At 31.7% G+C, this 61,902-nt stretch overlaps 3 protein-coding genes across 3 annotated transcripts; 1 reads left to right on the top strand and 2 right to left on the bottom strand.

Annotated features, from left to right (window-relative positions):
* The first annotated feature begins 17,648 nt into the window (after positions 1 to 17,648).
* Positions 17,649 to 18,956, top strand: LOC129891702 (putative expansin-B14). The gene is made up of 4 exons (XM_055967154.1): positions 17,649 to 17,787; positions 18,045 to 18,157; positions 18,345 to 18,541; positions 18,620 to 18,956. The coding sequence occupies exons 1-4, from the start codon at positions 17,649 to 17,651 to the stop codon at positions 18,954 to 18,956; spliced, it is 786 nt and encodes a 261-aa protein (XP_055823129.1).
* Positions 18,957 to 20,764: 1,808 nt separating this feature from the next.
* Positions 20,765 to 22,679, bottom strand: LOC129891940 (1-aminocyclopropane-1-carboxylate oxidase 1). Its single transcript, XM_055967433.1, has 4 exons — positions 22,464 to 22,679; positions 21,957 to 22,183; positions 21,459 to 21,792; positions 20,765 to 21,291 (listed from the first exon to the last, which is right to left on the bottom strand). The coding sequence occupies exons 1-4, from the start codon at positions 22,566 to 22,568 to the stop codon at positions 20,998 to 21,000; spliced, it is 960 nt and encodes a 319-aa protein (XP_055823408.1). The 5' UTR covers positions 22,569 to 22,679; the 3' UTR covers positions 20,765 to 20,997.
* Positions 22,680 to 53,483: 30,804 nt separating this feature from the next.
* LOC129892384 (MATH domain and coiled-coil domain-containing protein At3g58400-like) lies at positions 53,484 to 56,414 on the bottom strand. Its single transcript, XM_055967955.1, has 6 exons — positions 56,220 to 56,414; positions 55,729 to 55,861; positions 54,857 to 55,026; positions 54,420 to 54,693; positions 54,142 to 54,305; positions 53,484 to 54,016 (listed from the first exon to the last, which is right to left on the bottom strand). Exons 1-6 carry the CDS (start codon positions 56,245 to 56,247, stop codon positions 53,853 to 53,855), a joined length of 933 nt encoding a protein of 310 aa, XP_055823930.1. The 5' UTR covers positions 56,248 to 56,414; the 3' UTR covers positions 53,484 to 53,852.
* Between the last annotated feature and the right edge of the window lie 5,488 nt (positions 56,415 to 61,902).

Below are 61,902 nucleotides of genomic sequence, written 5' to 3'. Positions count from 1 at the left end.
GACATAGATAAGCCAACCTTTTAACGGATGACATAAATAATTTTTTTTTCAAAATTCAATAGCATATTTAAGTTTTTTTTCCATAATTTAATAGTCAACTTCGTTTTATATATCTTTGTCCAACAAAACCAATGTACTGAAGTACTATCTCCATACAACAATAATTGTCCATTATTAATTTGGCACAAAAATTAAGAAGCAATAAATGATTGAGGTAATTTTATCAAATTATCCTTCTTAAATACAAGTCATTTAAATATTAAAAATTGAATAATACTCCCTCCGTTCTCTTTTACTTGCCAAATTTTGACATAACACACCTATTAAGAAATCAATGATTAATATAGTGAGTTTACCATTTTACCCTTATTAATTACTAAAGTGATAATCCAAATTTTAAAATATTTTGATACCAACATCAATGCAGTGGGAAATTTATGAGTTTATCATTTACCTATACTACCATCTCTTTTCACACTTTAGTTGAATTTCAATGAATTTTTTTTCTTTTAGTTGAGTTTAAGTTAAAAAAATAAATTAATAGCCATTTTTCTTTAGTTGAATTCAAGTAAAAAAAATTGGAGGGAAATAATTTACAATTTTTTGTAACAATTAAAAATTTCCCACCAAAATATTCCATTATAAAAATTGCTTCAATGGAATGAGAAATCAAACAACTATGGATACAAGACAAAATCAATCAAGTTTAATGAATCAGATAGATTTAAATTTCTGTCGAGGTGGATGATTCTTATGATGTTGCACAATATATACCCCATCTCAATAGCATTGTTGATTCATTATCTAGTCCTAGTTTTAATTCAAGTGATCCAATATTTTTTTTTCCAATGTTTTAAATACACCCTCTGTTCATTTAGAAATCAAAAATAACAATTTTAAATTCATGTTGATGGTTGTGATCTTTAATTATCAGCAAGCTCTTGTTTTCGTCGAGACGAAATTTTTTTTGATTCACTGGAGCATTGGCTTTGTATGAACAGTTTCCCTGCTACTGCTATTCATGGCGATTGAACTCAGCAGGTATTGATGATTTCTCTAGTGTGATTATGTTACTAGCTCTGTGCACCCCTTTAAGACCCCGCACTCTCTCTCTCTCTCTCTCTCTCACACACACACACACACACACACTCTTTCTTTTTTCTTTTGGGGTGGGGGTGAAAAACCTTTAAGTTCTCTTTGAAATGGTTGTAGAATAATTTCTACTATAATTTCAGATTTTCTATCAGCTGCACTATGCAGAAGATGTGAATTGATTATTGATTTTATGACAATGAGTATAGAGTTCTGTAGTGGCAATGTTGTTAAAAGTCATCGCTTAGTCTGTTGAATTGAAAGAAATGCAACGCCAAGGATCGTCGCATCATGTATGTACATCAGATAAGTGTGCACTTTTAACGTCGACACACAAAGTGATCCCAATGAAAAATGTTCAATTCTTTGAATCTCAACTAAGAGCATACTTCACTTCTAACTTTACGCTTCAAGCCCCATGGACCTTGTCATTTTTTTAGCTTTCACATTTAAATAGCACTTGTGTGTTTGTCCTTCAGCAACTTGATTTCTTCTTCTTTTTTGAGTTTTGGGAGTAATTATTTAGATTTGTTTCAAATAACAGAGGAAAAGTTAGGAGATTTGTATTTTTATATTTTGATCAGCTCTATCTTATACATCTAATTGTTTGTACTTGCATGTGGCATGTCTAGATGCAGGTAGAATCTAATTTTTTTGTAAGGCAAGCCAACTTTAATTGGATATGATTATGGTGAATTGCGCTGCGTAAGTTTTTAGAAGATACATTTGGTTTCAGTCACGAACTTGTATGAATTTAGATTGTGTTTCTTGTATTTACCTTGAAAATGTTTTGGATGATTTTATCAAACTATGAAGTTTTGATATTGCATCATACCAACAATGATCCTGTATGTCAAAGCCTTAATGAAATCATTGAGCTTCAAATTATGTAACTACTCTGCATCCACTTGATGCTCACCTAATATAACATCTAATTCAGCAAAAAAAATAAATCATTGAGCTTCAAATTTGTCAAGATCTAAGTTGCTCGGACTCTCCAATAATGTTTCTGCACCCGTATCGGATCCTCCGAAAATGCACTGCTTATGAAGGATCCGACATGCAATTGACGACATTTTTGACGAGTTAGAGCAACATAGCTCAAGATTGCAAAATTTGTACTTGTTACTTTTTTTTCTTACTTAACTTGGTAACAATATTCCTCGACACATTGAGTTCTTCTAACACTCAAACTCAATTTTCAGATCTGATTTGCCAATAATCTAGATTGTCCGTTCAGCTTGTCCTAGTTCTATCTGTAATCTGCCATTTACAAAATGCTCTTTCATGTCTCTTGAATCTTTAATATACTCTTTCTTATATTTTCTGGTATACTTTGTGGATTTGCTGTTAAATTTCCTATTATTGTCACTCGTGTTTGTCTGCGTACACTCTATCCTCCCCAGACCCACGGGATTATACTGGGCTTGTTGTTGTTGTTGTTGTTGTCACTCGTGTTTACATATTAGAGATGTAGGTTCGGTGTAGTTGGTTGGAATAGCTAGGAATTTAACATAACTTGCAACAGTTTAGGTTAACCCAATTTTGAATCACTGCATTAATCTCCATTACAGCAGTTCAGGTATTATTTTCAACCTTCAAATGCTTACAAAGTTTGGCCTCATCTTCCTTTAATCTCCCTTTATATATTAAAATTGATTCTGCTGTTGGTTTCAACTTGAAAATTTTCTTTCTGGAGCCAATTCACGCGCTCTCCGTATGGAGTTCTACAATTTAGTTCAATTACTCTTGAATATTGTTGCTATCTGAAAATCCAGAATAGCATCCAGCCAAACAATGTAGCATAATAGAGGGGTAAACAAATAGGTGCACAAATGCTCTTATTAGGATGCTTGGCTACTAATAACTAATTGCAATATTGAGAACATTTTTTATGAAATTAGTTTAAGAATGGATTTGTATATGGAAAGTAGGTTGTCTTTCAACTTGCTTTTATATGGAACCTTTTTGTTACTTACCTAAATTATGAAAACCAAGTTTGAAATTAAATAACATGTTTTTTCTTTTATTATTATCAGGTGGCTGGTTCACATCTAACTAAGGAAGATTGTGAACTAACAGAAATTGAGGAAACAAATAGATACTGAGAAGGTATTTCTGCGACTTCATTTATTTAGTAGTTATTTTTGGTGACATAGCTTTAGTCTATTGATGCAAAACAACTCTGGACCAAATGTTCAAGATATACCCATATTTATCGGATCTAACTAACATTCTCCTGTTGATGCTACTAGTTCACAGGTTGTAAGAAGCTAAAATCTTTCATATTTTTCTGGATCAACTCACCTTTCAATTCTTAAAAAAGGTATTTATACTCTTCATTCCCTTCAAACTTAAATGATTGATGAGATCAATTTTCATCAGTGGTCTTTATTATTGTATATTCAAGATTTCATCTTTAGGACCCAAATTGAATCTGAAGTTACTATCATTTTTAGTACTTGTGGTGTTCTGATCTTTTCATTATATGTATAAACTGCTACTGATGTTAGAATCATCATATTAGCCAGCAAACATTAGAAAAATAATCACAAATAAGTAGTTGTATGTAGTCTTTGTTTGTTGTTTCATTAGTATCTGCTCTGTGAAATTAGTTAATGGAGTCTGGTCCATGTATGTAAGCTATAGATGACAGAAATAACTATAGAGGCGAAAACGTATTGAGTATGAAAAAAATATTTTCTTCCTTGAAGGTATCACTCAAAATAAAGAACTCATTATTTTCATATTTTTATTCCCTTTGGAAAGCACCAATTTTGAGGATATGTTGCTTGAGATTTTTGTACTTCATTTAAATCTGTTGTTCAATACCTTAGGTAATTATTTGTTCAAGTGGGTGGTTATACTCAGTTCCTGTGATGGGCTATTAATGTTCGTGAAATGGAAGTGTACTTTTACGAATGATCAAAGTTTGGTTTCTATCTAATTATTAATTTCTTTTAATGTGTAGGTGAATGTGGGTGATGCAATTGACAATGGTGGAAGAAAGTCAATTTGACGGCGAAGAATTTTGGACAATTAGGATGTCTATGATTCATGATACTAAATCGATACATTCATTTTAGTCTGTAAAGTTTATTGCTAGTGGAAATTTTGATACATATGTTTTATTAGTATATGTAGTACATGACCAAGTCAAAGTCCATTGCAAGTATATATGAACTTGAATTATTTAGCTAATTTAATGCTTGATATCATCTAAATGTATAGTTTTAGAAGTGTGGCCAAATGGATTGTACATCTGGCATGTATATAGGCAAGGTCTACGTTTTATAAGTGTTCCTTGAAAATGCCACATTTAAAAAGTGTAGTCTATAAAATAACAGAGGGTGTTATGAAATACAACAAAATAAGGAGGCTAGAGTAAAAAGATAAGAAAGGAGAACAAAAGAGAAAAAATGTTTGTTGTGTATTGCAATATCTATGTTTTCTTTTGTTATCACACATTTTACATCTCAAGAATAGCTATATATATATAGTAATAGGAGGAGAAGACAAGTGAAAGAAAGTTGTCAACTTGCTAATTAGTGGTTCTAGAAATGGACATCCACTATGCTAATTAGTGGATTTTAAATGGACATTCACTATACTAATTAGTGGATCTTAAATGGACATTCACTACTCCTTAATACTCTCCCTTGGATGTCCACGTAAAATGTGCCTCATTAAAATCTTACAAGAAACAATATACATAGTAGTTATTTTGAACCCCCATAAATGTTGTGCCTTGTTAAAACCTTATTAGAAAAAACCCAATGAGAAATAGCCTAATGAAGGAAAAAGAGTATATACATCTTATAATACGCCTTAAGTGCTGCCTCATTAAAAATCTTATCAGGAAAACCCAGTGGAAAAAAATCTTGGCTAAGGAAAAAAGAGTACAGCGTGTATTTTGCTCCCCCTAATGAAAACATCACTTAATATCTCGAAGACACCGCATTCTAATTTTGTATCTCAATTTCTCAAAGGTTGAAGTTGACAATGCCTTGGTGAACATATCTACTAAATTATCACTTGAACGAACTTGTTGAACATCTATTTCACCTTTCTTTTGAAGATCATGAGTAAAAAAGAATTTTGGTGAAATATGTTTTGTTTTATCTCCTTTGATGTATCCTCCCTTTAATTGAGCTATACATGCAACAGTGTCTTCATACAATATTGTTGGAGCGTCTTTTGTCAAAGAAAGACCACATGTTTCTTGAATGTATTGAATTATTGATCTTAACCAAACACATTCTTGACTTGCTTCATGAATGGCTATTATCTCTGCATGATTTGAGAAAGTGACAACCATAGTTTGCTTTGTTGAACGTCATAATATAGTTGTACCACCACATGTAAATAAATAGCCTATCTGCGATCGACCTTTATGGAGATCAGATAAATATCCCGCATCTTCGTAACCGATCAATTGTGACGTGGAATCATTTGAGTAAAACAATCTCATATCAATGGTACCTCGAAGATATCTGAATATATGCTTAATTTCATTCCAGTGTCTTCGCGTTGAGGAAGAACTAAATCTTGCTAACAAGTTTACTGAAAAAGCTATATCTGGTCTAGAATTATTGGCAAGATACATTAATGCACCAATTGCACTAAGGTATGGTATTTCAGCACCAACAAACTCTTTATCATTTTCATGAGGTCGAAATAGATCTGTATTAATATCAAGAGATCTCACAACCATTGGGGTACTCAATGGATGTGCTTTATTCATATAAAACCTTTTAAAAATATTTTCAGTATATGTTGACTGACGGACAAATATTCCATTTATAAAATATTTAATTTGTAGACCAAGATAAAATTTTGTCCTTCCGAGGTCTTTTATTTCAAACATTTTACTGCATTTGCAAGTTCTTCCGGAGTTCCAATAATATTCAAATCATCAACATATACTGCTATTATCACAAATTCAGATCCAGACCTTCTTATAAAGACACAAGGGCAAATTGGATCATTTTTATATCCTTCTTTTAGCAAATATTCGCTAAGACGATTGTACCACACGCGCCCTGATTGTTTCAACCCGTATAAGGATTTCTGAAGCTTTATTGAGCAAGTTTCTCGAGAATCCTTGTATGCTTCAGGCACTTTGAACCCTTCGGGAATTTTCATAAAAATGTCATGGTCCAATGAGCCATATAAATAGGCAGTGACCACGTCCATTAGGTGCATTTCAAGCTTTTCATGAACTGCCAAATTCATTAGATATCTGAAGATAATTGCATCTACCACAGGGGAATATGTTTCCATATAGTCAATGCCAGGTCTTTGCGAAAAAGCTTGGGCTACAAGTCGTGCTTTATATCTTACGACTTCACCCTTTTCATTTCGTTTACGCACAAAAACCCATTTGTGCCCTACTGGCTTGATACCTTCAGGTGTTCGAATTATTGATCCGAAAACTTTACGTTTTTCAAGTGAAGTTAACTCTTCTTGAATTGCATCATTTTATTTTGGCCAATCATTTCTCTGTCTGCATTCATCGACAAATTTTGGTTCAAGATCCTTATCTTGTTGCATTATTTCAATGGCAACATTATAAGCAAAAATATTATCGACCACAATATCATTTCGGTTCCACCTTTTTCTTGTCGAGACATAACTTATTGAGATTTCTTCATTCTCATTATTTTCAGGTACTTGGACCTCCTTGGTGGTATCACCATTTGTTGTGTCTCTGGGCTCTTCTTGAGCACTTGCCTCCAAATTATAATCATCTTGATCATTTAACCCTTTCCTTTTTCGAGGATTTTTGTCTTTGGAACCAATTGGTCTTCCACGTTTTAAGCGTGACCTAGACTCATTTGCCTCAACAAGTTGTCCAACCGGAACATCAACTCAAACTTGAGCATTAGCAGCTGGGATATGCGATTTAGTAACCCGTGGAAGGTTAGTAAATACATCCGGCAGCTGATTTGCAATATTCTGCAAATAAATCATCTTTTGAACTTCTTGCTTATATTGATTTGTTCAAGGATCTAAATGAGATAGTGACAATGAATTCCTATCTATCTCATTTTTCAACCATTTATGTTCTCCCCCTAATGTTGGGTACACTGATTCATCAAAATGACAATCAACGAATCTTGCCGTAAATAAATCTCCAGTCATAGGTTCCAAATATTTTATAATAGAAGGAGATTTATACCCAACATATATTTCCAACCTTCTTTGGGGATCCATCTTTGTGAGGTGCGGTGGAGCAATTGGAACATATACCGCACACCCAAATATTCTAAGATGGGATATATTTAGCTCTCTTCCAAACACCAACTGTAATGGGAAAAATTCATGATAATTTGTTGGCCTTATGCGTACAAGTGCTGCTGCATGCAAAATAGCATGCCCCCATACTGAAATAGAAAGTTTTGTCCTCATTAACAATGTTTTAGCTATCAATTGGAGGCGTTTAATCAATGATTTTGCTAGACCATTTTGAGTATGGATATGAGCGGCCGGATGCTCAACTTTTATTCCAACCGACATACAATAATCATTAAATGATTGAGATGTAAATTCACCAACATTATCAAGAAGAATTGTCTTTATTGCATAATCTGGAAATTATGCTCTTAACCTTATAATTTGAGCTAACAATCTCGCAAAAGCCATGTTGCGAGTTGATAATAAGCACACATGTGACCATCTTGTAGATGCATCTATCAAGACCATATAATATTTAAATGGTCCACATGAAGGGTGAATTGGCCCACATATATCACCCTGTATACGTTCCAGAAACGTATGAGATTCAATCCCAACCTTAGTTGCTGATGGTTTAATAATCAGTTTTTCTTGGGAACAAGCACCATAAGAGAATTCCTTAGATTGAAGAATTTTCTGATTCTTCAAAGTGTATCCATATGAATTTTCAATAATTCTGTGCATCATATTATAGCCGGGATGGCCTAACCGGTAATGCCAAATGATAAAATCATTAGAATTAGTAAACCTTTTGTTTACTATGGCATATGATTCAACAGTACCAATATTTGTATGGTGCAATCCAGAAGAAAGTGTATGTAATTTTTCGTGCACAATTTACTTCTCCATATTTATTGTAGTAATATAAAGGTATTCAACCTTTTTTTCATTTGCAGTCTCAATATGATAGCCATTTTGGCGGATAACTTTGAAACTTAACAAGTTTCTTTGAGACTTACTACAATATAATGCATTATCAATTACCAATATAGTTCCTCCAGGTAGTAATAAGGCCTCTTTTCCAGAACCTTCAATCAATTTTGTACTACCAGATATTGTATTGACATAGGCCTTTTCCATAAATAAATGACAGAAATATTTCTTTTTTCTTTTAATATTGTATGAGTAGTGGCACTATCCAAAAGGCACATATCTCCATTACTCATCTTGGATCCAATTGAAGACTGAAAAATTTATTTATCTTCATAAAATAAAATACATTATAAAAAATAAGTAATAAAAATAATATTCACATAAGTTAAGTTAAAAGGTATGATATATTAACATGTAGTAACATAATAAAGAATGAATCATAAATTAATGTAGTAGAGATAAATATAATGGTTATATAGATATAGATACAAATATGGTGGTATATGAGTGGTTCAGCATAGATAGAAATATATAATAATATGGTGTGCAATTGCTTGCTCACGTAATTCAAAATCATGTATAATTCAAAAGCAATAAACCAAGTTTTAGCAATAATTTGCATATGTTGCTATTAATATCACATCAATAAGTAATATAACAATGTAAATCAATATTTTATAATAAACTAATTATTTAAATACCATGTGGTGTGGTGTGTTAATAATATGATAATATAATTTGAAACACCAAAACATATGCAAACTTGTATTATAATTACATCTAAGTAAATCACGTTATGTATTGATCGTTCATACAAACATAATGGTGATTGAATTAAAACACTGATTACTATCATCTATGAATGACATATTCTGTATGAACACTAACATACTGATAATAAACACACAAATCATGAGTAGTATTTATTTCATTCAATAATAAATGTTTGTTATATACTTTATTATATCAAATCCACATCCTTATGAATAACATGATTAATAGGTAGATGTAGATGTGTAATTATAACTGTCAAACTTATTAGGTTGTATATTAAGTGCATAATTAGAATATAACTTTGAACATCACTCAAATTTTATTCCCTAAAGAAATTCACATTATTGTAATACCTCACCACTGGTTAACTTTCCTTTTTTTTTTCCAGTAGATAAACGTAAAAACACGATAATTCAAAGTACATATATTGAAAATCATACAATGAAATTAAACATCAATTATAATCCTTAAAGAAGTCTTCAACATCCAAATGAGTAATATCATTGAGGTCATTAAAATCGTCATCCTTCAAAGTCAGATTTGCTTCAATATTATTATTATGCGAAGGTCCTGCTTCAATATTATTTTCAAACGCTAAGTGTGACTCTATCCGAGCATTAGAAGAAGATGCACCACCTTTATTTGTCTTTCTTTTGAATGAATTTTGATAATCCTTACAAAATGCTTAGGCGTTCGACATTCATTTTTTCAGTGGCCTTTCATGCCATAACGATGACAGTTACTTCTTGAAGGGCCATTTTGAGAACTGATATTGTTTTTCCTTTTATGTTGACCACCACCACGACGATTATTAAATCGTCTTCTGCCATTGTCATGCCCACGCACATTATTATGACCATGATTTTTATTTTATCTTCTTTCAGACTGACCATGTATTTTTACCATATTTGCTTCCGGTAACGGAACAGTTCCAGTGGGACGGACTTCATAATTTTTCATTAAAAGGGCATTATGTTGCTCAGCCACCAGAAGGCATGAGATCAATTCAGAATATTTTTGAAAATCCTTTTCACAATATTGCTACTGTAATATCACATTAGAGGTATGAAAAGTAGTTAGTGTCTTTTCTAACATGTCTCATCATTTATAGTTTCTTCACATAATTTTAATTGGGAAGTTATTCTAAATACAGCAGAATTATATTCAATTATAGTTTTAAAGTCTTGAAACCGTAAGTGCATCAAATCATAACAAGCCCTTCGCAATACCGTTGCCCTAAGGTGGTCATACCTCCCTTTTAAGTCTTTTCACAATTCAAGTGGATCTTTCACTGTCAAGTATTCCATTTTCAGGCTTTCATCTAGATGATGACGAAGGAAAATCATAGCCTTTGCTTTATCCTAACTTGATGCTGTATTTCCTTCAATTATAGCATCACCAAGACCCTTAGCGGTAAGGTAGATTTCAGCATCAAGTACCCATGACAAATAATTTTTGCCAGAAATATCAAGTGCCACAAACTCCAATTTTGACAAGTTTGACATAATGAAAATTAATTTTTAAAATAACAAAGACAACTGGAAATTAAATTTCTTCAGTAGATATACCTGATATAGAAGTTAATTTTTTGAAAATTAGAGCTTTATACTGATAACGTGTTATGAAATACAACAAAATAAGGAGGCTAGAGTAAAAGATAAGAAAGGAGAACAAAGGAGAAAAAATGTTTATTGTGTATTGCAATATCTATGCTTTCTTTTGTTATCACACATTTTACATCTCAAGAATAGCTATATATATATATAGTAATAGGAGAAAAAGACAAGGGAAAGAAAATTGTCAACTTGCCAATTAGTGGTTCTATAAATGGACATCCACTATGCTAATTAGTGGATCTTAAATGGACATTCACTATACTAATTAGTGGATCTTAAATGGACATTCACTACTCCCTAATAGAGGGCACACTCTCAAAGTGTAGCTCTATAATGTGAAAGTGTAGTCATAGGAAATGTGACAAGCATGGTCTTTGTTATAGAATAGGCCACGTTTTTAAGCGTGACTTGTAGGTCAACATTCAAAAAGTGTGGTCTTAGGTCAAAGGTTATGTCAGTTTTGGCCATACCCTCAAAAGAGTTGCCTAAAAACTAAAAGTGTGGCCTTTGATAAAATACAACAGTTTTTGATAGTTTAGACAACACTTTTCAGGGGTGGTTAAAGACCTAAAATGTTGTACTGCATAGTCTCTTAATCAGAAGATATATTCTTTTCTTTTTCTCTCCATTTCAAATAAAAAATAACACAAAGAATTATCTTTAAGGTTTAGAAGATCAAGTCTTTCAATCAAGTTATAGCAATGGAACAAGGTTAGTATTCCCTTTCATTCTTTATTTGTGTCTATTGATTTACTGATGATCTTGGGTGAATCTATGAAGTATTCCAACAAGTGGTATCAGAGCACAATCTAATTAAATCATTAGACATGAAATAAAGATAGGAATTTAAATCTAAAATACTATGTACACTGCTTTGGTCTTTTCAAGAGAAGTACCGTAACACATATTTTTTTATGGTGATTTTTCTTCTAGAATTAAAGTACTCAATGAACGGGACTAATAAAGGGTTGCATTGTTTGATATATACATGGATTTAACTTCTTTATTAAAGTTCAACTTTTGTCTTTTTGATCCACTAAAATAGGCAGAAAGATTTGTTCAATTATTTTTTGGAAACACGGTATTCCTATATTGAATTTTATTTGTTCAATTTTCGTGATTGGAGTTGTCTGTTTATTTTTTTTTATTAAGTTGGACAGGATTTTTTTCTTTCTTTCCAATAGTGTCGAATGCCGCTTTTGGCACTGTTGAAAAATAATTTTAAGGCAGTGTCATTTAATGGAACAAGGTATAGAGAAGCCACACTTTTTTAAATGGTTTTTTTTTAATTAAGGTCGTAGTATGATGTGGAGCATGTTAATAGAAAAATGTCCTTGTATGACCACTTGAATTTCTGTTTTTTACATTGATTTGTTTTTAGTCATCTTTTGCATTTCCAAAGTATTTGAATATCTGTTTTGGATCAACATTACAAGAGTTTCTGGTTATTTTTTGTGGGGATGTGTTCAACTACACTTGAGTATTTTAGTCGGCCAGTAGTATCTAATGTGTATGTATAGTAATTTGTTAATCTATGTGTACAATGGAACAAGTTTATGGAGGATAGGTGTTCTATTAGGGCACCGGTATCAGTGATCGAGTTTTAACTATGAGTAAGAATTGAATGTCCTCAAAATTATTGTCTCTTCTTACATGTACAGAATGTAGTTACTGAATATAAGTGTGAAGTAGTTTTCTGTTTTGGGATTGTTAAATTTTAATACCCTAATCATGCTTCTTGTTTAATTTAAGAGTGAATAGATTGAACGATTTGTTGCCAAAGTAACTTCTATTATGTGAATCTTATTTATTTTAACCATGTAAACATGTTATATCTATGTGAAATAATCATTCCAAAGGAAGATTAGTTTGGCCAAATTAAGGATAGTCATGAATATGTGATACATCTGTAATGCATGCTTGTAATATGTCGGTCCAAAGAAAGGCATATTGTTAGGCCGCTTTAGTAATCAATGTTTATGAACTATGTAAAAAATTATCACTTACAAGTTATTATTTCTCTCCAAAAATCAAATGATAATGTTGTTCTAAGTATCTTGAGATGGGCACACCTTTCATATATGTATGTGTGTTTGATAAATGTTAAAAGTCAAAGTACATTGACATTGGTTTTTTTGGCTGTTAATGAAAGTATTCAGAATTGCCTTATATCAATTGAACATATTAGTACAAACTCGATGATTGCGATTTCATCCACGAAGGATTTGCGGCCTAAAGTATTTGGTAGGCATGTGGCTTATATGAGTGTTGTTAGATTCAATGATGAGCCATTATAGTGGGAGTTTGTTATTTTATTTATGATTTTGACATGGTAAAATTAATTTTCTGTACAGATTGAAGTTTTATGAAATTTATAAATTTCATATGTTTATTGATAACTCTGAAAAATAAAAAATAATTTTCTATTGCGGTTTGCATAAGGTATAAGTATGTGATTTTGGACTATTAAAGTCATAAAGTAGGACCAGCTGAAAATAAACATGAGTTAGATCATTTTTCATGTAATTTCTGTATTTGATTTATGTCATTGGTATTGCTAATATTTGTGAACATTTAATGGGTTTAGTTACGAATATATGTGGTACGAAAACCTCTTTGATCCTATATTGGTATTATCGATGGACCAGATTGTTTTGAGATATTTCAATTATGATAGCAAAAGTTGTGCATAATAAAATTTCATCTATGTACGATTCTTCATAAATATATGTGGTCCAAGCGGGAGATTGTTAGTAATTTCTATTTTATGAACTCACATATTAATATATTTGTACATAAATATGCTACCATTCATGAGCCTTTTCTTATAATCATGATAGAAACTTATAAGAAAATGTATCTATTATGAAAATATATTTTAAAAAAAGGTACCTTTCATGAAAAAATATTCTAAGTAAAGGTATCTTTTCAACATGAAAAGACACCTCAAAATCTATAAATATACATGGTCCCTAAATAAGAAGATATATTCTTTTCTTTTTCTCTCCATCTCAGATACAGATTAACACAAAGAATTATCTTCAAGGTTTAGAAGATCAAGCCCTTCAATCAAGTTATATCAATGGAACAAGATTAATGTTCCCTTTCATTCTTTTTCTGTGTCTAATGATTTACTTGTGATCTTGGGTGAATCTATGAAGTATTCCAGCATACTACACTTGCTTTTTTCATGGGAAGAAATGCTCTTTTGGGGTAAGTTAAAAGGTTGTGTCAATTTCTAAATAATTTTGATAATTGTAAGTGACTAGTCTTGGTACTCTAAGTCTATAGATGGATTGATCATTTAAGATTTCAAGAAAATTTACATATTTCAAAGATATTAACTCTTTCAATAAATTGATGGTATAATAGGTAAAAAAAATTATACTTTCTTGATTTGTCAAATTTGACAAATAAAAAGGAAAATCAAATTAGAAAATTTTTAACAAGTAAAAGGGAACAGAGGGAGTATTTAATAGCAAGGATAAAATAAACACGTCATGATAAATTATTCATTGGTCTTATAAACTAGACAAGTATTGTTGAACGTCCCTAAATAGTATAGTGGACAAGTAAAAATGGACAGTGGGAGTAAGAAGTTTAGAATGACATTAGACTATCTCCCCCCCCCCCAAACTTTTTAGCTTTTCCATGTTTTTATTATATTGATGAATGAGTGAATTTGTCTGCGCTTTATCCGACGTAAATGCTTATGTTATAGATTTTTTATTATTTAAATGGTCAAATATTTTACTACTATAGTTAAAATAGATTATCGAGGTAGATGATATACCAATTTAAAAATAGAAATATTGTACATAACTTTTAAAAAATAAAATTTTTGAAGTATATAATTTTATTCTGATGTCAGCTTTGAGGGTTCATAAAAAAACACTACTGCTTTGAGAAATTATACAAACTCACAAAGTGTAGGAGAAAGAAAATGAAATCGATCTCTACTTAATATTCTACTCTATAATAGTAAGTGTTGATGTGGTGATTTTGGCTCTAACATGAGAGTTATCAAAGAAACATTAAAATCATGTTGAGTAACCATATTGTTATGAAATATATTGGGTGAGAAAAATTTTATTCTTGAAATGAAAAATATCATAAAAACATGTGATGAAATTTTCCTTGCAAAGCCACATTATGTTGAAAAAATTGTGAAATATAATTTTATTAGTTGTGTGAGTCTTGCAACTCCTTTTAATTCAATTGTGTGAAAATGATGTGACAAAGAAAAAAATGAGTTTTCTAGACTAATAAAAAATATGAGATGTGACTAATTTCACCTTATATGATATTGTGTATATAGTAAAACATGTACAAGCAAATCAATAAGCTTTAGTTCAAGCAACTCATCAAAAATATCAGAAACATCAGAATTCAGGAAAGAGTATTTCCTTTTTTGCATCTCCCTAAGGGTCGACTTTCGATTCATACGTGCTTAAAATGTCATTTTAATACTTTGCCTTTTTCTTTCCTTTGTAGTAAATTTTACAGGCGATACATCAATATTCATAGATTCTTTGTTGTCATTCCTGGGCACAAATTTGCTCCATCTGTTGGGTTCCTGCTTGTCTTTTTCTTTGCAAGGATCATGGGAAAACATCACATCTTTTCCAGCATAAGATATGCTCAACTCCATATCGTGAGCGCGAGTAGATATTTTGAAAGACTTTGAATTTATTCCTTGTAGAATGTAAAGAAGCTCTAATGCAGTTCTTGGATACACATTTTTATTGCAGAAGCTTCACTAAGTCTATCTTTGCAATTTAAGCTCGCATTTCTCTACCGATTTATGAGTCTATAATCGGTTCATCCTTTTTTTGATGAGTATTCGTGAGTTCTAACATGCTCACCGTTCTCCTTATGCTATAGAATCGATTAAGAAACTCATACTTTATTTGCTCCCAACTATCAATAGAATTAGGCTCAAGATCTGTGTACCAATCAAAGGTATTTATTTTCAGAGATTAGATGAACTGCTTGACAAGGTAGTCTTCATAAGTTCCAGCATATTACATGTCTCCACAAAGTGTGCAGCATGTTGCTTCAGATTTCCTTTACCCTCAAACTGTTGAAATTTAAGAGTTTGATAATCGGTAGGCATTTTGAAGCTATCAATCCTTGCAGTGTATGACTTTGCATACATGTGTGAAGACTTGGTAGAGAATTCATACTTATCTTTGATGGTCTCTTCGATGAACTCCTTGAATCAATCCTGTGGGATCATCCCTTCAGAAGAAACTAGCATTTCCTTGACAGGCGGTACTTGCTTCACATGATTTTAAATGTCTTGAACTTCTATACCCTTTCTAGGTGCATTATATTGTCCATCCAGTAAGCCATCCATTTTTTCCATCAACTTATCAATCCGAGACTTTTGGTTTTGCACATGCTTAGTCAATCCTTCAACCATCTTTGCCAAGTTCGCAAGTTATTCTTCCATGGATAAAGTATCAGTTATCATTATTTGTATAATCACTGAGGACGTAGGAGAGTAGTATGGATTATTGCGCAAGTTAATCTTTAAATGGATCACATCACGCGACCTATGTGGAAATGATTCGTTGTTGAATCATAGTATTTCTTTGCAGAAGAGTTCCTTGAACCAAAGAGTTCAAATAGAGCTAGAGTCTTCTTGATCCTTTCAGCAATACTACTCCCTCCTTCTGAAGCATTTGTAGAGGACCTTGCTCCTTTTGAAGTTGAAGATCCAAAAGCAGGAGTTGATATGGACAACAATTGAAGTGTTTGTTGTCCTAGCATAGTGGTCTTGCTCCTTGTAACAACTCCAAAACTTTCAAAGGTAACACCAAGAATTCCTTCAACATCAGCAGGGAAGTTGGAGTCAGCAACCTTGGAGGATTTTCTTGGAAGCCATTTCGATATTCTTTGGTGATTGAAAAGTTGAAATGACAGGTAGAGATTGTCCCACTGTGCGTACCAAAATTTATAGACAATAAAATTTACGTCGAGAAAATAATAATCAAGACTGAAAAATATCTTAACAATTGTAGTTTTTGATTTCGAATATGAGCATTATAATCTCTATGAATCCTCTGATTCATCTTTTCATATATAAATTCAAGGGATCGTGTAAGCTTGATCTTGAATATTGTTGAACTTGATAGCTTTGATCTTGAACTTGACTTGTTCTTGAACTTGATCTTGACTTGTACTTGAATTCAAAGATTTTTGAGCTTGTTCTTGAATCTGGTGGTATTGATCTTGAGTTGTTCTTGAACTTGAATGATTGAGTTCTTGAATTCTTAAACTTGTAACTTGTAGAAAAATCTGCGACGTTTGATCCACGAGCTCTTTCTGTCTTTTTGTTAGAATTCTGGTGTGATTTTTGAATTATGAGGACCCCTATTTATAGTTTTAGAATGGAGGAGTTATGATGAGAACAGACCTCCCTTCGAGCAATCAGATTTAAGTGACATGGCAGAGGAGTAGTGATAAGAACATATTTTCTTCGGCCAATCAGATTTAAATGATGTGGCGTGATCCTATTGACCTTTATGCTTGAATTGGCATGACATGTCACTTTGACATGTGGCATGATCCTATTGGCTTATTTTTTGACTTGGCATGACACGTGACACCAAACCGGGTCTCTAGGATGAGATAACATTGGACATAGCAAACTGGGCTCATCTATTGTAGCCCAAATCAATTAATTTGGACTTTAATTAAATTCATATTTATTGAACTTCAATAATTAACTCAATTATATTAATCCGTAATATTTATTTGGACAACTATATTCATAAATTTAATGTGATCCAAATCATTTTATAAATTTAGATTTAATCAATTTTAAATGATTACACAGATTTAGAAAATCTTCAGTCACCTTATTTTGGAATCCTACATTACAAACCTTAAAATCTAGATAACAAGACAATAAACTACTTACCTCCAATTAGTAAAGTTATCATTATCTCTAACTAATCTCCTGAACTAACTAATATTCAACTTTTCCTATAAATATGTCCCAATAATGATGGAATATCATAAGCAAATAGCAAAGATAATTTGTAGGTTATGGCTGCAAATCTTTTTCAGTGTCGTTCCCTTTGGATGATCACTATAGTTTTTTGCTCATCTTTGGTTACATTTTCTTCTTGCCAATCAAGTGGCTTTTCATTAGCTGTTGCAACTTTTTATACTGATTCTGGAAGTGGTAATATCTTTAATGTATCTTTGTTGTTCCATAAAAATTAAAAATTAAACTTATTTTGAATTTAAAATACAATCTTATAGGGGAATTCTTGTAGTTAAGTTGATTGACTAATTGAATTTTCATTTTATCGGTGAAGATTCAATTTCTCACCTTGTAATCTCTTTCCCTTTTTATCAAATGGCTTGATAGATATAATCTTAATTTTTACATATTTCATTATCAATTCTAGAATAGTAAGGATATTCAATTTGTTCTAGGTGGAGCATGTGGGCTAGAAAATGACGTGGCAAGTTCTCCTTACAATGCAATGATCACAGCGGGGAATCAAGCTCTTTTTAAGCAAGGTGCTGGATGTGGTGCATGCTACCAGGTGAACATATATAACGAAACAGATTCAATTGAATCCCCTTTCTTTAAAAACGTTATATAGAATAAATAGGTTCAAATCTCAAATGTAGCATTTCTAGATCATTTCGAATTCCATTAACATGATTCGTGATTTTGTCATTGGTCTTACGAGCATGATATCTAAATGTTAATGATATTGTTTTTTTCAGGTGTTATGCAACCAAACTCAGAATTTACATTGTTCAGGAAATCCAATAACGGTAACCCTTACAGACGAGTGTCCTGGATCATGCAATGATGATCCAATTCACTTTGATTTAAGTGGAATTGCCTTTGGAAAATTGGCAAAGTCTGGTGAAGATGCAGAATTGCATAAAGCAGGAAGAATTCAAATTTTTTATAAAAGGTGATATTATTACTTGTTCCACAAAAACTAAAAAAAGTAAAAAATTACTAATTACTATTTTTTTATTATTAATTACAGGGTTCCATGTAATTACAACACGAATATATTGTTCAAGGTAGACAAAGGCTCCAATGATAATTTCTTGGCGGTTGTATCAGAAGCAGTAGATGGAGATGGTGACCTTTCTTTAGTTGAAATCCAAACAACAGGAGGGAAGAGTACATGGTCTCCCATGAATAGAATGATTGGATCAACTTGGAGTGTTGGCATAGAACCAAACACACAAAAACCTCCATTTTCTCTCAAACTTACTTCTGGAACTAAGCAGAGTGTCATTGCTCAAAATGTCATTCCACCTGGTTGGAAACCAACAGCAGTTTATAAATCAAATGTTAATTTTCCCACCCAACTATAGTGTGAAGGAAAAAAAAACATATACGTAGACAGTTGAATATTATTCGTTGATTAATAAAAGGGCATGATTTCAAGGATTTACTTTAGATTTGTCTTTCGTAACACTAGCTTTTCTTTCGATTTACAATATTATTTTTACCTCTCTTATTTTATTTGTTAAAAAAAAGGCATAAAAGGGGACAACTAATAAGTCTCAACTCAAAATACACCTTTAGAAAATATATTCAAAAATAATACAAAGTTAAAAAACATATACGTAGACAGTTGAATATTATTCGTTGATTAATAAAAGGGCATGATTTCAAGGATTTACTTTAGATTTGTCTTTCGTAACACTAGCTTTTCTTTCGATTTACAATATTATTTTTACCTCTCTTATTTTATTTGTTAAAAAAAAGGCATAAAGGGGGACAACTAATAAGTCTCAACTCAAAATACACCTTTAGAAAATATATTCAAAAATAATACAAAGTTAAAAAACATATACGTAGACAGTTGAATATTATTCGTTGATTAATAAAAGGGCATGATTTCAAGGATTTACTTTAGATTTGTCTTTCGTAACACTAGCTTTTCTTTCGATTTACAATATTATTTTTACCTCTCTTATTTTATTTGTTAAAAAAAAGGCATAAAAGGGGACAACTAATAAGTCTCAACTCAAAATACACCTTTAGAAAATATATTCAAAAATAATACAAAGTTAAAAAACATATACGTAGACAGTTGAATATTATTCGTTGATTAATAAAAGGGCATGATTTCAAGGATTTACTTTAGATTTGTCTTTCGTAACACTAGCTTTTCTTTCGATTTACAATATTATTTTTACCTCTCTTATTTTATTTGTTAAAAAAAAGGCATAAAGGGGGACAACTAATAAGTCTCAACTCAAAATACACCTTTAGAAAATATATTCAAAAATAATACAAAGTTAAAAATAACACACCCAACACATATGTACATACAAAGAGTTCACCTACAATATTTGCTACCCATCGCTACTGACAGCAATGCATTATCCCCACTCCCTAGTGCAGTAAAATTAAGGTACTTTGCACCTAATTATGATTCTCCGCGATTTTAATTAATTAGTTAAGCTTCTTCAATTTCAAACATAGAAGAATAACTATTTGCAAACGTCAAAATTATTTTCTAATCTTTTTCAGAAATTTTTGCCATTTCATTTGGCAAAATATATACCCAAATATATAATATATATATTTACATAAATGTTGAGTATTATTCAGAATATATATTTATATGAAAAACATTTTATTTCAAAATAAGCGTCTGAATTAAGTAAGTATCCAATTTTATAAAAATCAGGTAAGTTGCAGTTTAATATTTATAATTAGTCCATTTTCAAAATAATTATTTTATCATGTTAAAAAAAAATTAAAAAATAATTAATTAGTTACAATAAATAATTTATCTCAATTTGAACTATCTCATTATACGTCTCGAAAGACCAGTATCATATTATCAATTCTGTGATTCAATAATTCCATAGATATCCTAATCGTGCTACATTATTGTGCTAATTTTCTCAACTTTTTCCTTGTCTTTTTTTGCTAAGTAAAAGTAGATTAAAATTATTTCGTCTAGCTTACCTAATTCTTTTTTATTTGTCTTTTCCTTTTCCTCGTCTGATTTTAGAGAAAACTATATTGTATATATGTCGGCAATCAAATTCTTCATAGCCAAATATAGTCAACAAATTGAGTCAATATGTCACAATATATATTCAATAATAGAATAGTATATATTGTTAAGTGAGATAATTAAAGTGAAATTACATGAGAAAGAGACGCTGCAAATTTTTATTTGTATAATCTCACTAAAAGGCAGCTTATTTAGAGATACAATGTAAGACTCTTTGATACAAATGCAGCAAATCACAATCTTTTTAATAGGTTGACTCTACCATACAATAGAAGAGCAAATAATGTGAATACATAGCTATATTTAATTTTGTAAATCTTCTAAAACAAATAATTTATTTTTCAAACACCCTTTTTAAAAAATAATTGAATTGGAATCTAAGCACTTGCAATTGGATCACTTTTCACATCAACTTCCATTGCCTTCATGGCTTCAAACCTTGGCTCTTTGGCCTGAAACTTAAGTCCAGCATATAACTTCATGTAATCATCAAACACAAACTTTGGGTAAACTTGTGTGCTTTCCTCTGCCTCTTTTTCAACCAAAGTTGTTGCTGGATAAATTACTGCATCGCCTCCTGGATTGTAAAATGAGGCTAGTGACATTCGAGTCCCGTCTGTTTGAGCAATCACTCTGTGCATCACACTCTTGTATTTCCCGTTGGTGATCACCTATTTTTACATTTCATTAATACCCTTTTAGTACTTTCTATGTTATGGTGGAAAAAAAAAAAAGAATTAGACACATGATATGTGCTTGGCATGACACAAAATGTTTCCATCTTATATTACCAAAAATAACTTTCGTCATATTAAACGTATATTTTTCTTTTAGTTACCTCAAGTTGGTCACCAAGGTTAACCACAATGGAATGGCGCATGGGAGGAACATCGATCCATTTCCCGTCTTTGAGGAGTTGAAGGCCACTCACTTTGTCATCTTGGAAGAGAAGTATGATTCCACCAGCGTCTGTGTGAGCGCGGAGTCCTTTAATCAAATCAGGCTTGGGACATGGTGGATAATTGCTAACTTTAGTCCCAAAATTGGGACCTTTTGATCCATAAAAGGCCTTTTTCAAGTAACCCTTTTCAAGTCCAAGATTTTCACAGAGCAAGTCTAGTAACTCCTCTGCCAATTTCTCCAATCTTTTAGCAAAATCTCTCATCACCTCTCTGCATCATTTGGTACATTATAATTAATTGTCTTTTATAGTCTATCAAATTTAAGTTTTATGCAAAGAAGGTAACTATTATAATTATTAGTTATACTTTTAGTGTATATAACTTAAATTATGTGTCTGTCTAATTTATACTCGTCAAGTAGGACGCATATGTACCTGTATTCGTCGTCAAGATCGGGTACTTGAGAGATATTAGAAGCAGGAAGATGGCGCAAGAAGAAAGTGCTTTCCCAATCTAAATCAGTAACCTCAGCTTGCACAGCTTCAAGACCTTTGCTTGCCACCAATTCTTTGAACCTCTGTTCCATGCACTTCTTGTAATGTCCCTTTGTTAATTTCTCTACTGTGTCCATTACTTCATGTGGAATCCCATGGTTCACCAACTGCAATTATGACATAAACAAACTAAGATACATCAATATGCAAGATTTCTTACAAGCTTAAAATTTACTATTCTCCAGTTTCATTTTATGTGTCTTGATTCGACTGGTGGACTTTTGAATTGTGTGATTAAAGATATATTTAATGTATTAAAATGTCATTTATACCTTGTGGTGTTAAACATTAAGAAAGTGAGATTAAATGTTTTAAACTGACTAAAAAAAAAGTATGAAATATAAATTGAAACAGACACAGTAATATGTTTATGTAAACTGAGATTACCTCAAAGAAGCCCCAATTCTCACATGCATCTTTGATCATTTCCATGGTGTTGGCTTTCTCAGCTCCATTGAGCTTTTCCAAGTTAATAATTGGGAAGTTCTTCATCTTAATTTCTTGGTAAAGTATAGTATATGTGTTTCTAAGTGTATTAAGTAAATAGAATATATGAATACAAAAGATTGAAGAGATGAATATTAATATTTGATGTATAAAGAATGAGGCTTGATAGGGTATTTATAGGAGAAGAAATCAAGAAAGTAGGGAGTTATAACTTAAAATAAATAATTAATTATATTCCAAGTCTCCATGAGAAGTCTAAGAGTCCAAGTCTACCTTATGAGTCATAGTTCCTTGTTGAATCATCTTACCTACAAAAGGGCATTTTGGGATTAAGAGAAATTGGAAAAGGACCCATCTTGACCATAATACAAGGCTCCTATTGGTGGTGGTTCATGGGACATGGCTGCAATAGTACAAAAAACTTTTTGTGCTTTTTTTCATGTGTTATTTTTAAATTTCTTTTGGACACTTTGACTGGGATGATACTATATAATACTACTAATTTAGGAAGTTGCCTTGAATTTTACAATAATCTTTAAGGCCGACTGTATCACTAGTTACAATTTTTTTGTATGAAATTTCCTGGAGATAGCAAAGGGCTTATCAGTAATGGTGGATACAACTTCCAAATATATATATAAAAAAGAAGTAAATATGAGAAGTATAATGAAGGGAATTCGATGTACATATATTTATATAAATAATTTTAACTTTAAATAATGTAATTTTTCGATTAAAAAAAGTGAAATTTTACATAATAGGTAATACATTTTATGCTTGTCTTAGGACTTAGACATAGGCGAAAGTATTGTTCTTATTATAGATACAATTGATCAAACTCAATATTTTTGAAATGTAATATATTATATGTAAAAATCTACTAAAATTTAACAAATATTAAATTCTGAATCTATGATTTCAAAGGTGTAATAATCACTAAAAAACTTAAAATCGAATTTATCATATTTAGATTTTAAATTCGTATTTGGACTCATAATATACACTTTATTGAAGTCTTCTTCTTTTTAGGTTTAATGTTTGTTTCTTTAAGATGGTATCGGAATGGGCGTAACTTACGCCACGTAAGTGGAAAATGATATATAATTTGACATTGAAATCACGAGTTCTAAAATTATATTCTTAAGTTATTTCTAATCCTGATGTTAATTATTATTATTGACTCGGATATTGTTGAACAGGTCATATTTTCTGTGTATTTTTGTTTTGTCTTCCATTTGGTTCATCAGACAAGCTTTACCTAATTAATTGTGAAAATTCATGATCTGACTAATTTTCCATATAAAAAATCAAACTTATGCACATGCAAGCTTGGGTTAGATAATAATTAAGACGCCCAAATTGACATCTTATTAATTATTTTAGTTATTTAATTGCTAATCACTGAATAGAACATTTCTACATGAGAATGAACATACTAATTAGACCAAGAAAAAATTTCATTGGAATTTTCTTTATAGAAGGAAAAGGGAAAAAAGAGTTTAAGAGCATTTGGTTCATCGGTTATTAATATATTCTGGCCAGTGTATTTGAGATATTTGATTAAATATATTTAATTTTTAAGTAATTAAAACGTGTAATATTTAATCTCTTTGCTTGTGAAAATTCACAAATCTATCATCATTACCAATTGTTCTACCACTTAGTTAAACCATGTGTCACGTTCAACTTATATTGTTATGTCAAATACATATTTGATAGTGATACAGTCCTAATTTTTTGAGTTTCATACCTAAAAGGCTAAACTATTAGAAATGTGAGTTCCATACCTAAATTATCACTTAACACACCTCAATGATGTGTGTAATACACTCTATTTTTTGCAAAAATCTTGTCACATGACATTCCACGTGGATAAAATATGCCACATGGATAAAATATTTCACCTTGATAAAAATTAAACAAACTACTAATATTAATTAAAAGTTAAAGACTAAAATATTTTATCCACCAAAAAAGAAATTAATTTTTAAGAAAATACAATTTAAAATATTTTTCTCACCCACTCTACCCCCCCCCCCCCGACAATCCCCATCCTTTTATTTTTAAAAATTTCTTATATAAAATATTTTTAAAAAAATCTAACTTCAACCCCTCCGACACTCCTTCCTAAAAAATGTTATTATTTTTATTTTTAAAAAAAAAAAACCACCCCTCTAACCCTCCTCTCTTAATTTATTTTTAATGTTTTTTACATTTTTTTTTTGTTTTGAGTTAGATATGTTCATGTATTTTTCAGAAAATATTTTTTTTTCTACTTGCATATCAAGTATAATAAAAATAAAAATTATATTTTAAGAAAAGTCTTGCGACAAGTAAAAAATACTTTTCTAAAATCATATGTATGTATTTAACACAAAATAAGAAATTTTTGGAAGCAGAGGATTAAGTGAGGCTGAATAGATTTTTTTAAAAAAAAAATTAAAATAATAGCTAATTTGAAGGAGGAGGGGATGAAGTAAGAACTTTTTTTAAAAAAAAAACTTTTATAAAAGAAAATTTAAAAATTAAAAATAAAACTAAAAAAATTGGGGGGGGGGGGGGGAGGGGGGTATGGTGAGAGAAAGTGGTGGAGTGGTATAAGAAAAATATTTTATATTTTATTTTATAATTATTATTTTTTTTTGAGAGGAGGGTATAGTAATACTTTAATCTTTAATTTTAACTTTTAATAATTTATTTAATTTTTATCAAGGTGGAATGTTTCATCCATGTGGAGTGTGATGTAGCAATTCTTTTTTAAAATAAAAAAGAGAGTATAGTAAACACACCTTGATGAGAGTGAAATAAAAGAAAGAGACGTGTTTTTCAAACTAATATGTGATATTTTAGGTATGAAACTCACAATTCCAATAGTTTAGGTATGAAACTCAAAAAAAGAAAATAGTTTAGATGTGTTTTTGACATTTATCTCTTTCTCTCTCTCTCTCTCTCTCTCTATATATATATATATATATATATATATAAACAAATTGATCAAAAATACATATTTTAATTAATTAAAAATTAAACGTGCTTGTTCAAAATTACAAAATTTAGAATAATTAATAATTAAAGAACCAAAAACGTTTCCTTAAAAAAATCAAGTGGTTGTCCAGTTTTCAAATCAATGCACATGAAAGTACAAATAGACACCACATGAATATGTTTTTTTGAACTAAAATGTAAGATAGCATTTGAAAATAGATTTGGAGGAAGATTTTAAATTTTATCTTCAAATATCAGTTTGATTAGATTTTAAAATTTTATTTTTTAAATATTTTTAAATTTTCAAAAATGGACTCATACCAAGTTTTGGCTTTTGGGGAATTTCAATTATAAACGTTAAAACTTTTTTCAAGTAAATTACATATTCAAACACAATTTCATAAAATTAAATTTTCATAAGGAAAATTAAAATTTCCGATGGTCTTACTTTCGTCTTATCTTTACTCTTCTCCCATCTTTGTGTCCACTTAACTCTGATAATACCCAAATTTCCTTTTATTAAAATTTATTGGACATGAATGAACTCGAACATATATACCACTCATAGAAAAACTAATAAACCAAGTACTACACCTATTTTGATTAATTGAATAGCATTCTGTAACGTCTTCTTCATAGCGTAGATTTGATTCAAACTTTGTAATTGTTTTAAAAATTTATTAAACATGTTTAAATTATTATAATGTAAAATCAGTAACATAAAAATATTAAAATTTAGAACCTATAAGTTTCAAATTTCGATTTTGCCCAATTGCTTTGCATCCGATCTCAGTTTTCTTTCCTTTTTGGAATTATTAATTTGATTTTGTTAGACAATAATTCCCTGTAAGAAATGTAAAAAGATGGAAGAAATGAGGACATTGAAACGAAATTAGGAGGATAAAAAATTATTCGTAAAGTTAAAACGCTAAAATATATTTAAAAAATTTTAATGGACAAATTCAAAGAGGTTTAACGTATTTTTTTCTTTCTTTAACAATGGATAATGTTTTTCAAAAGAAACTTCTCTCACTATTCAATATTCTCTAAACATAAAAAATTGTTCCAAACTAATTAATGAAGAAAAGCAATAAATTAAAAAAAAAAACGATTTTCCCTATTAATGAAAACATATTTTGAAAAAAAAACAACATATTTTGGTGTTTCTCTATGAAAAAACTATTTATTTTAAGTACACCCAAATATTTCCTTCTTTTTTTCCTTCTTTTTGGAAGAAAGTTCTTTTCTCCTTTCATTTCTCGAACAAATTGGGCCTCAATCTTAACTTCATAATTGTGGTGGAAAGTAAAGGACCTTAATCTTGTTCAATTTTTAGTCTTCATCATATAATTTGTTTTTTAGTTCTCACTTGACGTTCGATATCCACATTGAAATTTGATTAATCTAAATTCATATCGGATAGGACCTCATTCATATAATTACTTCTTATATCTCATTTTGGATATTTCTAGTTTTTTTTATGCTAATTGAGAAAGTATTAAATACAATGTATAATTTGATAAGTTACCCTTATATATGATAAAAGTAGATTTTTTTCCTTAAATGATGTGGATTCTTCTTTGATATTCAGATTATGTTGAAAATAACTGTCAAATTTTATCTTAAATTTCTAAAATAACAATCATTTTGAGATAGTTATTTTGAGCTAAACTGACTATTAATTTAAGAGTACCTTATTTCTCGAAATGAGAATTCTAGCATTTGATAAAATGTATATGCATCAATTGTTTATATCAAAATCAATAAATATATATCAATTCAGATGTGTATCGGATGTTCACATCAAATTGAGTAAACTCTTTTACTTAACTATGATTAATTAATACATATATTCACTTTACCAAAATCATTTTACCGTATAAATCCATGATTATTAGATTTATAATAACAATGACCCAGACCAACTGATAATTTAGTTGTCGTATTATTAACTACTATTCATTTCTAAATGCATTTTCTAAAACGTTGTATTTATTACTTTCTCCATTTATTTTTATTTATTTATTATATTAAAAATATTTTTTTATTTTTATTTATCATTTTTAGAAAATTAAGAGAAAATATTTTTTTATATTTAAACCTTATTATTAATATTTATTCTCTAAATCATTTTTTAATATCTAAGACTAAAAATAAAGGTGAAAATAAATAAATAATTAATTATACCTTAATTTTTTAAAATGACAAGAAGTTTGGGCCAACTATTTTGTATAAGAACCACAAATAAAATGGATAGGAACGAGTATTATAAGTTTTCTTTGACTTGTGTAAGATTCAACGTTACACTGTCTCTTAGAATAGTTCTTTATCACAAAAAAATTTTTGGCACAACTAGAATATTTCTATAGAAATTTATTTCGGCCAATTGAACCTTTTCAAACAATATTTTTAAGAACCAAAAGAGATTTATGTAAAACAAACAAAAGTCTTTAAAGACGTAATGAATTTTGAAATACTATTTCTACATTTCCCAGCCGCATGTGCTTTGGGATCCTACTCAATTAAATGAATATAATTACGTGAAGCAGCATAAGTGCTAACGTGATTTAAGAAAAGAGCAGAAATTAAACTTAGGCTATTTTGAGCATCAAGTATCTGTACGTAGATTTACTAGTCATGAGTTACACATACGTAAAATAAATTAAAACAATAATTATACGGCATCTTTAAACATATAAAATCACAGAAAATCGAAAGGAACTTTGATACGAAAACAACCAAAATTTCTAATTTGTCTTTCTTTATTTGGAATATATATGGTCTGGATGAAATTAAAGTATTTAATTCTAGAGTCAGCTATATATTTCTATGAAAATTAGTCACGTCACCTTGCAATTCAAAAAACAAAAAGATAATTAGTGAAGGAATTATGAAAATGACCCCTACTAAAATTCATTCATAATCTTCATATATTCATTCATCCATTGGCTTAAATTGCAAGACGTGATTCTTGATGTCCCTATGTGTGTTTGTGCAGTGTCTTTCGAGTGTCGGAGATCAATTAATGCATGTGCATTGAATATTAAAAATTCCTCTTTTATTAAAAATATTTCTTTCGTTCATTTTTACTTGTTCAATATTAATTTGATACACTCTCTTAAAGAACAATAAATAAATAAATAAAAATTACTATATACATAACACCTTTTAAATATAATAAATATAAGGAAAAATTACTTATATACACTACTTTATTTACCATATCTTCAAATATTTCCTACCATTTCAAAATATTTCAAAAATTCCTTCTTTTACACCCAAAACTCATCTTTCCGGATACATAATTGCTACTCTCTATTCCTTGTTTAGCTCAACTGATTTGTTAATTAATGTATCCGGATACCACATGATGTATCCGGATGAATTATTTTTCCGAATTAATGTATTCGGATAGTTGGTACTCTCTTTTCCTTTTTTAGCTTAATTGATTTGTTAATTAATGTATCCGAATACCATAGGATATATCCGGATACATAATTCCTTTTTTAGCTCAACTGATTTGTTAATTTAAGTATCCGGATTAATGTATCTGGATACCACAAGATGTAACCGAATGGACTATTTTAGAAGGAATTTATGTAATATCAAAAAGGGTAGGGACAAATAGTAATTAGCTCCTTGGACTATGTGATTTTTAAAATTTTTACTAAAATAATGCTTTAGAATATGCATTGAAAAATGACTTAGAAAATAAGTAATAAATTATCTTTTGATTTTCTAAAATAAATTAATGGATAAATAAAAGTGAATAAAGTATATAGTAGTATTAAATATTCCTTTTTTTTGGATATGGTAAGAGTGGCATGGAGAGTTTCAAACTGTTATTCAAAAAGCACAATACATAAATATGACCCTTAACTTGGCTTCAATCGACAACTATGACCTCTAATTAACTTTACTAATACACAAGTAGACACTTTAACTATTCAAAACTTGAACAAATAGACATGTTCGTCCTACATGACAATTTTGTGTCCTACGTGGCTACCTATGTGTATTGTGACATGTAGGACATGTGTGTTTACTTGTTTAATTTTATATAAGTTTAATGCTTACTTGTGCACATCCAAATTTAGAGGACATAAATGTGAAATGAGGCCAAATTAAAAGACATATTTATGTATTATGCCTATTCAAAATCGTACACTACCAAAAAAATGAAATTTCTAGCGGCAAAATTCTATGATTAAATAATAAAATTCGTCATAAATTTTATTCAGTAACGAATTAATAATGCATTATTAAAAAAATTATTAGCTAAGAATAATTTAATTATATATTGGCGATGAAGTTTATGCTTAGTTTCAGTTTTTTGTGTTGTGACACTGGAATTTGATTCTTAATAGCATGACCAAAATGAACTTTGCATCTATAAAGATAGAAGCAAGTTACAAAACATTAATGATCGTGCTTTCATAATCTTTAAGTGGTGTTGTGTTTTTGTTAAGGCTAAACATCTAAATAACTCGAATACATATTAACATCTAAATAACTTGAATATATATTTAAATATTAAAATATTATAGTAAAATTTAAAATTGAGAGAATTATTGCAGTGTACATAAATGCATAAGCCACTACGAATGAAGGAGTAATAACAAGTGGGGGGGGGGGGGGCCCTTTCGAGGAAAGAAAAGTAGAAGGAAAAAGGGGAAGGGAAAAGTAGGAGGAACAGTGGATGTGGACATCCACTACACTATGTCCAACACTCCCCCTTGGATGTCCACGTATAATGTGCCTCATTAAAAATTCTACAACAAACAATATACATAGTTATCCTGAACACCCATAGATGTTGTGCCTCGTTAAAACCTTACTAGGAAACATTCAGTGGGAAAAAACCTAGTGAAAGAAAAAGAGTACACGCATATGGTAATACTCCTTGAGTATTGCCTCATTAAAAACTTTACCAGGAAAACCCCGTGGGACAAAACTGTCACGCCCCGGGAGGGTACCCTAGACGTAACCGGCACTCAGAAACCATTTCTGGCTTCCAAGCGAACCACATAGCCTGATCACACATCCGTTCATTCATTCATTCAGCGGAAAGTTTAAAAATAAAGAATAATTTAGCGGGCAACTCAAATCCCCCATCCAACTCGAAGAATAAAGGCCATGGGCCAACAGATCAACTAAAATATTTGTCATTAAAAATAGTTTGACAAGAATAACTCAAGATAGAAGTACTCAATCGACCCATCACTACCTAGTCTATGAAGTCTCTATCACTACTATCTAATTGGTGTCAATGACATGTTCATGGCTACCTCAAATCAAAATGAAAAGGGCTAACTCGATGCAAGAATACACAGACGGTGTCCTCCGAATGTAGGGGAGGACTCACCAATACGCTGAGTGCGAATAGATCCCCAATGATGCTCCTATTGACGATCTCTTAACCCTGTCTCTGCATTATGAAACGATGCAGGTCCAAATGGACGTTAGTACATGGAATGTACGAGTATGTAATATGGCAGAATGAAACATACCTTGAGGAAGAATAACATCGGTCCACATATCTCAAATCAGAAAGATAAGAGGTACTCAAATAAAGCGTCGTAAATCTAAAGTAAGGATACAGTTTAGACAGAGACCAATCATATACCATACAATTCAATCCAATCACAATTCATCTATTCCAATCCGACCATATACAATCTACTCAACATTCAACTCAACCATCAGCTCAAAGGACTCAACTCAGTAAATATGCAAATTAAATTATGCAACGTTTTACGATTCAACTCAAAGGACTCAACTCAATAAATATGTAACAACTCACTCAAGTGTCCTAAGTCTAACAAGAAATAGTTTAGACAAGACTAACTCATAAGCATATAGCAACTCGCTCAACTCAACTGACTCAGAGTACTATCAAGACCTATTTGGGAGTTTTTCTTAATCGACAACCATCACTTATGAGCCAGTGAAAGTACAACAAACCGACGTTGTTGCCGCGCCCGTTCATACTTTGCCAAGGTACGAACGAATCAACAAATCATGGATCCAATCCAACCAAGTCCTATAATGTCAGGACAAATCTCTCGGGGAAGCATCCGACTTTAACGGTTCAATCCCCCCTACGTTTGGCAACACAGGTATTGGGTTCGAGTATGGACTATATTCTTGCCCAATTCGGTGCCCGATACTCCTCCCAAGACTCAATGCTCATAAAACTCCATCCAATCAACTCAATCAACTCATATCGACAAGTCTCATTACAACCTTGTCAGCTCATCAACTCTATCACGATCAAATCTCTTCCAATCATACTATTCGAGAAATCTCAATCATATCTTTCAAAAGAAATTTAAATGTACATTTATAGCAACATATGGACATAACCAATCATTTCCTCCATCCATTTGAGAAATCTATGAGACTCATCACAACTTCAAGACTTTAAATCGACACTTAATAATAGGCAACATTTTTAAGAAAATAACATCCTTTATCAATCCTATATAATTAAGAAGATCAATAAAACATATTTAACAACTCATCTTCATCAACTCATACTCACATAAAGGCTCATTTTAGGAACTTTTTAGCTCAACAACATCAACACATATAGAATCAAATAAATAGGGGACAAAGCTCATACAAACATAATCACATGGTCAAAGAGATCAATAAGACATATTAACAAGTAAAATGCTCAACTCATTTATAATCAAAATACTCGTGTTCAAAATAATTAAAAGACTCCTCAAAATCAACTCATGCTTAAACTCTTTTTAAATCATAGATGAAAATAATCATTTCTTAAACTCAAAAATAGTGTATAAATAGTTTATGCAAAAATGCTCACAAATCATTTATTTAAAACTCCTTTTCAAAAGATCCTTTATTTTCAAAATACTCATAAGACTCCAATCAACTCAGATTATGCAAATCACATATCACATAATCACATTAGACTCCAATCCGCTCCATCACATAACATCCTCATCAATATACCTCTTCATCAATCATTCTACACATATTAAATAAGCACTATTCACGTCATCACTCACACCGTCATCAAAACATCATCATCACATCATCATGAAACATTATCATCACATCATTGTCAAGTATCATCAAACATCTACTCCAAAATCCTTATTTTTGTCCTATGTTCATTTTATAGAAGCAAAGGGACATTCTTAACTAACCAATTCATTCTTTTAATTCCAATCAATACATATATACACACAACTATCCATCTCAACCTCAAGACATTTATGACAAGCAATCTCATCTTGGGTTCATGTGAATGAAACATGAACCCATACTCTCAACAAAACTCAACTCAAGAATATCGTCAATACCTATAAGTCTATATACAAAGATACATGTGTAGTTAATAATATGAAAAATAACTATTTAGTAACTCAAGTCATTAAAATCATCAATCAACCATTTGTATCTAAAAACATTCCATAGTTTAGGGAAAACTTTCAAGAAAACCTTTCTAGAAGGTGCAACTCTTTCACAACTCCTAAACAACACATCTATGGGCATATGGAAGAATTCAATCCATATTTTAGGTTAGCCTTACATACCTTGTTTGAAGACTTTGAAGAAACCTTGATGTTAGGTCTTCAATGGAAGGCTTGAATTCTTGAATCTCTTGAAAGCAATCTTTGTTGGAGAAGAATTTGGAGAAGAAGAAGAAGAAGAAGAAGAAAGGGAAAGTTTTAGGGCTTTTTAGAGAGAGGGAGGACTGAAAAATGGTCCCAAAACGTTCAAGGATAGGGTATATATAATTAGAGAAAAGTCCAAGTTGCCCCTCTTCAAAAATCTGAAAAATTGGGCAAAAACCTCGCTGGCGCTATAGTGGCGCGTCGCGCCACTGCAGCGCCAAGCCAAAATAGGCTTAAAACCCTGCACAACTTTTAATGGCGCGTCGCGCCAAGCCCCAAACTACTGAAGCTATTTTCTAGAGCTATAGTGGTGTGGGGCGCCACTGGAGCGCCAAGCCTAAATTTCGCCCAGGCCTGAAATTCCTGCAGTACTAGTCTGTAGTAAAATGGTTATAACGTTTGACTTCAAACTCTAAAAATTGCAATTTTTATGGCGTTGGAAAGAAGACTCAAATACCTTTAATTTGGTAGGGCGTGGGCCACCCAGTTCTTTATATCCTAGGAGATATGGTCGTTTGAAGTTGACCCTTATACTAACTCATCCGAAAACTTAATCGATTGGAGTTCTTTGGACTCGACTTGGTGTTAGAGATCCCTTATGACCCCTAAACACATCTAACACACTTCAATTACTTAGGAATTGATCCTAACTCATGTGTAGAATTACAATTCCTCCGGTCCGAGTCTACCCACACGTGAAGAAATGTTCGAGTCTTTGCGAAAAAAATTCCGGGGTGTCACAAAAACCTTGGTTAAGAAAAAAAGAGTACAATGAGTATTTAAGCCCTTTGATGAAAATTTCATTTGATATTTTGGAGACAACGCATTCCAACCTTATATCTTAGCCTTTCAAAAGTTGATGTTGGTAATGTCTTTGTGAATAAATCTGCAAGATTATCACTTGAACGAACTTGTTGTACATCAATATCACCATTCTTTTGGAGATCATGTGTGAAGAATAATTTTGGTGAAATATGTTTCGTTCTGTCTCCTCTTATGAAGCCACCTTTCAATTGAGCTATGTACGCGACATTGTCTTCGAATATAACTGTGGTACTTTGACTTCATTTTCCAAGCTACATCTTTCCTTGATGAACTGTATCATCGATCTCAACCACACACATTCTCTACTTGCTTCATGAATTGCTATTATTTCAGTATGATTTGAAAAAGTAGCAACAATAGACTGCTTTGTAGATCGCCATGATATAGCAGTTCCTCCATATGTAGATAAATAATATGTCTAAGATCAAGCTTTATGTGGTTCTGATAAATAACCTGCATCTTCATAACCAAAAAGGTCTGCACAACCTTTGTTAGTATAAAACAAACCCATATCAATGGTATCCTTTAGGTATCGCAAAATATGTTTGATACCGTTCCAATGTCTTTGAGTTGGGGATGAATTATATCTTTCCACTGCGAATGAAGGAGTAATAACAAGTGGGGGGGAACTTTCGGTGGAGGAAAAGTAGAATGAAAAAGGGGAAGGGAAAAGTAGGAGGAACAGTGGATGTAGACATCCACTACACTATGTCCAACATTTAAAATATTTTAGATTTTTGCAAGCAAATTATTTTAAAATTGTTTAAAATGAAGAAACTCGATTATTAATTTATGTTGTGAAGGATCAAAATTGGGTGTCAACAATAATCATGGCCGGCTCAAGGGTGAAGCACTAAAGCTTCTGTAATCTACATATTCACTTCTCTCTATATTTCTATATTTTTTGAGGTGTCAAGCTACTGTATTTGTTGAATTTATATGAGCATTTAGGTTGTGTATTTCTATATTTTTTGAGTTGTCAGAAGATTATATTTGTTGTGTTCATACATGCATCTAGCTGGTATCCACGAATATAGTCTGTGTATATAAAAAATACAAACAACAAAAAGTACAAGTGATTGTATTTGGTTGCTCTAATTTCACTTGTATTCGTTCACTTTTATGTTACTTATATTCATTCACTTTAGTATTCATGTGCACATTTCAACTATATCAATGAATATAACATGGGAGTATACAAAAAAATAAAAGGAACTATAGGAGAGAAGCGAGTGAGATTTAGGATAGAGAGCAAAGAGATGCTAGAGAGGTGAATACATTCTAATACATGTAGTATCAATGAATACAAGATGATACGAACTGATACATCTTATATTAACAAATATAGTCTGCTACGTATAGGACAATACTTATTGTATCAACAAATAAAGTCTGATACATACATGCTAATACATGTTGTATCAACCTGTATTAATACATTCTAATACATATAGACTGATACAGGTCGATCAACGAATACTCTCGGTGTATAAAAAGATACAGAAAATTAGAAATATAGGAGTTATATTCATTCCCTTTAATTTAGCTTATATTTAGTTATGATTTTATCACGTATATTTATTTTCTCTTGTATCACTTGTATCATTTGTGATATAGACACACAATAGAGATATAGAGAGAGGAAAAGAGAGAGAGAGAGAGTAAAAATACAAAATACAGAGAGAGAAGTGGAAACTATGAAATGCAGAAAGAGAGAGGGAGGGAGAGTTGATAGAGAGAGAGGAGAGAGGCGAGTGAGATTTTGAGAGAGAGGAGAGAAAGTTAGAAAAATAAAGTATAGTGATAAAATGTATTTTTTAAAGTGTAACCAGTAGAGTAAATGAATAACGCATGTTTGTTATATCATGTAAAATTCCCTTATTTAAAATCATTTCATATTCGATATTTATGTCAGATTAATTCAAATTTGCATTAGGTAGAGTCGATTGAAAGGGAATGTACATTCTGTTAGAAATTTTCTTTTCTTTTCTAAAGCACTATCTAGAAACTCTGACTAGAGACTTCTCTATTTTCTCTGCTAATATGTTGAACAAAAACTTACGAAAATAAAGTTCTTTCTATCTAATCCAAAAAAAGTAAAAAGAATAAACTTTAATCTTTTAAGGTAAATAGCCCTGCCACCCCCAACCACCATCACCATGCACCATCACCCCTCCCAAAAAAATAAAATAAAATTCCTTGAAGGTCTCTACTCTTTAGAAATCGAATCAACATCACAAAAGAAAAGAATTAGGGGATTTCTACACTGTATATCAACTCATCGTAATAATAGCCTATAAATATATATTTCTTACATATTAATATGTTAGTATACACACATAATATACATGTTTCATACATAATAGTTTTTGTATATATAACTAACGTTTGTAATTATTTTTGGTGAGTTGACTGAATTAATATGCAACTTTTCCATGAATTAGAGGTCGTTTGGTAGAGTCTATTAATAAAAATAATGCATGCATTAATTAGGTGTATTACTAGTACCTTGTTTGGTGCACTTTTTCATTGAGCATTAGTTATACTCTCTATTGTGTATTAAGACTTTCATTACTAATACCATGAATTTCTAAGTATTAGTAATGTAAGGGGATTTAATGCTTGTATTATTATAATTATGGACCCAATCACCCCTCAAAACCCCTTTTACACCTTTTCCATTATAATTGTTGAGAATATTTTTGTAGATAAATATTTTTATGCAATGCATGTTATTATTTAATACACTAAACCAAATAATACATAAGAAATATTCTATGTATAATTAATGCAAACATAACAAATACAAGCATTACTAATGCAAACATTATTAATGTGTTGTAACGACCTAGCCCGTCATTACTAAAAATATCTGCGATAAAGGTATACGAATCTCATTCGTCATAATACTAGGGTTAATTTCTTGGTATGCGAGTGTATTAGCTATGTATTAAGGTCGTACTATGCTCTTATCTCAAAGTTGAGTTGAAAGTGTCTTTTCGATTTAGTTTTGGACTTGAGTTTAAACTAGAGTCAATTTCAAATTATCATAACTCTCAGCCTATAAATAATTAGGTATCCCATAACCTATCAAATTAAAGGTCTATGAGTATTCTTTCCAACGACACCAAATTTACCTCATTTGGAGTTCAGAGTAAAAGATTATTCTCATTTTACTGAGCATTGTCCCTGCTGGACCGCTAGAGCAGGATATTGGCCGCCAAAGGGGGATCCGACGGGCCAAAAACTAAAGAGGGCATATTTTTATTATCTCTTTCTTCCCCTAAGTGCCAAAATAGATGAGGGTTATCCTAGAAACCCCCAAGAAGCTGTTCTAGGCTTGGAGAGAAGGGAAGAAGAGATTTTTAGGGCAAGGAAGGCTACAACCCACGGATTTCAGGCCCGTCTCCAAAGTTTTTCCCTTCAGAAGTCAATGATCGTTCTTTAATCCTTCTACAACTGCTTGGCGCCCAGGTAGGCTAGGTTTCTCAATTGAGTAGTTATAACTTCGTTCTCATTGCATAATATAATGTGATTGATGGGAGATTTCATGTCTATGCCTTCAGGCACGAGTCTGGATGATTAAATAATGGTCAATTATTGTTTAGAGTGGAAATATATATTGTGGGCCATTATTATTATGTGATTTGTGATAAAGACTCAATCTTTGAATGCTAATCTTGGTGAAACTATTACAAGCCCAATGATTCTTATGAGATTAAGTATAGACAATAGCTGGGTCATAACGAAATCCTAAGACTTGGAGATTATGGGTTATTGATGCATATAAGGATAAGCTTATACAATAATTATGTGTGTTTATGCTGATTATTCTTTGTAAATTACTTGAGTAATGCGAGTCATGAAATAAAGGATAAATGTGAATGACTTAGTGTTGAAAAATCTCATGCCATGAACCTATTTGATGGCTAAAAGCTGTAAGTTATGGTTTAGACTATATCATAGAGATACTCTCAAAATATGATTGAGTAATACTGTGATGTTTGCCATGCATTTAATTGTTATGGTTGGGTGAATGATATGTTGTTGTGATTGGTCTATAATCCAAAGACCGTAAAATCCATAATTTTGAACTTGTTTTATCGAAAGTGATGCCTTGAATAAAGGAGGCTTGATGAGATATTATTAATGAAGGAAAAATAGAATGAAACTAATGAAATGACTAATTACGAACAATTGCACGCAATAAACCTGTTACTTGAGTGTGCAAGTATGTAAAATATTCATTTTGTACATGTGATTGTGGTTGTGATTGTGATATTGAATCGAGTGTCGCGTACCGACACTTATACAAGATCGGATGTCACTTTTCGACACATATATAGGATCGAATGTCATATTCTGACACATATATTGAATCAAATATCACTTTCTAACATATGTATGTCTTGGGTATGGATTTCTTGAGAGAACCATTGTGTGACTATCATCTGTGAATTAATCTTGACTATATGGTTGATGATAGAGAAACTGACCCAAACATAATTGAATATGCCCATCCTGTGTAATAGTTGATATAAAAGGATCGGAGGTCCAATTGTAGCTATATTGACTGTTGTAATTGAGATTTACCTTGAAAAATTATATATTGTTCATGAAATGGTAAATTCATAATGTGTTCTTGTGTATGCCTATTTTGATTATGTTATGGGTATTTGATGCCTCCGCATAGTAGTTATGAGGTTTTCGGTAAATAAGTGAAAAGCAATCAATGCCTTGTGAAGTGAGATTAATGAATTAATAGTAAGGTATTATTGATGTCTTATGGGCACATGAGTTAAAAAAGGAATTGGGAGGTTATTCGGAGTTTCTGTATCCGGACAGGTCGCCCTGACGGGAGGAATCCCGCTATGGTGAGGCCGCCAAAGCGGTATAGGTACCGCAATGGTGGGACAGCATGACTAGAAGGTAAGCCTTAGTTCCTCTATTCCAAGGAAGATGTTAATTATTCTAGGGTCATGTATTTGTGTGTAAGTATAAAGGAAGTAGGCTGGTTAGACGGAGTTATTGGTGACCCGTAGTTAAAAACTCGTATATGTGTTAGGAAGGCTAAGCCATGATCTATATCAGAGTTGGCATCGGATCAAATAGGCGTGAAGAACTCTAATGAGGATAATAGAAATGATAAGAGTTCTGCACATAGTTTGGCGGTGAATCTCTTAAGAGCTTGTTTTCTTCTTGTTGATTTTTTTATATTACGCGGTAGGTATTGGGTTGACTGATGATGCTTATCAGTACGTGTTGTTTATATTGATACTACTCTTGTTATGCTACTTGGCATAATCTGGTTGCAGGGTCAGTGATATTTCATAAGCGAAGACGAAGATAAGTCTCCAGCAACTTCTACTTATCCTTCCTTATGGTGGAAGATGTGTCTTATTTTTATGTATACTCTGTATCTTTAGAAGCTCTTGTACCTGTTTAGACTAGTACCCTTAGAGGTGTTAATGTGTTTTCTTATAATCAAACTTGGATTCAAAATTTTATTTATGATGTTTTCAATACTTTTTTGGCTATTAATAGATTTTTGTCAAACTTCCGAATGTATTTTTGTAAGGGTCCTCCTATATAGGTGTTAGAGTAGGTGCCCACATGGCCCAGTGGATTGAGTTGTGACAAGTTGGTATAAGAGTACAGGTTACTGGTCTCCCAGTACAAGCACAAGTATGGAATAGACTCTTGTGGATTGGTGTGTTGACGTCCACATCTAATCTTTAGGAAGTTATGAAACATTCTAGGAAGTTGTTCTACTTCTTCTCTCCTTTCATGTGGGTTGTCACTTGTGGTATGGGTTGAGTCCAATTGATATCTTCGAATTCCAATTGGTATCTCAATAAAGTAAACTTGATGCCGTTTTCACAGCTGAAGGGACACAACCAAGATAAATTGGAATCGAGAAGGCTTCAATTGGTATCTGGCCTTACAGGCTGTGTAAATACATGGATGACCAATTGAATGTCATCCATGAAGCGAACTAATTAAATAGATTGACTTGCTTATGTGATGTAGCCTTGAATTGTGATTATGTGCAGAGTGTTGCTTGACTAACTGCCAAGGTGTGAAGTGTACTTCCCTGATATGATGTGATTATGCATATAGTGTTGCTTAAAGTATCTGCAGTGTGTGAAGTGTACTTGCTTGAATGGTTGAAATTATGTGAGACATGATTTCTTATTTTTCTGTTAACTTGTTATCAGAAAAAGGGTCATAACTTGGTAATGTGCAATGGTCTAGTGATAAACTGTAATATTATTAATGAACCAATTTCTGACATGTTAAATGATATACTTGTGTGAGGAAATACAATTCTTAATTATGCATGGACTTACCGTTGTTAAAGATGGTAAGGAAAAAGAAATGATTTATGACTATAGAGAAACTCTAATTTCAGGACAGTCAAAATTGGTTGGAAACCATGTGGATAAAGAGATATTGTTGCATAATGGCGAAATTTGTTGTTATAAAAGATCTCCTTAACATGTTTCATAACTGGTTTTAAATAATGTGACGATGAGTTTTGGTCTATGCAGTGCTTGAGTTGATCTTGGAATTATGTTAAAGACCTTAATACGATTTCATATGTTTACTAAAGTTAAGACTTGAGTTTGAAAGTTTGGGTTATGTCATACTTGTGATCATGATTGCTTTAGCTATTAGATTGAGTTTATGGGGACTCAAGACTTTAATGTTGCTGAATTGTGTTTCTATTTATCTGGATTATTTAAGATACATGATTCAGTTTATGGGAACTCAATGCTTTAGTTGTTTCTAATATGTGCTTCTATTTATTATGATGTATTTGGGTTAAGATGGGTGATGAACAAATCCCTATGGTGTGCATGTTGTTGCACCAAGATAATGGGGGAAAGCTTTGCAAGTATGCAGCATTGGGTTCGACTCTGGGATAGACCCCTTTGAAATTTTGCTAGGGGAGTCAAGTTGGACTAAGCCATAACCATGAGAGTCAATAAAGGGATTAAGGATATGGAATACTCCCGAGAAAAGTCTTGCTAAGAATCTGTCCCTGTAATCATCGCTAGAGCTTGTTCGCCAAAGCAAGAACCATCCCGCAAGAGCGGGGAAGGGTGAGATAGAATCTCAGCCCCGTCTCTTCTGTTTTGCCCTATCCCACTCTTCTACTCCTGAACGAATAATAATTAATCTCATTTTCAGACCAGTGCACAGTAATAGAGAACTGATGGTTGTCAAGTTAGATAGATGACTAGGGTAGGTAATGGTTTTGTTTTCCATTTGTGTTTCATATACTTGTTAAATTACTTATGATATGCATATGTGTATATGAGTAGGGAAACATGCTAGATTATATGTGAAATGATCACTTGTTGGCCTGTTTTGTGACAAACTTGTTCTTGGTGATATAATGGTGATTAATGAAAATAAAATTGTATTTTTTGTTATGTTGGGATCGGGTGTCACGTTCCGACATAAACCTTGGAACGAATGTCACATTCCAACACTTACTAAATGCTTGTAGGTCCCATGAGAGGACCCTTATGTGAAAATGCTTTATATTGACATTGATATGAATCTTATGATATGTCTTGATGGTCCCACCGTGATTGTGAATTGGTTGAACTTGTCATTTTCTTATTATTGTGCGAGCATGTCGAATTGCATTTTTGTTCCTAGACAACATGATGAGATGGAAAGTGTGATGTCAAAGTCATTGCCAGCAAATGTGATTGATGCTCGATTATCAATTTTGAATGAGAATCATTGCATACTTATTTAGGGTGTTTTGATTCTTGTGGTTGATTCGTGAGGTACCTTGTGGTTACCGCTCTTTGAGTGGGATGATGTGCTCGTTATAGCATTTTTTAGGGTGTAAGTACCTAGGTAAAGTTCCCCCTAGTATAAAAGTTGACAAGATTTCAGTTAGAATAGATTCTAATGAACTTTATGAATTGTGGGGTTTAGAAATATTTAGTGTCTCAAGGTATAGTGTTTGAGGAGAATTAAGGTGGTATCATAAAATGTAAGGGACATAGTATCCCATAGAAACTTTTGGAATGGATTTCGGGTTAGTAGAACTTTGCATATGGCGAGCGGTTAGTCTAGGATGTGATTTTTTCTAAGTTTTAATTTGTCTCATCATTGGTTTCGAAAGACTTTTAGATCGGCTTGTGCCCTCTCCTTCGTGTTGTCGTTCGGGGACGAACGATGGATAAATTAATATCTATTGTAACAACCTAGCCCGTCGTTACTAAATATATCTGCGGTAATAATATATACGAATCTCATTCGTTATAAGACTAGAATTAATTTCTTTGTATGCGAGTGCATTAGCTATGTATTAAGGTTGAACTATGCTCCTATTTTAAAGTTGAGTTGAAAGTGTCTTTTTGATTTAGTTTTGGACTTGAGTTTAAACTAGGGTCAACTTCAAATTATCATAACTCTCAGCCTATAAATAATTAGGTATCTCATAACCTATCAAATTAAAGGTCTATGAGTCTTCTTTCCAACGCCACTAAATTTGCCTCATTTGGAGTTCGGAGTAAAAGGTCATTCTCATTTTACTGAGCACTATCCCTGCTGGCCAGAAACTAAAGAGAGCATATTTTTATTATCTCTTTCTTCTCCTAAGTGCCAAAATAGATGAGGGTTATCCTAGAAACCCCCTAAAAGCTGTTCTAGGCTTAGTGAGAAGGTAATAAGTAATTTCTAGCACAAGGAAGGCTACAACCCACAGATTTCAGGTCCGTCTCCAAAGTTTTTCCCTTCAGAAGTCAATGATCGTTCTTTAATCCTTCTACAATTGCTTGGCGCCTAGGTAGGCTAGGTTTATCAATTGAGTAGTTATAAACTCATTCTCATTACTTAATATAATGTAGATTGATGGGAGATTTTATGCCTAGGCCTTCAGGCACGAGTCTAGATGATTAAATGATTGTCAATTGTTATTTAGAGTGGAAATGTATAATGTGTGTCATGTTTATTATGTGATTTGTGATAAAGACTCAATATTTGAATGTTAATCTTGGTGAAACTATTAGAAGGCCAATGATTCTTGTGAGATTAAGTATTGACAATAACTGGGTCATAACGAAATCCTAAGACTTGGAGATTATGGGCTATTAATGCATCTAACGATAGGCTTATACAATAATTATGTGTGTTTACGCTGATTATTCGTTGTGAATTACTTGAGTAATGCGAGTCATGAAATAAAGGATAAATGTGAATGACTTAGTGTTGAAAGATCTCATGCCATGAACCTATTTGATGGCTAATAGCTGTAAGTTATGGTTTAGACTATATCATAGAGATACTCTCAAAATATGATTGAGTAATACTGTGATGTTTGCCATGCATTTAATTGTTATGGTTGGGTGAATGATATGTTGTTGTGATTGGTCTATAATCCAAAGACCGTGAAATCCATAATCTTGAACTTGTTCTATCGAAAGTGATGCCTTGAATAAAGGAGGCTTGATGAAATATTGTTAATGAAGGAAAAATAGAATGAAACTAATGAAATGACTAATTATGAACAATTGCATGCAATGAACCTGTTACTTGATTGTGTAAGTCTATGAAATATTCATTGTGTACATGTGATTGTGGTTGTGATTGTGATATTGGATCGGGTGTCGCATACCGATATATATATTAGATCAGATGTCACATTCTAACACAAATATAGGATGGGGTGTCATATTCCGACACATATACTGGATCGGGTGTCACGTTTCAATATATATATGGCTTGAGTATGGGTTCCATGAGAGAACCATTGTGTGACTATCATCTGTGAATTGATCTTGACTATATGGTTGATGATAGAGAAACTAACCCAAACATAATTGAACACGCCCATCCTATGTAATAGCTGATATGAAAGGACCGAAGGTTCAAGTGTAGCTATGTTGACTATTGTAATTGAGATTTACCTTATGAAACTGTATATTGCTCATGAAATGGTAAATTGATAATGTGTTCCTGTGTATGCTTGTTCCAATTATGTTATGGATACTAGATGCGTCCACACAGTAGTTATGAGGATGTCGGTAAACAAGTGAAAAACAGTCAATGCATTGTGAAGTGAGATTAGTGAATTAATAGTCAAGTACTATTGATGTCCTGTAGGCACATGAGTTAAAAAGGGGATTAGTAGGTTATTCGGAGTTTCTGTATCCGGGCAGGTCGACCTGACGAGAGGATTCCCGCTGTGGCGAGGCGCCAGAGTGGGATAGATCCCTCCATGGCGAGACAGCATGATTAGAAGGTAAGCCTTAGTTCCCCTAAATATTTTACTCTTCCAAGTAAGGTGTTAATTATTCTAGGGTCATGTGTTGGTGTGTAAGTATAAAGAAAGTAGGTTGGTTAGACGGAGTTAATGGTGACCCGTAGTTGGAAACTCATCTATGTGTTAGGAGGGCTAAGCCTTGATTTATATAAGAGTTTGCAATGGACCAACTAAAAGGAATGAGAGTTAGGCTTGAGCGACTCTAATGAGGTTAATAGGAATGATAAGAGTTCTGCATATATTTTGGCGGTGAATCTCTTAAGAACATGTTTTCTTTTTGTTGATTTCTTTATATTATGCGGTGGGTATCGGGTTGACCGATGATGCCTACCAGTACGTGTTTTTGTACTGATACTACTTTTGCTATGCCACTTGGCATAGTCTAGTTGCAGGGTCAGAGATGTTTCATAAGCGAAGACGAAGATAAGTCTCCAGCAACTTCTACTCCTCCTTCCTTATGGTGGAAGCTGTGTCTTATTTTTATTTATACTCTGAATCTTTAGAAGCTCTTGTACCTATTTAGACTAGTATCCTTATGGGTGTTAAGGTGTTTTTTTTTGTAATCAAACTTGGAGTCAAAATTTTATTTACGGTGTTTTCACACTACTCTTTTTGGCTATTGATGGCTTTTTGTCAAACTTCCAGATGTGTTTTTGTAAGGGTCCTCCTATCTAGATGTTAGAGTAGGTGCCCGCACGACCCGATGAATTAGACCATGACATATACTCTATTTAGCATTATTTTAATACACTCTACCAAACGAACTCTTAAAGGTCTTTAGGCCCAATGATGCAGCTTCTGGAGTTTAGTTATGTGATATTTTTTTATTTTATTATTTTTGCTTTTTAGATGCAATTTGTTTCAGGCCGTTCATTTTGAAACTCAATTTACTTGTCATGTAGCATAGACATTAAAGTTTCATAAACTTTGAAAATGTTTATTAGAATGTCTCATAGTACTAGTTTAGAGAATGAGTTATTTCTTCATATATATATATGATTTAGGGCAATATAACTTGAGTAATCTTCTACAATTGAGTTATAAGGTCTAATATATTTATTTTTACTCACATCCCTTTTCTTTATTTAATTAATGTTGGGCTCTCATGCTATATTGTTCATTCTCAAAATTCGGTATTTGTGAGAGTGTTAGAATGTCTCACACCGATAGAATGAATGAGTTATCCTTTTCTTATATGTATGATATTGGTTACTCATGATTTCATAAGCTATATCTTGAAATTGAGTTACCTTAAGGTATTTCGTTTTTTATGAGAAAAAGATTGTCACGGATCCTAGACATGAAATCAACCACTAATGCTTTCATTAAAGTAGGTTCATTAAGATGTGTTGCTTACATCACACCTTTTTAAGGTGCTGCCCATTCCTAGATCTCGTGTAAACATGAGATGATCCGTACATTGGGATGACCTTTACTTGCCTTGTTTGAATTGCTTACATTGTTGATCTTAAACTTGAATAACGAAGGGTCTTGTGAAAGGCATTGGACAGTACTAAAGGCTGTATACATAAAATTCATGAATCAAGATTTTCGTCTACCATATAAAACATATTATTAAGAATTAAGATATAAAGCTTTAATCAGCTAATTACGTTACAAAAGTAACCGGAGTTTGGTAAATCAGAGACTATATAGTTTTTTACAAGTTTCATTTTATCCTTAAAATTGTGAAATATGTTAAAACAAACTTTTTGTGGTTATATCAATCATATGTACCTGTTTTATTCAAATTAAGGATTCTTTAGAGTTACTGGTTCCTTAAGTTTACACTTTTCTATAGTACACAAGTTTTTAATAAGAAAGAACAACTAGATTATATTATTGTCAAACTTAAATATTGAAACTAAAGTGTAATACAATAACAGTCGGGTTATGGTGGGATAGATAAAATTTCTTCCTTTAACGAGCCTTGGCAAATCAAATTTAAATTATTCGGGGTTCCAAATCAGATACTCAATACAGGGTGAAATGTACTCCCCACCCACCCCCCACCCACACACATATTGTCTGTCTCTGTGTGGTGGGGATTAGAGTCCAAAAAGCCATTAAATGGAAGGACCATTTGAAAATGACAACACAATGACAGTGCCTTCAATTTCTCAGAGTGCAAAACATACACTGCTATTATATGAACATTAAACGATAAAAAAACAACGGGGAATTAAGGCGCTACAGTTCACAGAGTAAAATAGACTCTGCTTCTGCAGAAAATGCTACTAGTAAATGATATATTTGGTCCTAATTTATGTGATATATATATATTTATTTTTATTTTTTTAATCGGTCCAAAAAAAATAATACACTACATTTTTATATTTAATAATAATTTAAATTTAAATTACTCATTTAACTTTAATACAATGATTTATAATCACAAAAATATTTAAATCACAAATTTCTTTTAAAAATTCTTTTTTACATATTGTATTAAGTTAAACAATATTATATTTATATATATAGACAGAGGGAGTAGACAGTAACAAAGTAAAAGAATAATTAGAAAAGGAATAGTCAACAGCTGAAGACAATCGGTACTGTGATTTTAGGGAATTGTTTTATGTTCTTTCCCTTTCTCCCCTTCTCTACTTTTCTGTCCCTATTTATTTAATGGTCAAACCCTTGTTTAATATTTACTACTCTATTTAATGCAACTATGCCCCAGCTTTCTATTTATTTGCCCCATTTTTTGAAATTTGCCAACATATTTTCTTGAAAAAAATATCTTTCTTTGAATTGAACACATTTTAATGTTTAAATTTTCTTCTGATAAGATTATGTCAAGTCAACATTGTTAAACTTAGATATATCTAGTTTTAATCGTAAAGTTCAACCGAATTATTAAATTAAGATTAGTCAAGTTTATTCAAGATATATCATGCATAAATACTCCTACTAGTTAATCTTAACATAACTAAATCAAAAAAATCAAATTTTGCAAAAATATCTGATAAAAACAATAAAAAGGAGAAACCAAAACAAAGTGCACCTTGTTTGCTACACCTTTTACAATAGTCTTGCTCAATTATGAAATCTTTATGATTAGAATTATGATAAAGTGAGTATGTACGTTTTGTTCCCCACCCTCCAAGACCAATAATATAGCCACACCTTCGAAATATATATGAAGAATTAAGGGTAATGATGAAAATACAAAGCATTTACAAACTTTGTCTAGCTTCTAAAGGGTGATTGGTGGCACTATTATTTACAAGCATTTACTAATAAAGTTGTACGATTATAGGTAAACTAGTCGAACTATCCGCGCATCGTGCGGTTATATGAAAAATTAATAAATTACTGTATTATATTGTTCATATATATAAATTCTATATATTGATAGTTTCTTATTTTAAATAAAGTTTTATGTAATATTTATATTTAGGTTAGTGTTAGAGAATACAATATATATAGATCTTTGTCTTTATCCGGGGATATGATAATTCATTCATTTTTCTTTAATATGTAAAAATAGAAATTCTTTTTTTTAAGTACAAACCATTCATATGTACATAATAAAAAATAAAAAAAATATAGTGGTGAAGTAAATGAAATAATTAGAGGTTATATTTTGAAACAATAATCTATTGTATTAAGTTGAAGATATTGTTTTTTATTTTGAATTTCTTTATTTTTGTGGAAATACGATCCTCTATTCAAACAATGATTTCTTAAGAAAAAGACCTTTAAACTTTTACATTGTGACTTTATTATTACATGTGCTTACTATATTCTTTTACACATTTAATAAATATTTTTAAAATTTAAAAAAATGAAAAAAACAGGAGTTATGAATAATATTTAAGAGTAGAAGTTATAAAGAAAATAAAGAGATATGAGTTATCAACAATTTGAATGTATGATATTATTAGACATTAAATACATTAATCATTATACATTGATTTCATTTGTAAAAATAAATAAAAGAACATAAAAAATAAGGGAGGAAATTAAATAAAGCAAAAAAAGGGTAAACGATTTGCCTTGCATAAGAGATGTGTTACATGACTATTTCAAAAATCACAATTAAATAATGCATAGACATAAATTTTCATAGTTATGTAGTTAAGACATAAAAAAAAATAACCTACACTATTACATTCATAATATAATAAATAGAAAAAAAATTATAAATACATTTCAACCAACAAAAGAATAGCTATAAAAATAAATTGTTACATACGTAAAAGAATAAACAATGATAATATAGAATAAATTATTTCACTTTAATTTTCTTTGCAAGAAAAATAAAAATAAAACTCATCATCATAATTCTTTTGGTTAGAAGTAAGATAATTATATAAATTATGCTTCATAATAAAAGTAAGATCATAAAAGGCTAGCTAAATGAGTAGTGTTGTCAAGAAGTGTAGCTAAATTACTATTACAAGCCAAAGTAAAAAAAATCTCTAGCCAAAATAATTTCAAATTATGCTTCAAAAAGTTTTCTTATAGGCCTTCCTTTGCAAGTTGATCCATCACCATGTTCCGCTCCCTAGAATTATGTCAAAATCCTCATCATGTACTACTACTTAAAGAATTTTTTAAGATATAATTATGAATAAATAAAATAAATTATTAAATAATAATAACATAAAACACAAGAGAAATATATACAATTGTTAATACAATAGTAGTTCAATTTTATATATGATTTTGTTTCTTATTTCTTTATCATTTTGATTCTCTTTTCTCATTGAAAATTAAATTTATATATTCTTCATATATAATGAAGTCATTCCAATATCATCAAATTAAACAATATTCAATCAAATCATTGATAAAAAAAATCTTGATGTGGAATTACTGTTTGTCTTTTTAAACTAAAGCCTGCAAGTGAAAAAAAAATTTGCATTACGTACTATAATTTCAATAAGAATTTAAAGCTACAAAAATAATAATACTAAATGTATAATTACAATGGAGAAAAAGGAATAATTATATTATACATATCAAATTATTTTACCTCATGAAATTGAACGACGCATCTATGATCTAACAATCTTCATTATAGATCCCTCTCCTGTAAAATTAAATCAAAAAAGACAAAAAAAAATGACCTACCAAAAAGATAAAAGATGAAGCATAAGGAGAAATGAAATTAAAATAATCATCATATAAGTCTCAAAATAGATTTTTATAAGAGTGATTTTAAGGTGTCATCAATTTGTATATTAAATTATTTGAGGGTTATGAATATGAAAGGTTAGGAATTATGGACATAACTAATATTAATTAAGAGTAGAATTTATGATTAAGGAGATGATTTTATAAAATAAAATAATTAAAAGAAATGAGAGAAAAAAAGCAAAAAAAAAAAGAGAAAAAAGATAAATATGAATGGAGGTCATAGAGAGGTGTCACATCACCTTGTCTATGATTCTCCTATATATATATATATATATATATATATATATATATATATATATATATATATATATAGATGTATACTAAATAGATTGTGCATTAAATTGTAAACGGGGACCTCACCAATTCTTCTTGTAACAAGAGAATATTGGAATGAATCGTGATTGTAGTTATTGACCGATGATGATTAGCAGAATAATCTCTTATATATAACATAATCTAAATCCTAAGTCGAGGTTGGGAGTCGAGTTCATGGGACCAGTCTCGAGTCCTGGGTCAAAGTCAGGTCGGGAGTCGAATTTCTAATCAAGGTCGAGTCCAAAGTATCGGGTCAAAGTCAAGATCAAGAGTCGGGTTAGGGTCAAGAGATGAGAGTTGGGTTTTGGGTCGGGGTAGAGAGTTGAGTCCCTGGTCGTGGTCAGAATCGAGAGTTGGGTATCAAGTCAAAGTCAAAAGTCAGGTCGGGTAGTCGAGTTTCGATCGGGGACCCAACTCCCTACTCCTGACCCACACCTAACTATCTGACTCCTAAATCGAGACTCGACCCTGACCTCAATTTTTGACCTTAACTCAGGACATAAATCATAACCTTGACCTAGGATCTGACTCCCAACACAAGACTCGACTCTCAATCCCTAAACCCCAACCTAACTTATGACCTCTACTCCCGACCCTAAACCCCAACCTAACTTATGACCTCTACTCCCGACCCTAAACCCCAACCTAGCTTATGACCTCGACTTCTAACCCTAGTTCGGGACTAGTCTCATGACTTATTTTTAGGAAAACATTTTCCTTCCTACCAAACTCGCCCTTAGAAATGCAACTTTAGCAAATAAATGGGCCGGATAATGGGGAGTAGAAAAGACTTATTTACCTCATGTTTGTACCAAACTATATTAGTTTATTGTGGTTAGAGATAAAATTGAAGTGAAAACACATTTAATTAACTCTAATTAAAGGTGTGTTCGCTATAGAGTTTTTCAGAAAATATTTTTCAATTTTCTCAGATTCGATTGGTCAAAAAAAAATTATTTTTCTAGAAAAATAAGTTAATTCCTTAAATGAGGAAAATGACTTAGGGAAAAGAAGTTTCACAAGTGACATTTCACACTGATTGTGTTTTCCCCACCTTCCAACACATTTCATCTTCACCTCCACTTCGATAGTCCCCATCCCCACCACCCCACACTCCTACCCCCCAACCCTCAACTCCACATCTCATAATATATAATCTACTTATTTTCTAGAAAATATTTTTCTCTTTTCAGCATATATGTATATTTTTGAAAAATTGCCAAGATATGGGACAAAGGGCATGAGTATGATAGTTATGTTTTGATAGAACCAAGAAAACAAACTCTTGTTTTTTACCATCTGTCCCTTCTTACACTGAAAATAACATATCGAATCCTCATTTAATTGAACGCCCAATTATACCCATTTATCACCCTTTTCTTACGTCTTCTTTCAAAACCAATTGGCTCCTCTTTTTATCTATATAAATAATAACCACATATATACACTTTCATTATTTCTCTTGTGCTACTATATACCTTAATCCTCCTACTACTATAGTCAAGAAAACATGGTGCCTATATTAGTTTTTCATCATCTCTATCAAGGTGAACATGATGTTGATGATAATAAAATGAGGTACTTATCTTGAAACATGAAGCGGCGTTATTCCTCCTGAGCTTATTCTTCTTACATTCTCTTCTTATCTTTTCTAACTTTAGAGGGACGGTTCAAGTTTTCTTGACCTTGCAAGTCCGAGGTCGTCTCATGTGACCCTCAAAGTGGCAAAATTGTTACAATTCTCATCTTTTTTCTATCCCTCCTGAGCTTTTACCTTTTTCAATACAAAATCTTGGTTAGCTAGCTAAGATTGGGCTATGTCACTTGTATTTCATATTATTGTTATGGAAATACTTGTTCTTGCGCCTTTTCATGTATGCGAAGGTTTTCTCGTATGTATCAAAAACACTGAGATGTAGTGTATAAATATATAATTTAGTTTATACTTTCTCTGCTCTTTATATTCCTCCAATTTTATAATTATGTGGCACATTTGAAATTTTGTGATTCAAACTTTTAAAGTTTGATTGTAAATTCATACATACGTACAAGCTTTTAGTTTTTTGAAATAATATTTAGATATTTGAAACTATGTAAAAGTATGTACTACAAATCAGAATAATTAACATCTTAAAATATTTCAAAGACATACATATAAAAAAATTCAAATCAAAGATAATTAGAACGGAGGCCGTAATGATATTGAGTTTTTGTTTAGGTTTGTAGCTTCAATAATAACAAAAGGACGAGCTTTCTAGTCAATTTATTCCAGTATAAAAGAATGAAAACGCCAATTTCTTATTCCTTTGGCATATGTCGTTTCTTCATGTACAGGGACCCAAAATTGTACTAGCATGTCTTGGAAACTGGCTTATTGAAATAGTAAAGGTGAATCATTGAAATTACTATTATCATTTTTCCAGGAATTTATGCTTTAGAATATGTTTTCAGTATTTCTGCAATAGTAAAATTGGATTCACTTTGGTACGTATTAGGTCAGTTTGATCCATAAGAGGTGTTAATTTTAATTAGCTCATTAACTGGCATTCCTTGTAAACTCTACTTATAATATATAAATATATTGGCATGCTTTGAATCTTAGTCTAAGACAGGACTGACACTCGATGCCTTAACTTCATAGCACAATGTAAAGTCTTTAAAAGGATTTTCATAAGTAAATCCCTTCATTAAGTTCATAAAACATCAAAACATAATTAAGCGACTTTGACGGAAAAACTCAAAGTTATGTGACCATCTATGAAATTTATCCAGCTAATTAAAATAAGCTCTCGATATCTGTTTTAATTCAACACTTTAGTCAAGTAGTTTTTTCTTCCGCAAATGCTTTTTTGAATCTAACTATTGTAAGTTTTGAATGAAATTCTTAATAATATCCTAGAAAATTCAGCATTTATTCAAAAAAACAATCAGACAATTTTTGTATGGGAAACAGTTTTTCTATGGCCTCTGAATAATTACTGCACGAAAAAGTAGTCAGAGAATTCAAAAGAGAAGCAAAAACAAGTACAAAAAACACTCAAAATAATTTTACATCTTTTCGCCAATATACATAAATTATACATAGTTATATCCATATTATACACGGACTTTACATCTTCTAGTCATTTTTAGTTTAAGTGATTGGATAAACCGCTATTTAGGTTATAACTATGTATAATCTATGTATTATATGGAGAAGCACTAAAAATATAAATGTTAGCTGAACTGCAAATTCACCTGTCAATTTGTAACATCCCACGGTCATATAAAGATGTAAACATACAAAATAACCTAAAGGGATACAATATCAACTATAAATACATAAAATAATTTTGACATTATATACATATGTTTCCAATAAATAAGGTTCAGATGAACCCCTTGCGCCCCTAGTTCCGCCGTTCTCACTGGACTCAGAAAAGGCTAACCATAGCATAAAGTAGTTCAGGATGTTGCTTGAGGTAAGAAGGTAGACAACACTAACATAGATTGTTTCTATGTATCAATGCCCCCAAAATATTTACCAATTGGCAGGTAATTTTTATTCTATTGTAAGCACTAACTTTGCAAATTGTGAGCACATTTACTGTGATCTGATAAAATCTTTGCAGTTCATCTGGTCGCTTAAACTAAAAATAACTAGCAGATATAAAATCCGTGTATAATATGGATATAACTATGTATACTGACTAGGAAAAATAAACAATAAATTCATCTGGCTATTTCTATAAAGATTTCCTTTCGATTCAACATTGAAACTTATTGCAAAAACTTATATTTGTCTCTGTTTTAGGCAGACACAGAGAATACAAGTCACAATTTAGAAAAATAATACTACTGCTAAATGATCTTCATAACAAACTACAGTAGGATATAAAATGAGCAATCGACAACATCTCCAATAACACTTAGAAAGAAGGGCAAAACTTACCCACAACGAGAGGTTAATATCCAACCACTGAATGCAAGACTTGCGTCTTCAGTAACAAAATTTATCACTTAACCATGACTTAGTGATATACATTCTTTCTTTTATTTATTTTTATTAAGGTCAAAATGACTGGTTAACTACTGTGCAGAGAGACTCCCACAGTTACTAATAAACTGTAAACTAAGTTAAGATAAGCTCTTTACGCTATGCTTAAACACAACTTCCAGCTCAATCTCCACCACAATACAATCATTGACAAGATAACCTTTTTCCTGATCATGCAACTGAGCTGAAGGCATATAACCTGTAAAACCCCACGTCCGTGAGGTGGCAGAAAACCACTTGCAATCTGTAAAAAAAAAAAAAAAAATATATTAGACATGCAAAAAGGAACTTAATGTTTTGAAAAAGAAAACTAGCCATTGAATTATATTGGTATTCATCTTGCGAGAATTCGAATTATAGTTGTCTTACAAGATCGCTTTTTGTATCCACCATTTATCTGATTTTTGAGGTTGATGCTGCAATTTGCCTTCACTTTTTGATGGTGATTGAAGTCCTTAGAATCAACAGAATGTAAGTATATCGCGATATATCCCTTATTGTGTGCTTCGCCTTTTGGATATAACTTTAGCTGCCTACACAAGAAATTAACAAAAGGATTAAGGAACAAATAAATTCTAAATGAGTGATGGTACAATAGAACAATACATACAACATACAATTATGCACCAAGGAGATGAAGGAAGTACCATTTGTGATCTCCCACAGTAAATTCTTCAGAAAGCCAATTTTTGCCAGGATTGGAGAAATTACAGATCTTCCATTCACGCTTAAATGAGCCGTTAGATTTCACAATGGACAAACATTCACCAATTGCTTGCCTTTGCACGATAAATATCTCTGCTCCAACCACACATTTGTCGTCAACAAGGTATCCATTAGAGACCTCTTTGAATGCTTTGTGAGAAAGAAATTTGGGAAGTCCCCATAAAGACTTGATAGGTTGAAACCGCCGCATTTTTCCTAAACCAAGGCATTGTAGCATCACAGTTTAGCCGATAATTGAAAAAAAGTTGGAAGTCAGAGTTATAACTAAAAAGCTTAGATGAGATACATTAGTGAGAAATGTATATATATGCTAAAGAAAGGAAATAAGATATATCTAACACATTAGTTAATATTGTACCTCGCGCTGAAAGATAGTTGTCATGGAGTTGATTGAACAGAAAGAAGGTAAATATAGCATTGACCTCCCAACCAGCAGGCAGGGAACTTGTCCCTGAAATGGCTAAGTAAACTGAAAGATGTCCACTTCCATTTTCACGTGTGTTTCCATTAGGATAAATGATCATTTTCCTGTATCAAGTCCATAAATTCATTCAACAATATAACTAAGACCATTTAGGAACAAACTTTTGATAATAATGGCCCACTGTTTAGTCTCTTTGTACTCAAAACACTCATAAGTCCTTAACTAGCCATGCAAATGACAAAAAATTAGTGTAAATGACATGATTGAAGAAAGAACTCTTCTTCTTTTTTTTTTCTAAAGAAAGGAACTTTAAATTAAGAGAGGTACTTAAGAGTCATAACAAGCAGGGACTGATCTGAAAGATTCAATCTTTGAGAAATGTTATTAAGTAAATAAAGAGTCGTTTATTTGATAAAAGAATATAGAGAAGTAGCATAGGCATAGAACAACACATTTCATTACCTTTATATCTACTTCCTAAGCAATGAAGGGAAATGGCATTATATATATTGCCAGTGGGAAAAAGAAAAGGGGAAACAACATTTACCCTTTCTCTTATCAAAGACTAGAAATAGCTTATGGCATTTCCCTTTCGACCTCTTGCTCTCAAACATATACAAATCTCAAGAAATAGTCAATGGGACAATATCAAACCTTATTATTCTCACATTTCAAGAAGGGGAGAACTCGATCGTTTAGCTTGGTACTTCATAGAATGTAGATAAATAATACATTAGTGAGGATTGACATACGAGTCATACCATTTATAGCCACCACATTAGTGAGGATTGACATACGAGTCTTACCATTTATAACCACCAGCCTTAAACTCTTTTGATTCGAACTTCTCAATGCCACTCTCTGAAAGTAGTGAGAAAGACTCAATTTTCAACAAATAGTGAGCTGGCGAAGCTTCTCTAACTTCCACCACCGTCACTTCTGTCCATAATATTGCACATCAAACAAAAAGGATAAGCTTTTTCGCATTATTCTTTTTAAAAAGTAATCAAGTGAAGTTCCATCTAATATACTTTAATAAATTAAGAGTTCTCTCTAAAGGCTAAAAGTTTAAGATACAAAATAAGATCATACAAATAATGTTATAGAGTGTCATTTCACAATTATAAACAAAAAAACCATTAAATATACAAACATTTAAGCAAAGAAACCATACATTAACAATACACATGCTCTTTGTATGAATTTTTAAAAGTATCAGCTAAAATAGACTTCACAAATGCACATTTCATATTTATGAAGAGGAAAATAGAATATGCATGTAGAGACTAAATAAAACCTTCATCTTCTGGAGCAATCGATCCCATACTAATAGCGTTATGCAAAACTCAATACTTGTGCTCTTTAGCGTAGTTGCAGTTCTAATAAAAGGATTGAGGAATTGACACATATATAGAACCCTTAGATTGAATTGGTAAATTTTAGCCAAATAAAAAGCCTAAAAGAATTGGATAGTCGTTGTATTCTGCATAAAAATAGGGGAAGAAAATTTTTGTTGACACCAATCTCTCTTCAACTTATTTTTCTTTAAAATAGTAAAAGATATTTAGAGCCTGGATGGGCTTAAAAAAAGTAACTTTTATGTATGAAGTGTTTTAAAACTTTGAAGTGCTGAAAGTTATTTTTATAAATAAGCAGTTGAGTGTTTGGATAAAAGTGCTTAAATGAGGAAAATGATGTGAATTTTAGGGTTAAAAAAATAAAAAGGATAGTTTGGGAATTTAGTTAAAATATAAGGAATATAAAAATAATTTCCATGGTCAAAGAAAATGATTTAAGCACTTAGAAAAAAAAGAGTTAGGAATCCTAACTTTTCATTTTTGACAGACTTTAAGAACTTTATGGCTTAAAGTTAGCATTAGGCAAACACGTCTAAAAACTAAAAGGGGCTTTAAATTGGTTTTGATCAACTTAAAGCCTATCCAAACGGGCTCTTAGTCTCTCATAGCAAAAAGGTTATTTAAAATTATCTCTTTCCTTAAAATTAGCAAAATATGTTTAATTATGAATATTTTTCTTTCAAAGGGAATTCTTATGAGTCCTCAATCCACCATCTACAAATTATTTTCTCAATAGTTTGCTAAAAGTTATGGTGAGAAATCCAATCTTCACTTAATAAATTTGTATACATTTGTGTTATTGATATTCATTGATCTGTATCCATCTAATAGATTGGTATATATTTGTTTGAATAAATTCATCCGTATTTATTAATAAATTGGTATACATTTATTTGTATTAGTATCTTCCTAAATTTAAATAGGTAAACATTTGTAAATTATGTCATTTTGAGTACGAGAGCTTTTTATTTCATAAAAGACTCAATTCGTAAATTTTTAATGGGTATTTTGGACTATTTGATAACTATGGTTATTTATTTGAGGGATAACTTTAGATAATTAATTTAGTTGATGGGCTCAATTTATAACTTATTTATTACCCTATACCACTTTATTTATTAAAATAAGATAAGGATATCTGTCACTTTTAATACATAAGAGTTTTAGGAAAAGAAATTAGGGCGAGAGAACAAACCTCGTGCGACGTCACGAGAAAGAACGACCCTGCAGGTAAAAATACTTTCTGAGAACTATGAAATTTTGCCTTAGATGTTGATAACTATAATGGGTCACTTTCATAATGTTATTTGTATAGAAACAGCAATTGGCCATAAGGCATATCCACAAGTTTGACTTTAATCATGGCAATAATGATGGCACAATGATTAATATAATATTGGATAGTATTTAGGAGTATAAGATGCATGGTTATTTTGTTTCCCTAGTCCACGTTGTTGGCTTGTTGCTTTAATGGTAATTTGGGGTTTTCGTTATGTTCCTTTCTTGTTATAGTTACATTATAATTCAAGTTTTGGCATAATAAAATAGATAATTAAATATTAGATATATTGTATTATATGAATATCATTAGGTGAGTTTTGGGTCTAGGCTAGACATATAGTAATATTGGTGTCTAAGGATTGGTTTGCTTACGAATATTGTATATTTGATAGATTGAAAACATTTTGAGGCATTGAGGAAAGCAAAAGCATTGGAGAATTAGCTTACTTGACTTCGGTTCTTCGGTTGAGGTAGGTTATGGTTTATTCTATATCATAGATAAACTCTTAATAGTAGTTAATAGTCCTTAAGTAATGTGTGAAGTTTACTATGCATTTAATTATTCTTGTTTGGATGGTTGATATGTTGTTGTGATTGGTCTGAAATCCCAAGACCGTGGAATCCATAATCTTGAACTTGCCTTATCAAAAATGGTGTCTTGAATAAAGAAGGTTTAATAAAATATTGTTAATAAAGTGGAATGTGATAACAAAGAATGATAAATTAATTATATTTGGATCAGATGTCACGTTTCGATACGGTATATATTGGATCGGGTGTCACGAGCCGACATGATATTATTGGATTGGGTGTCACATTCCGACACGATAATATTAAAGAAAAATATATTAAAAAGACTTAATACTACCCAATCTCAAATAACTCATTTTCCAAAAGACCATGGTGTGGAGGCTTAGGTCCTCATGTATACTTTTGATATTGTTGACTGATTGTGTAATGGTTCATTGTGTTGTTACTTGATCTTGAGCTTGTTGGTTGCCACATGTTAAGTGTTATGGTTGATTTCCCGTTATTACTTAATGCATATTGATTTCTATTTTGAGTCGGCCGATGATACCTACTCAGTACATGTTGTCCTGTACTGACCCCTACTTGTATTTTTCTTTGTTTAATTTTGTGGAGTGCAGATAGTGTTCCATCGACATCAACTTCAACTCGACCTTAGCTCTAGCCAGTGTTCAACACATCAGGTTCCAGGGTGAGCTATTCATTCTAGCTCGTGTTGGGTTCTCTCAGGCATGGCATGATGTCCTTAGTTTTTGGACACATTAAGTTATTTATTTATTCTAGTGTTTGATATTTTCAGACTTAGTATTTTAGAATTAGATGTCCTTGAAGTGATGACTTTCAGGTTTTGGGAAAACATATCTAATAGACTTTAGTGGTTTTATTATCTCTTACTCTCATAAATTAAGCTTCCGCGTTATTGTCATATTTTATAAGTTGGGGTTTGTATCGTTGGTGCTCCCACCTAGGAGGTTAAGTGTGAGTGCCACTCATGGCCCATTTTGGATCGTGACAAACTTGGTATCAGTGTTTTAGGTTCGGTGATCTTATCACATAAGGACAAGTCTAGTAGAGTTTTGCAAAACGGTATGGAAAAGCCTTTACTTTTCTTCGAGAGGCTACGGGACTCTAGAAAAATTCCATTCCTTCTTTCTTCGTGCTATTACTTGAATCCAATTGGTATCTAGGTAATACAAATTGGTAACTGACCTTCTTCACTTTCTTTTTATAGATGGTTAGAACTAGAGCAATAGCAACACCTAAGCCAGCCGTTGGGGCTGTAGCCAGAAGAGGAGTAGCAATGAGAGGCCGTGGTAGAGGTCGCGGGAGAAAGCCTACTAGGGGCAGGGGCCAGGCAGCTGGGCCGGCCATGGAAAGAGCAGCGACCCTTCCACCGGCTGATGAGGTAGCTAGAGAGGATGTTGAGGTGGAGAATGAGCAGATTCATGAGAGAGAAGCACCACCCCAGCCTACTCCAGAGATGATCCACCGGGTTCTCACCTATCTCAGTGGGTTATCCGATCAGGGACAAACTCCCCCAGCACCTTATATTCCAAGAGCTCAATATGCAGCTGTTGTGGCTCTCCACATGACTGCGTCCTTGGGAACAAACAGATTTCCTCGATTGACTACAGGATCGAAAATGACTAGTGACCAGCATGATCTCTTTGTTAAGTTCTTAAAGTTGAAACCCCCGTCTTCAAGGGTACTGAATCAGAGGATGCTTATGATTTCCTTGTTGATTGTCATGAGTTGCTTCATAAGATAGATATAGTAGAGCGATTTGGTGTTGAGTTTGTGACATACCAGTTTCAGGGAGACGCCAAAATGTGGTGGCGGTCTCATGTGGAGTGCCGACCAGTAGAGGCACCACCTATGACTTGGGAATATGTGAAAATAGCCAAATGCCCCTTTAACGTATTAGCCAATTTTTAGCTATACACCTATACTTCACGGGGGTCCTATTACCCCTTAAACATTTTAAAAGTGAAATATATACTCCCTTAAAAAGTTATACCCAAACTTTTGTTACGTAGTGATCTACACGCGCTTGCCACATAATATAAAACAATTATTACTCTTTTTCTTTATTCTATTTCTCTTTCATATTATTTTTTTGCTTTTCTTTTTCAGCCCTTTCTTCTTTTCTTTGACATTTCAAAGGTTTTCATTACAATGAAATTTCAAGTTTCATTTGTGACTTCAAATTATTTTTTCTCAATCTTGGGTGAATTATCTTTCCTGATAATTTTTAATTTTTGTATACCATTGTTTTAATCTAAAGCATTTGGACCTTTCGCATAATTACTTTGTTGGTCTCATATTATTGGATATTTACAGGCTTCAAAAACTTCAGTTTCTTAATCTGGGTGAAAATAATTTCACCAAGATATTTCATCGGTAATCAAAAAATTAATGAAGCTGTAGAACTTGTACCTGTATATTAACTTTTTTTCCGACAAAAATTGATAACTTAGCCAATCTTGAACATTCAAATCTTGCGTTTAATGAATTTTCTCCGATGAGAATATCGCTGGAGTTTGGAAAACTATAAAACATGAAGTATATGTATGAGGAATACAACTTTGATCGATGAAATTCTTAGAAATTTCAAGGATTTTTAAAGTCTTGAGCATATTGATTTGGCTTACAACAATCAGAAATGAGAAATTTCATACGAGTTGTTTAAGTTGAAGAATTTGATGTTGATGTATTTGTACAATACTTAATTTTCGGATCTGTTTTGAATTTGGGTCTCTTCAATTTTGTGTGTTTTTGCTTCTTGTAGTCAAAATACTGAAAAATTAATTGTAAAAAGTGCTAAATTTTAGATTGATACGTTGTTACTTTTGTTTTCTCAACTGGGTTTCCTCTATATTGTTTCTTTTGTGTTCTTCGGACTTATGAACATGCAGCAATGAAAAAGTGTTTATTTTAATTTGATTCCAGTTACTTGTAATTTTCACAAATGAAGTTGATATTTTTTTGAAAAAAGAAAGAAATCAAATAGTGTTAGAGGTAACTGAATAGTGAGGTGAATCCATGCTATTTTCCGACAACTTAAATCCCGCAAAGTGTTGAAGAGAAGAAGAAAGAAGGGAAAGAAAAAGGGAATACTTATAAAATTAAAGTTTTAATACTTTTTTTTGTCTCTCACTCTCTTTGAGAAAGTGAAATACACTTTCTTTGCCACCTTAGCTTTATCTATTGTCTTTTGAGAGTTTCTTGTACTTATTTAAATACGTATTGATGTTGTTCATGGGGTGAGTATTTGATTTGTATGCATGTTCATGTCTTCATTCACATGAACCCTAATTGAGGATCATATTTGATTTTGATCATTGATTTTACAAGAGTTTGAGTTTGAGTTGAGTCTGAGGAGTCTTTGAAAGTTTTCATTATTTTGAACTTGAATATCTTGAGCATAAATGATGGTCTTAAGATAAAGTTTTAATAAGTTGTGATTGATTTCGAAAATATATTTTTCTCAAAGAATTTGATGATTTGAACATGAGCCGAGCCCGAGTTGAATTGAAAAAGTCTTTAATATTATAACTGTATTGATCCTGATTTCACTATGCATTATTTTGAGTCGAGATTGCATGTTTTAAAGAGATTTAAAAGAGTTGAATATTAATCTCAATGAGTGGATTGGATTGAGTTGATTTGTAAGAGCATAATGATTGAGATGAGATTGAGTTTCGATGAGAGTCTAATAAGACTAGTCGAAAGTTTTAATTGAACTGATTGATTTAAGTTGCATAAGCATATTGAGTTTTGGGAGTAGTATCGAGCACTGAATTGAGTGAAAAT

Source organism: Solanum dulcamara, chromosome 6 (assembly GCF_947179165.1).
Source record: "Solanum dulcamara chromosome 6, daSolDulc1.2, whole genome shotgun sequence".
In the NCBI taxonomy this organism is placed as follows: domain Eukaryota; kingdom Viridiplantae; phylum Streptophyta; class Magnoliopsida; order Solanales; family Solanaceae; genus Solanum; species Solanum dulcamara.
The sequence above is the reverse complement of the archived record's forward strand: the minus strand, read 5'-3'. Positions and strand labels throughout refer to the sequence as shown.

Bases quoted from the DNA above. Each gene is read 5' to 3' on its own strand.
- LOC129891940 (XM_055967433.1), bottom strand. From the start codon at position 22,568: ATGAAGAACTTCCCAATTATTAACTTGGAAAAGCTCAATGGAGCTGAG. The intron at 22,184-22,463 runs GTAATCTCAGTT...TCATAATTGCAG, and splicing joins AGAATTGGGGCTTCTTTGAG to TTGGTGAACCATGGGATTCC. The intron at 21,292-21,458 runs GTAACTAAAAGA...ATGTAAAAATAG, and splicing joins ACCTTGGTGACCAACTTGAG to GTGATCACCAACGGGAAATA.
- LOC129891702 (XM_055967154.1), top strand. From the start codon at position 17,649: ATGGCTGCAAATCTTTTTCAGTGTCGTTCCCTTTGGATGATCACTATA. The intron at 17,788-18,044 runs GTAATATCTTTA...AATTTGTTCTAG, and splicing joins TTATACTGATTCTGGAAGTG to GTGGAGCATGTGGGCTAGAA. The intron at 18,542-18,619 runs GTGATATTATTA...TATTAATTACAG, and splicing joins ATTCAAATTTTTTATAAAAG to GGTTCCATGTAATTACAACA.
- LOC129892384 (XM_055967955.1), bottom strand. From the start codon at position 56,247: ATGGGATCGATTGCTCCAGAAGATGAAG. The intron at 55,027-55,728 runs GTAAGACTCGTA...GACTTGATACAG, and splicing joins AAGGCTGGTGGTTATAAATG to GAAAATGATCATTTATCCTA. The intron at 54,306-54,419 runs GTACTTCCTTCA...TTTCTTGTGTAG, and splicing joins ACTGTGGGAGATCACAAATG to GCAGCTAAAGTTATATCCAA.